This window comes from Chinchilla lanigera, unplaced genomic scaffold, assembly GCF_000276665.1.
Source record: "Chinchilla lanigera isolate Chin_1 unplaced genomic scaffold, ChiLan1.0 scaffold00034, whole genome shotgun sequence".
In the NCBI taxonomy this organism is placed as follows: domain Eukaryota; kingdom Metazoa; phylum Chordata; class Mammalia; order Rodentia; family Chinchillidae; genus Chinchilla; species Chinchilla lanigera.
In genome coordinates, this window is record NW_004955435.1 from 5,955,484 (window position 1) to 6,027,572 (window position 72,089).

General features: G+C 42.3%; 1 protein-coding gene and 1 pseudogene across 1 annotated transcript; one reads left to right on the top strand and one right to left on the bottom strand.

Moving 5' to 3' along the window:
• Positions 1–1,697: 1,697 nt before the first annotated feature.
• LOC106148988 lies at positions 1,698–59,674 on the top strand. Its single transcript, XM_013516402.1, has 8 exons — positions 1,698–1,747; positions 2,046–2,193; positions 2,883–2,922; positions 3,336–3,721; positions 53,048–53,143; positions 53,266–53,419; positions 57,665–57,753; positions 58,815–59,674. Exons 1-6 carry the CDS (start codon positions 1,698–1,700, stop codon positions 53,386–53,388), a joined length of 843 nt encoding a protein of 280 aa, XP_013371856.1. The 3' UTR covers positions 53,389–53,419; positions 57,665–57,753; positions 58,815–59,674.
• Positions 37,149–38,306, bottom strand: LOC102009870 (annotated as a pseudogene).
• Positions 59,675–72,089: the final 12,415 nt, after the last annotated feature.

Here is a 72,089-nt window from a genome sequence, read left to right on the forward strand (position 1 = left end):
TCCTCCTCCCCTCATCCTAGCCGGCATTTACAATTTTTTCTTTTTGATAACAACCACTGTAATGGGATGTAATGTGATCTGTGTATGGTGGTTTTGATTTCCATTTCCCTGCTTAGAGCTGTTTAGCACTTTTTTCATATATTTGTTGGCTATTTGTATATTCTTTTTAAAGATACATCTATTTCGATAATTTGGTCAGTTTTTAATTGGAGGTTTTCCTTCCGTTGTTTAAGTATTTGAGTTTCTTGTATATCCTGGACGTTACTGCCTTGTTAAATGAATAGTTGGTGAACATTTTCTCCCACGCTGGAGGTTTCCTCTCTTCCCTTTGTTTATTGTTTCCTTTGCTGTGCAGAAGCTTTTTAATTTGCTACAATCCCATCTGTAAAATTTGGCTTTTCTTGCCTGTCTTTTAGGGGTGTCATGAAAAGCTATTACTTACATCAAAGTGTTTCTCCTATGTTTTCTTCGAGAAGTTTCATGGCCTTCCACTTAGGTTTTTGATCAATTCTGAGTTGATTTCTTGTATGTGCTGAGAAGACAGGCATCCAGTTTCATCCTTCTGTGTATAGATATTCAATTGCCCCATCTTCATCTCCTGAAAAGACTGTGGTTTGTTCAATGTGTGTTTTTGCCACCTTTGATGAAAATCAGAGAAGTGGTAAATTTGTGTATCTCCTCCTGGGTTTGCTTTCCCCTTGTGCTGCTCTGTGGTGCTTTCTGAGGGAGATGTGAGCCCCGTGGGGAGCCCAGCTTGCTGCTTTGAGCCCCACCTTTTTGTTGTTGGACTTAGCCAGTGTCCTACTCATGTGTGGTGAAAATATCATTGGGTAGTGAGACTGAAGACCTGGGAAACACTTATTATTGCTTTTGCTAAGAAACTGTGGGCCGGGCAATTCATGCCACCTTTCTGCACCTTTTTGAAACCGTTACGTCCTTTCCAGCCGTAACACTGGAAGGTTCCTGGTTTGTCCCAGGAGCGGCAGGACGCAGGGTCATGCCCAGCCCATGCGGTGAGGGCAGTGGACTAAAGCTGCAGGGACAAGGACAAGTCTCCCTGGAGGCGCCTAATGGGAGGGACCACCATAAACTTGCGGTCGACATACTGCGTGTTAGGGATCATGTTCTACTTGGGTGCTGTGGGACACACCACCCAAAGTGCAGCACCTTAGAGGCAGGTCGTAGACTCAGGAAGGAACTACCCTCACCCCTTCTCCCCTGCAGCGGACCGTAAAACGGAGCTGCTTTTTCCTTGAAAGGGTTCATAAAAACCCCCATTCCAGAGGGCTTCTCGCATCCAGCCGCAGGGAGAATCCGCATCTCTGAAGACGCAGAGACGCAGACCAGCCTCTGAGCCCGACGGCCTGGCTGAATCCGCTCCCGCTACTACCTCGGATCACATCCGTTAGTCCTCCAGTCACACCTCCGCACAACCGTCGTAAAAACACCCGCTTCCCCCACTCCTCCGAGTCTTCATTTTGGAAGGCTCCCACCCATGTAAACCACGAGATTCATGTGTATGCTGTCCTCTTACCAATCCATCTTTCATTACTGGGGTCTCAGCCGGGAATCTCAGGATGGACAGGTGGAGGAAGAACGTTTTCCTCCCCTCCAGAGACTTTCGTGGGGGGTCCTGCTCAGCCTTGGAGGGTGCTGAAGACAGTCTCCCCGAAGACAGAAACATCAGTTGAACCCCGATGGATGAGGAGTCGCTCAGCGTAGGTAGCATGGTGATAGGTGGGAAAAGGTACAGCGGGGCAGCCGAGCAGAGCGCTTTCTACGGGGAACACACACGCACACACACACACACGCACGCACACACACACGCACACACACACACACACGCACACACACAGGTGCAGAAGGGCAGCAGGGCGCAGGGAGAAAGTATCATTAGAATGCAAAGCACGCAGTGAGAAGAAAGCAGAAGTCGCGGGTGAGGGTGCAGAGCCCGCAGAGCCCGTCTCCCTCGGGGCAGCGAGAAGCCCGCAGACGGGTGAAAGACCTGGCTTTCTCACGTCTGCTTTTGTGCCCCGGGATCTAAGGAGGAACCGAGCACTTTACGTGGCGCTGCCTGTGCCCTCCGCCCTGTGCCCCTGGGCGCAGCTGTGTGGGAGAGAGGAGGGCGCGGCTGGGAGCCCGCGGGAGAGCGCCTCGGTCAGCCCCTTCGGAAATGTCTCCTCCCGGGGGCAGGTAGAGGCGGCACTTCTGTGCCCAGCACCAGGGCTGAGGCTTGGCAGGCTGCCAGGCTGCCAGGCTGCCAGGCAAAGCACACTGGCTACCGGGCCTGGGTTCTCATTCGGGGGGCAACATTTACTCCCTGGCACGACAGTCACGGGGTTCAGGACCTGTGACCCCCGAACATGGCACCTCTGCATTTGAGAAAACAGCAGAAGCAGGAAGGTCACTCTCCCCTCCGACCTGCCTCCCTGGCGCAGGCCGTGAAACCTGGGGAGAATTCTGCGGCCTTCTCTGGCCAGATTATGTCAGAGGTGCCCTGCTTTTACCTGGAGGGAAGGCGTGAAGACAGAAATATCCAGAAGGGTCTCAACAGAGGGGCCTCGCCGTGTCCCCCTGCTTAGGATCATTCCCCTGTGTCCAGCCACAGCTCCGTCCCCATGACCGCCTGCCCCTCACCAAACCTAAGCACGGTGACAGGAGCAGACACGGTGGCGCCCACCTCTAATCCCAGCAACCCGGGAGGCTGAGGCAGGACGACCATAGGTGTGAGGCCAGCCTGGGCAACTAAGCAACTCAGAGAAATTCTGTCTTGAAATGAAAAAGAAGAAAGGCTGAGCTTGTAGGTCTCCAGCACTGTGAAGCAAACAAACAAACAACAAAACCCACAGGTTGCTGTCTGCTCTGGGTCTTCATTGCTGAAGGTACCCGTGTCAGAACAGTCGTATCACAACGGTCTAGTAGGTAATTTTGTGTGCTTTTTTCTTATTAACCTGCCTTTGTTGTGTGGGCCCCAGCCACGAACCCAGTGGTGGCTGCGAAGAGGTATTTCCTTTTCTGCAACCTCCTGCAGGCGGTAACCTTTTAGCTTGCTGGTCTCTCAGCACCTTCCTGCTGCAGGATACGGCCCACGGATTGCAGTGACGCGCCCCCCACCCGGCGCAGGCACCTGCCTGTGAGGCTGGCCTTCGCGCCGGACGCCCCGCCTGCATCCTAAATGCAAATTATTTGGGCTCGCTGTAGTCCCAGACCCTCAGAAACTCTGGGGGCAGAGCCCGCGTATCTTGTGTGAACGAGCCCTCCGGGAGGTTCTGGCGAACGCTAAGTATGATAACCACACCGGGGGCAAACTTTAGCAAAAGCATGGGGTCCCTAAGGCGCGTTCTTTCCTCGCCCGGCCGGCCGCGCTCCGCGGAGTGGCCGGCAGAGGGCGCGGAGGGCCCGCTTGGCCTGGGAGAGCCGCTGCTCTGCGCCGGAGCGCCAGGGCCGCCCCAGGGGCCTCTGCCCGGGTGCCCCTGTGCTCGTCCCGGCGCAGCTCCCGCACCCGGGCCTCGCGGCTGCGGGGCGCTGGGGGCTCCGGAGCGGGCTCCTGCGGGTCGGGGCTCCTCTTCCCCTCCCGGCCCCGCAGATCCGTCCGTTCTCCGGCTCACACCGCAGCAGGAACCTGGGGAGCGGGCACAGGAGCACTCGGAGTTCCGCCTGTCTCAGCCACCCCGAAAGAGAAGTAGATCACCCTCCCGAAGAACCGGCGGCGGCACCTGAGGTGTGTTCCCGCCGCTGAGAACCGCTCCAGGTCAGGTTCTGTGGATTCCAGTCCGCCCCCAGTTTGTAGTGGCACGGGCTAGTCATCCCAGCGCGGGAGGCTGAGACAGAAGGATCTCAGAGCTGGAGGCCGGCCTTGAGCTACATGGAGAGTTCAAGGCAGGCCAGCGCTACAGAGCCAGATCCTGTCTCAAAATTTTTAAAAAGGTCAAAAAATACAATCCAAATGAGGCTTCGTTTGTTTTTAAACTTTGAGAACATTTCCTGCGCTCGAGGGGCGTTGGAGTGCGGATCTGGGATCGGAAATAAATGCCCACGTATACAGGAGACACACTTGTAAGTTTGGGAATGTCCAAAGGCGCTTTCTCGGGTTGCGCTGTGATAACTCTGTCTCTACCAGCGGCACCTGCGGAGTGCTCTGGTGAGCGGGGAGGGAGGAAGGGAAAAGCGAAGTCCTTGAAAGCCTGGTTTTGTGCTGAGAGATTCAAGGGAATATACTCTTGGAGCGTTTGCCCCTGGGGCCAGGTTGGCTGCAGTTGGCGGTGAGTTTACATGATGGATTGCAACTGCAGAGCGGTTGCCTTGACTTCAGTCAGTAAGGAAATAACAAGGTGGACAGCGGTCCTGATCTCTCCTTACCCTCCCGCGGGGCTTCTCTTCCCCGCAGCCCTGGGGAATGAACTCAGCCCTTGGTACCCGCTAGGCAAGTTCTACCGCGAGCTGCTCCGCAGCCCTGCCCCCGGGTTTCCTGGTTTGTGTACCTGTTTGTCCGTTGCCCATCCCTTTCAATGGTCTAAAATCCTGCAGCTTCTCCGTTGTTTTCTGGATAATAGGGAACTTTGTCTCACTACCTCCATTTTACTGTCATTTCCGAGAATTGAGGATTAAAGATTAAATGACTTTTCTCCTATTTCATGCCAGTTTCTTCCCATATCCCCTGAAGAGTGCCTGACTTGGGCTGGGAGCTCAAGAAATATTTGCTAAGAAAATAAACAACCCCAAAGCTTGTGCTCTGGCTACTGTACTGCCTTACGTCTTGGTGCTTCTCTCGGGTACAGAAGAGGAGATACCTTGCAACTGTGGAGGAGACAGGCACTCCCATTGTGGGCCAGACCTCAAGAGAAAAGATGAAGCAAATGCACCACATACTTCCCTAAGGATGGACATCAGGCACTGATATTCTAAATAGTCTCTATGACCTTGAGAAGGCCAGGAAGAGCCACTAACCCAACCCCTACAGGACTTCTTCCCCATTTGTTCTCGGTTTAATCAATTTTACCCTGGCACTTATATTCATAATCTTATTGGTTCACCGTGGCTTTGTCCCACCTCCTGCCCACCTTTCGAGTTGCCCTGTTTCCCATGTGGGCCCGCTTCGCACTGTGGATTTGCTCTATAAAAATCCCTTAACCTCTGCTGTTCCTAAAATTCATTCTTCAGTTTTGGAGAACACGAACTCTTACCGCAAGTCTGGCATCAATGTTGCTGCGTGTGGAGGTCGAGTTCTGGCTGTGCTTGTGTTCTTTCTGATCATGCCCTAAGGCAGGGCCGGTCCTCTGGCTCTGAGGTTCCAGCCTACTGGGCTCAGCCCTCTGTCCTGAGCCCCCCGGACAAGGGCTGTGACGAAGGGCAGGAAAGGGCCTTTGATCATCACGGCTACACTGGAAAAGACAAAGAATTTAGATCTGCCTTCCAGGGTCTGGCCCGGCATGATCTCAGGACTGGAAGTTCTGGGAAAGCTGGGATTGCTGGAGGGGCAGGTTGAGTGGCCAGTCTTAGTTCCTGCCACTGGGTACTTGCTTTTCTAGGGGGTGACTTCCTCCTAGAGTGACTTGCAAAGCTCTGATTTTCCTGGAATGGGAGGTGACAGCAGGTTTAGGACAATGATTGGAGTCTGCTAGGAATTGTTCCAGGGGGGCTGGAGGTAGGTGTTATAAAAACTGGCAATTGATTTTCTCTGAAAATCATGGTAATTCTTTCAGTACCTGTTATCTGGGTGTCTTTAGTTTTGAAGGATGAGATAGTCTAGATAAGTTTAAAGCGATCTGCATTCCTAGTATTAGATAGATATTCCTTGTGACTAGTATACCAGCATGCAAAGCTGAGCAGCAATCTGACCCCAGCTGATACGGTAATGGAGGAGGCAGTCACACAAATGAAGGCAGAGACGCCAGATTTTGTCCTGCTTTTAATTATCCTTAAAAAAAAAAAAAAAAAAAAAATTACTCAGGGACCTCTGAAGCCCAGCCTCTAGCTCCCCATTACAGTGCCTCTTTAATTATCAAGTTAAGTCTCTATCTCACAATCTCTGTTCTACAAGATAATGAAGCAGAGGTAACTCTAGTTACTTCAGTAATTGCTACCCATGCATCTGCCCTTCACTCTAAGGTAAGAGCAGCTTTTGTCCTGTTACTGGAGGAAGTTCCTATTGTCCTGGCTCTAGGGTCTGAATAACTCCTGGAGCTGGGATAACTACAGTGGTGCCTTGGCTTATGAGGCTTCCGAACTTAATTTATTTTGCAGTTTTGGGGAATGTAAAAGTCCCACCTCAGACATCAAAGGTTCTAGTTTAATCCCCAGTTCCCACCCCTGCAGTACGGTTAGATCTTCATGTTTACCATAGTTTAATTCTTCAGTTCCCACCCCTGCCATGGGGTTAGATCTTCATGTTTACCATTTCTGGAATGTGTGGTTGTAAACTCATTGTAAACGTCCTGCCCTTCCTGGACTCCCAAAATGTATTGTTTTTCCCCTAAATGCTCTACCCCTCCCGGATTCTCGGACTTACTGTTCCTAAGTTCCTTCATTGTTACAGATGTGACATGTGTTTACCAAACAGGGTGCAGTTTTAGGGTATAAAAACTGCTCTCGTCCCTGGATCAGCACTGGTCTGATCCTTCCTTGCGTGGAGGCTCTCAGTCAGTCCTTGGCCAGGAGTAAAGGCTCGTCCTAAATTCCAATTGGCGGTCCGTGAGTATTGGTGTTTGTCGGTCGGTACCATTTGGTTCGTTTCTGGTTGTGAGTCCAGAACAGGGAAGATGGCTGCGTTTGTGTTTGTGTGGGGAAGATGGCTCTGGTCATGTTTGTCACTTGATATGGAATTTGAGACAGAAGCAAAACTTTGCCAAATGCTCTCGTTTGTGAACCAAATTGTTCATACACAGAAGCATTCCTGAACCAAGGTATTTTATTTTATTTTGTTAGAGCTTCGTCCTAACTTTCTGCTGAGCATACAGTCATGAAAATTAACCTGATTCCTCGGTCCTGGTGTTCTGGTGTTTTAAGTAACCCTATAGCCCTGCAAGTGTTAGCTGTACTCTGAAAAGCTGGGTGAAGCCTCAGTAGTCAAAGCAGAGCTGGGAAAGACTGCCTGGCAGGGTCACTCCTAAAAGGCCTTCGTGGGCCTGCAGTTCTCTGATGGTTAATTTTAGGTGTCAACTTGCCTGGGCTAAGGGGTGCCCCGAGAGGTGAGCGACAGCGTTTCTTGTGTGCCAGTGAGGGTGTTTCCAGAAGCAATTTGCTTTTGAACCAGTAGACTGAGTAAAGAAGATACATCCTCACCAACTCAGGCCTGACTAGCACAAATTCAGAGGAAGGCTGAATGTTCTCTGTGCTCCATCTGGGGAAGCTATTTTCTCCTGCCTGTTGGGTCATTAAAGCCAGCTCTTGGACCCTCAAAGTGGCTCCCCTGCTTTTGAGGATTTTCAGATTTTAAATACACCACCAGCTCTCCTGGGTCTCCAGTTCCCTGTGGGTTTCTTAGGCTTCCATAACCCTGAGGGCTAATTCCTCCTAGAACACCAAAACTAGTGACTCTGGTTCTCTGGAGAACTCTGATTAATGCAAACAAGGTCTTTGGGCTGAGACCTTTGAAGGTTCCTGGTGGTGTCACTCATGTTCCTTTTAGAATTTAATTATATCATTATGTGCCAAGTGTCTGGGCCCTGGGCTGAAAATATCCGGGGTTGGGGCTTTCAGCTGATGTAGGTTTAGGACTGTGCCAGGGATCTAGGGTGATGAGCTGTTTGGTTCATTTCTCCTTCAGCCCAGGCAAGGCCCCAGAGCCTCCTCCTGCTGCAGTATTTCAGTCTGGCTGGAAGTCTTTGTCCAGTGTCCCAAGATGGTGGGTGCTTGAGCCTGGAGCGTGTGTTAGGGCACAGATGCTCACGCTTGACTTTTCTTTTACTTTATAAAGCTCTAAGACTTGGCTCTAGCAACAGGGTTCTTGCCTGTCCTTCTTGTTGAAGCTGTGCTCATGCTCCCGTTCTGGTGACGGAGTCACTGGCCCCTCCTAGGGCCTTTGTCCTGCTCACAATTCACAGAACTTCAGGAACTTTTTGGTCGCCTTCTCTCACCTGCCTCACAGTGGGCATGAGATCAGAATCTTGCTCCCAAGTGCTGAACTTCTGGGTCCTCTGGGTGCTGACTTCTGGCCCCTCCTGATGCAAATTGCTGCTCTGCCTCCTTGGTCTCTGGGCGTGATGCTTCGGTATCATCCATTCTGCCTGGCAGCTGGGCTTCGGGATGCTGATCTAGTCAGATATCTGCCCCTAGCAGAGACATGAGCCGGAAAGATGCACGTGCCACTGGGTCCCATCTGTCCTAGTCTGGTGTAGTATCCCAGTGTCACTCCCTCTGACCTGCTTCACACACCTCTAGAGAGACTTTCTACAGACAAGTGTCTGTTCCTATCATCAGTCAGCGTAACACCCTGCAAATGCTCCTGATGTCTCTGGTGCTGACGCAGGGGAAGGAAACTCCCAACCTGCTAGACATCTGGTACAAGTTTGTGTTCTCTGAAGCTGAAGAATGGATTTTAGGAACAATGGAGTTTAAGAGCAGAATATATTTATCGGGGGAAAGAAAGCTTCGGTCTGAGAGAGGGACAGAAGGGGGCCCCAGTGCGTTGCCAAGGACCCTGCCTTTTCTAGGGATTTTAATAGAGCAAATGCACAAGGTAAGGTGGGTCCAAGGTGGGAAACCTGGGACTTGCAGGGTGGGCATGAGGTGGGACAAAACTATGGCCAACCAATAAGGTCAGGAGTATAATTGCTCAGGTAAAATTGATTAAATCAGGATCAAATGGGGAAGTGAGTCTCGTAGCAAGTGGGCATGAATACAGAACAGGGGCTTTTCCTGTAGCGGGCTGGCTTAGTGGCTCTTCCTGGCTTCCTCAAGGTGATAGAGACCTATTTAGGATATCTATCCCTGATGTTTATCCTTGGGAAGTATGTGGGTGCATTTGTTTTATCTTTTGACTTGAGGTCTGGCCATCAGCAGAGGTGCCTGAATCCCCTGTCTGACTGCCTGTAATATTTTATCTAACTCAGCTCCCTACAACAGTGAAAAGTTCAGATTCCCTGGTGTAGTTGTCTTCACCAGACTGTAGGATGGGACAATGTATGTAGAGATCAAAAGCGCAGATTCTGGCATCAGATACCCTCATCTGAAGACTGGCTCTGCCCACACTGACTGTGTGACCTCCCTTTCAGGGCCTTGGTTTCATTATCTATACAATGGCAGTATTTACTTTCATAGTCAGCATGAAGATTAAACAAAGTACCATAACTGAAGCACTTAGAACATATCTGGGACATAGCAGGCAAGATTTAAGTGTTCACGATTGTTATTTTTTCAAGACTGAGTCTCTAGCCCTACCTTCCCACCATATACTCCATGTAGATTGCACCTCAGGGACCCCCTCTCCTCGGCAGCAGAACCTATTTTAGGTCTACATCTGTGCATGTGCTCCTCCCCCTGCATGAAATATTTTCCTTTTGCTTCATGAAGACCAACTTTACTTTGTCACTCGAATCCCACCAGGGTGTTTTGCCTTAGGAGGAGACTTCCACGCCTCCCATGTGATTTAGAAGATTCTACCATCATGCACCAGCAGCATCTACCATCACTCTGCCTTTAAGGGTGATTTACCTATGATTCCGTCTGCACTGTGGGGAGCATCTTCAGAGGCAGAGGTGCTCTTATTGTTTGAATTTCCAGGGCATAGGACATGTAGGGAACCGATGTCACCACGGTGATGAATTCTTGGGCTATGACAAATTTGGCTCTCAGGTGATGTGAGCCTAGAGTGGTTCAAGCCAGGTGACACCTGCCAAGGCCCTGTGTGGTGATGGTTCCTTGCTGGGGTTTGGAACCATCTGCTAGATGGGGGCTCCTAAAACATCTTCCTTGCTTCCCATTGGATCTGTGATTCCAGCACTGCCCTGCTGACTCAGGGGGAAGACACTTGTCCCTGGGGTCAGAGAACCACACAGACTTTCTTGCTGTGAATGTGTGAGCATGGCCAGCACCTTCTCAGGGGCTCAGTAGAAGAAATCCAAGAAGAAATGCCTTGGTTATCGGAGACTTCTGGTTACCCATAAATATCTCTTGTTCTTTTAGCTATTAATAGTAACATTCAGACCAGAAAGAAATACAGCCCAATGGTCACATTTTCCATATGCCTTATGGCCTGTTATGGCCAAATAAATAGATTCTGGCTGTGATTTTTATATGGAGGTGTTGATCGACTTTCAGCAAGCCTGTGTAGAAAGGGAAGCATAGACCCGTACCTTCTTCCTCTGCCTTGCTGTTTGGATTGCGGCTGTGATGGCTGTAACTGTAAGAGCCTTTGTGGAGGTGAGGGCCCTGCATCTGGATGTGAAATGGGAAGCTGAAAGGAGCTTAGGTCGCTGCCCCCCACAGGGCCACCGTAGCAGTCCTGGCCTCCCAACTTTTGGCTTTCACAGGACTCTTCTTGGTTCACTGTCTCATGTGGCAAAACTTAACCGAAGCGATCCCGTGTGCTCTTGTCCTAGCAAGACACATGGAAGCGTCTGGGTGAGTTGGGTTCTGTCTCAGAATCAAGCCTCACATCAACGCTCCTGCCTGTGCTGGGATTCTATGGGTTTTCCACCAGAGGAAACCTTGTCCTGCCTTTATGTGTCCTCCTGCCCTGTTTCCGTGTAATTACAGACTTCATTCCTCAGCTGTTCGGTTTCTTTTGGCCTTCCTTTGGATTTGACTTCCTGCTTGGCGACTTCTTGCTTGGGGATGTCATTTGCCCAGTACCCCATGGTGGCACTTTACCAGCAAAGCTCAAGTGTCTAATCCTGGAACTTGGCTCCCCGGTCTGTATCTGTCTCCCCAGGGACCCTCAACCTCAGGGATGATGAGTAAAACAGTGTAAGGAGTGGGGGCGAGACCTCCAGTAGGTTCTGCTCATGAGTGTCTTCTCTATGCACCCAGGGGGCCTGGACCTCTGACATGAACTTAATATACTCCAGGTTGCTGTGTTCTATCTCTCAGGTAGACACTTGCTGAGTTGGAGGCACCTGCGGGGATTGTGAGCCTTTGAGAACCTATTGTTGATGGTTGGGGGTTTCTGATTTATGACAGAGGCCATTTTGCAGGAATGCTGCAGAAGCCACCAACTGCAGCAAAGCCACAGCACCCCCTCTGGCTTTGTCCTCCACGGCGCGGCATCCGTGTGATCCGTGGCGGCTCAGCCTCGTCCTTGGGATGCTCCCTCTCCCAGTGCTAACCTTAATCACCAGCTCAATTACAGTTTCTTAGAGATGATTACAGCGTCCTTTGATGAAATGGATCCAATCAGGCTGAGGGCTAAACATGTGTGCCCTGCTACTCACTGGAGGACAACCATGGTGCACAAAGGTTGCGGTTTCCTCATTAGACCTCAGAGAGGGAAGTTTGGGGGTGAGCAATCTGCCTTTCTTCAAAGCGCTCCCACATCTCGGGTTGTATGTTAATTAACTCTCAATTCCAGGCGAGTATTTGACAGTGCACTTGAGGGGTATGGATTTGCTTGCTTGGCAGAAACTCTGGGCTCTCCTTTAACCTGATGGTTCTCAATCCGGGTCCTTGGACGATGGCCAAACAGCGGCAGCAAGCCTTTCCCATCTGGCTGCACGAAGGGGGCACAACTTGCTATTGTTTCTATGACAACCAGTGCCTTAAAGAAAAAAAATTTCCTAAAAGCCACCTGTATGATGGGCAGCAGCATGTGGAAGAAATTTGGGAGGCTGGGATGAGCCGGTAGCTCGCCCAAGCAAATACACACAGGGAGCTCATTGTCTTTGCGGTCCTGACTTCTTGTCTCTGTGTTCTGTTCCGTCATTTGCCATGCAAGTCACATAGAAGTAGGAATAACAGCAGCTAGGCTGGAGAAAGAAAGACCCCGGCAATTTGTATGCAATTTCATCTGAACTCTTGGGTTTGGGAAGGCAGAATTGCCTCTTCCCACTCTGCTTTTTTTTTTAATTGCTGCTCAGCTTCTTCTGCTCAATGAGGCTTCCAGAAAGGAAAACAAGCAAACAATGAAACATGAGTTCCGCCCTTTAAGCAACTGCTTTCTACATTCTTTATCAGGACGCAGTCCGGTTATGAAGGTGAGTCGAAGAACCTTTGTGTTTGCCATCAGAGCGCCCTCATCGAACAAGTCACTCTGTGCCAGCGGCAGTCTTTACCCTCCACTTCATCACATGAGGAAGCTACAGGGAAAATAACTTTGCTCAAGATAGTACTTATTCAGTTAGCTAAATATCTCCTGTCAGTGATTCTTGATCTGAGGGCTGGGTATCTTCGGAAGGGCCTCTGCGTCAGTGCAGGCTGAGAGGAATCTATGAGACAATTAGTGTTGTCCGCAGCCTGAGTAAACACAATGGAGCCTGCAGAGCAGTAGTACCACTTTCAGTGTGTGTAGGTGCTGCTTTGAATAGTAAAGTGCAAATGTATCATCAAAAGCAGATAAATCACCAGGTGCTTTGGACCATTATGTTTTTTCAGTCAACATGTACAACACCAACATCTGTCCAAATAGGAGCAGATGAGAGAGAGTACCTCTCTCTCTCTCTTTCTGTGTCTCTGTCTCTGTCTCCGTCTCCATCTCTGTCTTTCTCAGTAGTGGCACTGGGAATCAAACCGAGGGCCTTCACACATGCTGGATGAGAGCTTTACTAAGGTACACCCCTGCCAGTTTTGTTTGTATGTATGTATGTTTTATTTATTTAGTAGTACTGCAGACTGAACCTAGGGGCACTCCCTTTTTTAATTTCATTTTTTAGAGATAGGGTTTCCTTAAGATGCCCAGGTAGGATTTGAATTTATGATCCTCCTGCTTCCACCTCCCAAAGTGCTGGATTATGGGTATATGACACTGTGCCTGACTTCTTATTTTTATTTGAGAGTCTCATTAAATTTCCCAGGCTGTGCTCAAACTTGTAATACTCCTGCCTCAGCCTCCTGAGTAGCTGGAATTAGAGACACCAAACTGAACATGTTAAAATGTTAGGTGAGGTTCCTTTTAGGCAAAAAGTTTTTCGGAAGTGCTCTATAAAGTGTTTTCAACTGCATAGAAGTTGCAAGAGTGTTTTTTGGGCAGGGGGGAGTATCAGGCAGTTGAAGAGATTTATAGACCACACAAAGTGTTCGGTAGCAATTACAGAGATCATTCTATATACAGAAAGATTTGGGTATAAGTCCCAGATTCAAGGTCATAAGGCCAGAAAGCGGCAGTGTGGGGGCCAGTCTTGCACCAAATTCTTGATCCTTGGTAGGTGATGTGAAGGTTTGCACAAGACAGAGAACCCCCTGCCCCCAAAACAACTAAACAAACAAACAGACAAACAAAAACAGACAGAGAAAACCCAGATGTTGAAGAGCCTTGCCTTGCAGGACCTGCCGGAGTCTTCCTAAGCTCTGATGTTCCAAGGCTGTGCATCTTAGAGCAGCGACCTGGGCACTGTCCAACCGAACTGCCTGTGATAGTGGTGCAGGGCACAGAACGTGCACGAGCGCTCACCAGGTATTCGAATGGAAGGGACTTGAGCAGCTCAGGAGGCAGGTATACTGTACTCTGATGGCTTTTGCCTTTCTCTCCTGCAGTGGGTCATAAAAGAATTCTCTGCTATCTCTTCCCGGAGAGCGGATTCCAAAGAGGCCCTGGCCTAGACCCAGAGCACAGGAAGAATCTCACAAAGTGACCATCTAAGCCCACACCCCTATTGTCACCGCTAGACTCTCTTTGGTCCTCCTGTCACACCTGTATGCATGGCGGTATGAATGGCAGTTTCCCGTTTCCCTGGGTCTTTCTTTCTGGAGGCTCTGGTGTCATGTGGGATTTTTATTACTAAATTTGTTATGCTTTCCTCTTGCTAGTCTATCTTTGGGTAGATGGATGTCAGCTGTGAACCTTGGGATGGGCAAGGGGAAGATACTACTTTTCTCTGCAGCAACAGGAAGAACTCTAGTGACCCCAGGTCAACAGTACTGCACTCAGGTGGAGAATTTACGGTTTGGGAGCTCTCCCAAGTGTTCATGCGTTACTGACATTGAGGGTCTGCTTGCAGGGAGCTTTTGACGCTGCTCCCTCTTTAGTTATAATTATATTAGTAGTAGCAAATATTGTTTGAAGGTGTAGACCTAGAGAAAGTCCTCAGTTCCAAGAATGGACTGTAGGCTCTGCAAAGAATGGCACCAAGCTGCTGTTAAAGACCCAGTGTAAATTATCAAAGGGCCTTTCTGTGTTTACCTATAAAATGGGGTTGAAGCCAGAGACCAACTTTTGGTGAATAGCACCCAATGACTTAAAAGCACTTTGGTCAATAAATGATAGTGTTCAAATTTAAAAGGTTTATGTTTGTGAAGCAAGCTTGATCTAAATGATGTAATAAAAGAGATAGTTTAAAAGAACCAATTTCATTGGGACATGGTGGTGCACATCTGTAATCCCCATATTCAGGAAGCTGAGGCAGGAAGATCACAAGTCTGAGGGCAACCTGGGCTACCTAGAGAGTTCAAACAAGCCTGGCTTATATTGCAAGACCCTGTCTCACAGCAAAACAAAACAACCTCCACTTTTGTTGACTTTTTAAAATTCACAGCAGTTCCATTAATATTAAACATGTTATTTATAAAAATTAATATAAAAATTATTGTTAGTTCATCTGGGGAATTGCTAGAACCTCTAGTTTATCCAATTTTCCCCTTGTCGTTTCCTTTAGTTGGCAAACATTTGTAATGTGTAGTGTAGTCACTTCTTCCAGTTTAGATTTAATGTGGTTTTATCAATGTTTATACATATATAATTATTCTTAGGATATGCAACAGAGATATTTAAATATTTTAGTTTCCTGACCAAATATTGTAATCCCATTTAGATCCTCAACTGAAGAAATGCCCTGATCTCTTTGAAAGGTATGGTACCAATATCTTTGGCAAGGGTGCTTTTTGGGGGGTGGTACTGGGATTTGAACCTAGGATCTTATGCTTGCTAGGCAGGTGCTCTACCACTCTCCTACATCCCTAGCTTGTTTTTACTTTTTTTTTTGGGACAGGGTCTCTCTAATTTGCCCAAGCTGGGCTTGAATTAGTGGTCCTTCTCTGTCAGCTTCCTGAGTAGCTGGGATCCCAGGCATGCATCACCGTGCTGGGCACCAAACAGTCTTTTCTGGTTTGCTAGTTTATGACCACAAGTCCCATATCCAGTTCTACTGTCCGAATGTCCTAAGGTCTCATCGTCCCTCTTCACTTCATTGCCAATCCAAAGAAAGCGCTTGGGGGGCGCTTCAGTTGCACGCCTGTATTAAAGAAAGCCTCTGCTTTTATTGTGTGAAAGAACTAGGGTGTAGGGATCCCCATTCTAAGTCTCTTTTGTGTTTGTGTTTCAGTCCTTATAAACAGCAGAGGCTTACTTTCATTATGTAAGTTCTGGATGTCACTTCCACTCCTCCCAAGCCTGTAACCACTTGTTCTTAAAGCTCTGCTCATGTGGCTTTCATGAAGTTTAGTGGACTTTTCCACCCGCACTTTTGCCTCTAGAAACTCTGTTATGGCATCCTCTTCTCTCCACACCTCTGGGAGCAAGGCAGCTTCTGTAGTGTTAATGTCATCTTTTGCAGCAACTCTCAAATATTTATATCCATCCTTGCCTTATCTTCCCTCTACCCTGTACCATGAACTACATGGTAGATCTTTCAACTTGGCTATTGCACTATTGTCTACTTTTTGAGAAGTTTTAATTTTAAGGGAAAATTGTCAATTAATTCTTCCATTTATTTATCCTTTACCAACTTGCTATTAAAAATGACCACTCCCATCACTGAGGTACAAATGATTGGAATTACTCTCCTTACTTAATCATATCTCTACATCTGATCTGTGGCTGTGTTAGATAAAAATAGATAGGAATATGGATAATGGCTCATAATAGCAGTACCTCTCTTAGTTATATGAAGTCCTGAACAAGTGTTCCTGGCCAGTGGGGAGCTCTCCTCTGAACAGGGAGAAAGAACTCGAGCTCCTTCCATTCTTTGGTTCTACTGTCTGATAGATTGTACCATTGCTATGGGAGGGGCGAGATCATGGGAGCATCTTGGGTCAGACCAGGAGGTAGTTCCCTGATTCTCGCGTAGTCTTATGCTTCTTTGGCTGGGACTTGGGCAGTTTGACCAATGTAGCTGCAAAGGTGCCTGGGAGATGTTGCATACCTGTGTGTCCTGGAAGAAGAGCGAATGCAGAGGTGAGTAGTCTCTGCCAGTTGCCAAATTTTGCTGATGGGTCTTTTGTTGTTTTTCTCACATCTATATCTTTTCTGTTTCTACTGCTACTGAGCTAGTACAAACTGCTTTTGCATGTTGAATTATTTGTTTCTCATCTTCCTATTTCCCCTCTTTCCAATAGATTTTGACTCAACAACAAAATAAACTTCCTAAATGAAACAGTGACTCCACACTGCATGGTGTTTAGAGCCCTCCCGAGTCCATCCTGGAGATCATAGTGTTCAGTGAAATAAATCACATGTACAAGTTTAAATACTGCATGGTTCCCCTTATGTGAGAAATCCAAAATATAAATAGAGAGAAAAATAAAAGATGGATAATGGGAAGTAGGAAATAGATCTATGCAGACAGGAAGGGGACCAAGAGATGGTGGGAGAGATGAAAAATAAGCAAGATGCGCTATGCGCATGTGCCGACCCCTCACTAAGTGTGTAAGCATTATGCACTGCAAACATGTTTTAATAAGAAAATAAAAATTAAAAAAAAGACAAAATCCACTCTTGTCCCTTTTCTATAGGAAAATTTATCTACTTACAGGGCCTAGTCTTCAGGTTCTTTCTCACTCAATTTCCTCCATTCTGAGTGGGAAGATTGAATTAAGAGTCAGAATGGGTCCAGTTTACGATTCTGCCACTAAAAATGGTGTAAAATCTCTATACTTATTTTCTTTTGAAAAGGAAAAAACAATCAATATTCAAAACCTATCAGTTGCCAGTTTTGAAGTCTAAATAACTTAGTGTAAATAAAGCCCCAAGATGGCGGTTCACATAATCTACACTCAGTAAAGGAGTGGCTGAGAATTACTGAAGATGCCCTCCTCTGTTTGTAACTGCTCAGTGCCCATCCTTTCATCCAAACTTTGCTTAAATGTCTTTAAAATTGTGGAGCCTGCTCAGCTTATTGTAGCTCAAAGTGATTTCTTACTGTTCTGAACCACTGAATCTACTTATGTGACAGTCTTGTAAAGGTTTATGATATTTTCACGTGCACAGAACTTTTGGTTAGAAATAACTTTTTTGCAGCGTTTCCACAGCTTACCTGTCAGATTTGGAGACATGTGACGGTGGCTTATGTATCTTTTCATCTCCAGCCTTTAACAGTGACTGATGGTTTCTTTCAATTAGAGCTATTTGATTTAATGAATATCTTTCTAGTGTTTATTGTTGAGTCCTAGCCAGGGTTGAAGGGTTCTGCTTGGGACACGTATGTATTTGTTTGGCGGGTTTTATAGTACCAGTTAGAAGGTATTGCTGCTCATACTTCAAGCTTGTGGTTATGAAAGAATTGATGGAACTGTGTATCCTCAGCCTGCTGGTATCCATACCCCACACTGGGATCATTTGAACATTTCACATTGCTAATAATTTTCTTTCAGGGGAGTGTGAGCTCCCCATGAACAGTTAATTAGGGGGAAGCGGTTCATTACTGCAAAGTGGTTGAGTTTTGAAGAAGCTGAATAAGAAGATTAAAATCATTTCAGAAGAAACATTTCATGGGATATTAATGCACTGACTGTAAATAATGAAAGAAAACTAGAGCATTACATCCTAGCAACAATATATTAACTGCAAGGGAACTAATTTGCAAATGCATGTTTTGTTTCTCTCTGAGATAGATTTTCATTTTCTGAAAAGAAAGCTGAGACTGGCCTCCAAGGGGACGCCACTGGTGCGCTGTGAGCGTCGTTCTTAGCAGCGGCGTGTACTCAGGCTCATTGCGATGTTTGGCTTGGATTCTTCACCAGTGAGAAATGAATCTGGAGGAGCACAAAGAGATGTTTTTATCTGAAAACAATAACATTCCCTTAAAAAAGATAAAAAATTTCAGTGGATTCTTCTGACAGAATAATTTTATGTCTCATCCAGGAAGGGATTCCAAGTGCAAACCATTCTTTTGGCTGGGGATGGGCAGAGGCGGCCTTAGCGGTGGGAGGCTGTAGGGCCTAGCTTACCCTTTCTATGACAAGGTGGGACTAAGAGGAGGACACACATCTTGGGGACGGGAGCTGAGAAGGAGACAGATGTGGCCCCAGAGTCTGTCCCTTGCTTTTACTTTTCTTTTGAAGTTGTCAAGGCAAGTGGAGGGGAGTAGGGAGACAGAAGTTGAATGGAGAGGTGAAATAGTCGCTATTGCTCTGTGTGTGTGGCTTTGAGAACACTTTATAAGGAAAGACTGACCTCTGGAGGATGTCTAATGAACAAACAGTGTCTGTGAAATTGTGTTGATGGTTAAGGGGAGGTGTGAGGTTTTGTTGACACATTCCTATTTCCTTGGTTTATTCTTTTTTTTTTTTTTGAGACAAGACCGTGCTACATAGCCCAGGTTGGCCTTGAACTCATGAAAATCAGTGCCGGGATTACCAGTATACACCACCATGCCAGGCTTTTTCTTTCTTTTCTTTTCTTTTTTTGGTAGTTGGACTCAAACTCACGACTTCATGCTTGACAGGCAGGTGCTGTGACGCTGAGCTATATCCCTGGCCCATCTTTTTTTTTGTTTTTTTTTCCAGTACCAGGAACCGAACTCATGACCTGGTGCTTGCCAGGCAGGTACTGCGTCGCTGAGCTAAATCCCCAGCCCCTGGCCCATCTTTTTTGATTGATTATAAATTTAACTATAGTTTATAGGAATTGACCATAAACTAATCTTACTTAATCCATATTGTTGCTCTTCTTTCTAAGCATCCCATAATACTTGCTTTAATTTTATGAAGAGACCTAGAATCATGAGGATAGATTAGTGATTTTTGAAGGTAACAAGTTGGCAGAACAAAGAATAGAATACAAAAATAGAGAGGAGCAGTTATTTGCTTTAACCACTGTATGCTCTTTGTTAGCTGTGAAGACCTTATTATGTTGCTAGGATACACTGTAGTCACTGTTCAACTGTATTGTTCTATGTAGAACAAAGACTTTGGTTTGATTCATTGCCCCAGGGTCTTAATAATCATATTATTTCTTTCTCCAATTCACAACATTTTATAATTCATTTTGGATGTTTTAGTCAATTATGTACAAATTAGAAAAATCCTGTAGGCTACAGAATTATTTCCTGCAGGACCCTGTTTAGTGATTACAAATCTAGTTTTATGAAAACCTGACAAGGATAAAGCAATTATCTTAAGTTTATAGGAGACCTTACCTTTCTTTCATTTTTTTTCTGTATTGTTTGGTAAATGAAGACTTATTATTTGAGTGTCAAATTATATCTTTAAAATTATACATTCCCCAATATGTATGGATGAACAGAAATTGAGTAAGGTCTTTCTTTAAAGACTTAGCATATTAACTTTAAACCTCTTTTTGATATCTTTAACATTCAGGCAACACGAATTGCTTGAAACCAGCATCACAGATTTTTTCTTGGAAAGATTTTCCAATGCAGATCTATTCTGTAATCAGATTTTCTTAAAGTAGAATGCAGTTTGGTTTAAAATATTTTCAAAAATTAATTGTTTTTATTTTTTATCTTTTATCCATTTAAGTAGAGAACAGGGTATATTTTTTTCTTCCGTTTGCAGCTTAAGGACAGCATATTCCAAGCTTCTGCATGAATTGTATCCTTTAGAATCCTAAATGGGAAAAGTTAAACATAATTAACCCAGCATAACAGTTTGCTTCACAGCATTTTGAAACTGACATGTCACAGACAGTTGTACTAACTCTCAGTTTGGTAACATTAATAAACAAGTGCTTGTAATTTAAGAGTAATTATGAATTCACCCGTGTGTGATTTTCTAATGAAGTCAAATAAAGAAATCAGCAGTTGGGAGGCATTTTAAATTCTTAATTAGGAAACCAGCGGCAAATTTAACAGTCTTTTCACCAGTCTTCCCGTAGTATTGCACTTATGTGATGCTGTGATAAAGTCATAGCATTTGGAGAATGCTAGCTCTGACAGCACAGTACTCGAAGCTATGAAATCCATTCCTCTGCCACTTTCAGAAGTGATGCGATTAATCGTGTATCTATTTCTACTTGGCAGAAATGAACTTCTTTGAGATTCTTGGGGAAACAAGGGCTATAGCAATCTCTATAGGACACACTATTCTTCCAAGGATGTTATGAGGAAGACGTGTGACCGTATCACTGGACTCAGCTTACCTCTAGAGACATTTGACATCACATTGACGTACCCCAAACCACACTGTAACGTGAGAAAAGAATATAGGCTTGATATTCAACATTCTCTAAAGACAACTAGAACAGCCCCTTGGTCAAACAAAGCTGAGTTTATGGCTTACTGAAATAGGGAGAGTACATACTGGACAATGACTATGGTCTTGGATGAGATAATTTAAGGGTACAAATTTATAAGGTTTGGTGGTCTACTTAAATGTATGTAGACTTTTGATGTGAGGATCTAATTGGGACAGAAAAAGTTGAGTTAAAGTTCTTTAGGATTTAGGCATCTAGAGTTTGTGTTATCTTCTTTGTGAACAATTTTCTGAAGCAAATAGTAGGACAATAAAGCCATAAGATCTTTTGTTTTTGCAGCCTCATGTACTCTGATCAGACTATCCATCGATGCACCCTCCCACACGTCTATCTGTACATGTATCCATTCTCCCACTCAACAAATATTCCTTGCTATTATCCACTTGTTAAGTTCCATGCTGGATATTAGGAATATGGAGTTTTTACCCTTAATGTGTTCACAGCCTAATAGGAATAACCAATATCTTAAAGCTACTTAGAGCAACAAGTGGGACAATGGTTAAAGTACAAATGGGAACAGAGATATGAGGCAGAAAATGTGGATGGTAACTGTAAAGGGCCTTGTATGCACTGCTCAGGAGGGATTTTCAACTTAACTTTTGCATCACATGGAGATCGAAAGGAGACGGACAGGGAGGGAAGAAAGAAGAGAGAGGAAGAGAAAAAGAGTGAGAGCAAGAGAGAGAGAGAGGACAAGGGTGAGAGAGAATGATAGATTCAGTCAAGCTAGCAAATCAGTTGATGCTGAGATTTCTGGTATAAGATCTGTGCATTAGTTCCCTAGAAATTCGACTGTGCTTTCAGGATTTGAAAACTCTCCTAATGCGATTGGAGTCTTAGTCACTTTTCTCATTGCTCAGGCATGGTATCAGGCACCTACAGTTTAAAGGTGGAGACTTTTACTTTGGCCCAGGGATATAGTTCATGGTCAGCTGGCTTCGAGGCAGAAATGGCACGGTGGAAGCGTCTGGCAGAGGACAGCTGCTCACATCATGCTGTCCGGGAAGCAGAGAGAGAAGGAGGAGCCAGAAAGAAAGATACACTCTTTCAGGTCATGCCCACAGTGATCTGCCTCTTCCAAACAGATACCCGCTCCTAAGAGCAAGTCAGCTATACACCCCTATAGTTTAGTCACCTCCAAAGCCCCAGCCTTATCTTTAATTGCATGAGTCTTTAGGGGAATATCTAGATGTAAATTTTTTGATGAAGATAACAACAGGTTTTCTTCTTTAGTACAGCAGATTGAAACGGGGCTTATACATGTTAGCCAAACACTCTACCACTGATTTACATGGGTTTCACTAAGTTTTCCAGCCTAGCCTCAGACTTGTTATCCTCCTGTCTCCACACCCAGAGTAGCTGATATTACAGATGTGTGCATCATACCTGGAACAAACACAAATTTTTAGTGTATATTTTAAAAATGATGGAGGGCTGGGGCAACTAGAGACAGATGTCTCTTAGAAATGTTTGCAATATTTGAGGCAGTAGTATAAATAGAGGTTGAGTCAGTGATTCTGCAGCAGCAGGTAGATTCAAGAGATATTTTGGAGTTATTTTTAGTGGTGTTTTGATTACTTACATTTGCTCTTCACTCTCATCATGCCATCTAGCAAGGAAGTACAGTGAGTACTCAGAAATGCGTATGCTGAATTAAACAGTGAAATTTTATTTGCTATTTACTATATGAACAAAAACACAATAGAGGGCAAAGCCAGGCTCGCATGACAGGGTGTGATTTGTGGACAAAGTTGGACGTAGGAGTCAAAGCACCTGCATCTGGGCCTTGACTTTGCATTTCATGATGTGTGTCGTAGTCACTTTCCCATTGTTGGGACAAAATGCCTGACACAACTTGACGGAGGAGAGGTTTATTTTGTACAAGGTTTCAGTCCATGGTTAGCTGGCTTCAGGGCTGAAGTGGTATAGTGGAAGGGCATGGTGAAGGAAAATTGCTCACACGCGAAGGCCAGGAAGTACAGAGAAGAGGAACCAGGGATGTGAATATAGCCTTTCAGGTCGTGCCTCCAGTGACCCACCCCTTCTCACCAGGAAACACCTTTGAAAATGAGACCTTGGAGGATGTTTAAGATTTAAAACATAAAAAAGCTCATATCTATCTCATAATGCAAAGTTAATCTATGAGTCATCAGAATCTTAATAGTTTCAGCATTGCTGAAAAGTCCAAATCCAAGTCTCCCCTGAGACTCAAGTCAAACTCTTCAGTGTAAAACACTGTAAAAATCAAAAAGAAAGCTGAGCACTTATAACATACAGGGGCACAGGGCAAACATTCCTTCCAGAGTAAGGTAGAAAGGAATAGAACCAGAGCAAGACTGTAACCCAGCATGGCAAGCATTAAATCCTGTAGCTCTCTGTTTAATACCTGGGACAGGTTGCAGTGAAAGATGAGATCCAAACAGCTTGGGCGGCCCCACTCCTTTGAAATTGCTGGTTGCAGCATTCGTAGTCTCTTTCATGGGATGGTTCTGTTTACTACCTACAGATTCTCTCAACAGATGTTCTATATTTCTGGCATCTCCAACTCCCCATGGTCTCTACTGCAATTTCTATTTGACTCTCACTGTTTCAAACACTTACCTCTCTGTTGCACACTGCTTAGCCTCCCAGGCTGCCTTCTGAGATCTGGGTGGAAGCCTCCATAAGCCCATAAGTCTTGCATTCTGCATGTCTGTAAAGCCAACTCCACATGGATGATGTAAAGTCTGCTACTAGGTCAAGCAATAGCCAGGCCCTCTTGGGCCATGACCGCAGAGACCTCTGAGTGTTTGGACGGCTAAGCACTGTGAAATGAATTTCAAGGAACCAATTCCTTAATTACCCTTCTCAAGCAGAGCACATAGGGCTCTCTTCTTAAATGAGGGCTTTACAGCTTTATACCCTTGAGCTTATAAGTGGCTGGATCATACTGATCTCTCAGATGCTTTCAAACCATCATCCCTATTTCCTGATACAACATAGTTCACTTCTTTTTAATGTTAATCCTTTCAACAACATGTTCTCTATGGCCCTAGCTTTGCTGGTGCTTCCTTCCTGGTGAAATTGAGAACTTTTCACATTGGCTTTTTGCTCCTGATTTTCACTGTAGCCATAACCTGCACATTTGAGCTGCTTTGAAATTTCTCCCACCAGATTAATTAGACCACCACCCTGAATCTGTCTTCCACAGATCTCAGGATATGGGAAAAATGAAGACAGGTTTTCTGTAAGGGTGTAACACACACAGCCTCTAGGGCAGCTGCCAATGGAGCCCTTGTTCCTACTTGGAACCTCCAGAGCCTGGCCTTTTCTGTGCACATTTCTGTCAGCATTCTCATCTTCTTTTATGAATTTTTATTTTAATTAGTGCACTGTCAGCTCTGACCAGGATCTTCCCATCAGTTTGGCTTATAGCATTGTAGTCATTTCCAGACTGCTATAAGGTTTAGTACAATAAAGACTACAGGTTCTGTTCTGCTGTCCTTCCAGGGATGTTCTAGGGATTGGATAAGATAATTGCCATTAGTGGATATTAGACAGGAGGAAGAGATAAGTTGCAAGTTAACCCCAGGGAAGCTTTCTATGCCAAATACACAAAACCTTCCTTTGGTGGGAATCTTGTTGGTGCTACTGCTTTAGAAATAAAGATAGGTCTGTCCAAAGCACTTAGATTTGGGTCCCCCATCTCTAGTCCTTGTGCTCATAGCTCTTGTGCTTCAGATCTTCTGTGCTGCCCTCCCCCAAGGTCTTCTCAGTAGGAAGGGTGGCTGTCTATCTTTGGGGATGGCATAGTGCTGTGGAGGTTAAGTATCCCTTACCTTGGGTCAGGTGCTTGGTAATTATTTCTTGCATTCAAAAGAAAATAGTAGCTAATGCATATGTTCTATAGCCTTCTGGTGCTGACCAGAGAAATCCATAGCGCAATAGTCCCACAAAGTAATAGTAGTGGAAAATTCCCTGTGTATCAGTGAAAGAAAGCCATAAAAGTTGGATTTATTGGACCCTCACAACAAGCCTGTAGATCATACACTATTATGATGTTCATTCTATAGATGAGGAAACTAAGAGATTTTTTCCCTAAACTCTGGTTTATCTTTTGGAACCAAGTTTCTGTTCTTGACACCACTTCAAAATTCTTACCAAGGCCGTTCTTTGTATTCTGCCCAGGACACAACATTTTCCTTCTATCACCTTAGCTTTCCTCATGTACAGCCTCTTCCAGTGAACCTTTCTGAGCTTGTTCTGCTCTGTAGACTTCTGCCAACTTTAGAGTTTTCTGAATGTGTACAATTCCTGCCACTGTGATAGATTACTCACTCAAACATCCTGCCAAGCTCAGCTTAGGGGAGTTTTGTTTCTCTTCTCCACATAGTTTCCCTGGCTCTGCTATTTCTTTATTAGGGCTTTGCCTAGGCTTAGAGCTAGACTAAAATCAGTTCAGCAAGACACAACATTCTGATATCTAGGTCTACTTGACAGCAGTGTTAATCTAGTTTTCAGTTTTCAACATGATGCAAAGCTATGGGGAGGCAATTTCTTTCTTTCTTTCTTTCTTTCTTTCTTTCTTTCTTTCTTTCTTTCTTTCTTTCTTTTTTTCTTTCTTTCTTTCTTTTTTTTTTTGAGACAGGGTCTTACTATGTAGTTCAGGCTGGTGTTGAAATCGCTGTGTAGCCTAGGCTGGCCTCAAACTCAGGTGATCATCCTACCTCAGCCTCCTGAATCCTGGGACTACAGGCATGTACCACCACACCTGGGAGGCAAATTTATAGGATTAGTATGTATGTTAGATAATGCTATATATCTACTGCACTGGGCCATGGCTCCCCGGATTACCTGTTCAAACATTATTCTGAGTGTGTCTATGGGTGAGATTAAGGTATGACTTGGTGGACTGACTCACATAATTGCTTTCCCTAGTGTGAGTGAATCTCATTCAATTAGTTTAAGGCCCAAATATTACAAAAATGCCCAAAAAGAGAGAATTCTTTCTGTCTGGCTGCCTTAGGGCTGGGACTTTTTTTCTGCCTTTGAATTTGAACTAAAACACAAGCTGTTTCTGCTCCCCAGACTTGAAGATCACTCCTGGGTCTCCATCTTGCCAAATTCAAATCTTTGGATTAATCAGCTTCCATAATTGCATGAGCCAATTCCTTATAATCTCTCTCTCTCTCCTTCACATATCCATCTTATTTGTTCTGTGCCTCTGGAGTTCCATGATTCATACATGTGTCATTAATATTTCATATATGTGTATGTATATAATTTATTAACTTATTATGAGGGGTTTATTGCACTATATGTTGCTATGGTCATAGCAGAAGATTACAGAATTTGCATATTAGTTAATTTTTGGAGACAGAGTCCCCCTATGCAGTTGAGGCCAGTCTGGAAATTTCTATCTAGCCCAGGCTGGACTTGAATTTGTTATTCTCCTGTCTCAGCCTCCAGAGTTCTGGGATTATAGGCATGTGCCATTACTCCTGGCCATTTGGCTTCAAATTAGTCCTCTTTTGTTTCTGAGTAATAAAAACCCAACCATCCCATATAAAAACATATATTTACTGGTTCATGAAATTAAAGAAGGAATTGAGCAATTTTCACATAGACCGACTCTATTTGTGTAATGGAAAAATGGCTGGCCACAGATGCATTTTACACATTGTGACATCTATCCTCAGTGAGGGACTCCCTGTAAATTGCAAATGATGCTTTGACTGTGTTATATACCTGGCAGTTGGGGACACAAACATAATTAGAAATCTAGGCAGTTTTCTCTATCACAGAAGGTTGAAATGACTTTACCAGCACAAAGTGTTGAGACATTTTATATTTGAAATGACTCAAATTCCTGTTCTCCTGTCCTCTTTGCTCTTTCCCAAATGCAGAATTTCTTTCAATAAAGTTGTGTGTTTAATTGGCTTCTTTACAACAAGATTGCTCCTTACAACCTAGGAACTAAAGGTAATGATTATAAATATAACATTTTAATCACTTGCCATATATATAAATTCTGAAAATGTATATACATCTTTCTTATTCTTTTCAAAACAGTATAAATGGTTTAAAAGGTTAATTTTGAGGTGTGAAACAATTCACTTCAGTCCTTTGTAGAAGGTCATGAGCGAGAATCTGAATAAAGGAAACCGTTAATGAAGCTATTGAGAATCATAAAGAAGGTCATGGAGAATTTAAGGATATTGTGAATGTTCTTCAAAAGAGGAAGAAATAAGGAAAACAAAATATCTGAGGGAGACTTTCCTTCCTCCCTAAAACCTAGGATTGAAAGAATGACAATTACTAAACAATTGTGAGAAAGAAATAACCAATGGACTTCCAAGAATGTATACCACATTCTGCCTCACCATGTTTTTGGTACTGGGAACTGAACTCAGGATCTTGCGCTTGCCAGGCAGGTGCTTGTGCTGCTGAACCATATCCCCAGTCTGTATCCTTCCTTTTACATTAGAAGTGACACCTTTCCTGAGCTAATTTCTGTACCCATGTGTTAGATACTTCATTCCCCATCTCTGAAGTCTCTTCTCTCCTATAAAAATAAAACTTTCTTTTCCACTGGATCCTGCTTATTCACAATTACAGGTGCTGAGCATCATGCATCTTGAAAACATTCTCCTATCCCTCTGCAATGCTCAAATTTCCTGCTCCCTTCTACAGATACCCTGTTAAAGTGTTTTCTGAACACATAGTTTCCATTTCTCACCTCTCATTAAAAGTTCACACCTGTATGGTCTCTATGACCAATATGGCTCTGAGATCACATTTGAATTATATGCCAGTAGATTCAAAGACATTTTGCAATGTTCAGCTGGCCTAATGGAATGTCTATAATTCAAAAAATACTCTTTCTTTTGGATTCTGTCTAGTCTATTCATGTTGCTATATCAAACTATCTTAGACCAGGCACTTTATAAATAAAAATATATCCCTCACAGTTCTGGAGTCTGAGAAGTTCAAGATGAAGGCATCAGTGGACTTGGTGTCTGATGAATCTCCCTTTTGACCTTTAAGATGGTGTCTTGTGCCAGGCGTGGTGGCATATCCCTGTAATCCCAGCATCCCAGAGGTTGAGGTAAGATTAAAGTCATCCTGAGCTATATAGCAAGACCCTGACTAAAAAAAAAAAATCCTGCCTTCTTGTCATGCAACTCCCCTGCAAGGGGGGTGAATGCTAGATCCTCACACTGTGGAAGGGATGGAAAGAGCTAGCTAGTTTCTTCAAGCTTGTTTATAAAGTCATTAATCCCATCTGTGAGAGGTACTCTTCACAGCCTAATCATCCCCCAAGGCCTTTTAATACCATCACCTTCAGTGTTCCAAAGCACATGTTTGAGATCATGCAGCAGGCAGAGTGAAGTACTCACTTGATTGGCTTGGAACTGTGCTCCGGGCTTGGTGTAGCACACTACTAGATGTATCAGGGTGGGTCACCAAGGCATGGCCCAGCGGTGTGTGTCTGAGCCCTTGCTCACTCTGCTGTGACTCTTCCCCTCCTCCATTTCCTGACCCTGTGAACTAAGCAGCTTTGCTCTGTGACGCCCTCCTGCCACGATGTCTCTGTGTTGGCACCAGCTGACCATGGACTGAACCACGGGCGACTTACACCTCTGCTTTAAGCTGTGTGTTGTGTCTCAGCACAAAGAAAGCTAAGACAGAAAATTGGTGCTAGAGAAGTGGGGTTGTTGCTGTAAATATATCTGACCATGTGGTTTAGAAGCTTTTGCAGGAGGAGTTTGGAAAGACTGGGAATCGCCAGCTGGAGAATCCCTAGAATGCTGTAAGCAGAGCCTTGGGCGTTTCGGGTCAGAGGTCAGTACCAGAGTGCTGATAAGGCAGGCTCAGGAGGGTTCAGTTTGGGAATAAGGACTACATTAGCAGTGGAAAGAGAAGTCGTATGCGTTACACCCTAGGAGAAAATTTGTCTCTATTTTTCCCATGCCCTGAGCCTTTGAAGGAAACTGAGATTAGGAATGTGGGCTAATTAATCTGCTGGAGGAAATTTCATGACAGCCAGACATTCAGTCTGTGGCATGGGTAATGCTAGCTGTTTTTAACTGGATTTATAGTGAGAATCAAGGGCAAAAGTCATAACATAAAAATTTGAAAACTTTAAATTTTGTCCCAAGGGCTGTAGATGTAGTTCAGAGGCACAAACACCTGCCTGGCAAGTTTAAGGTCCGGAGTTCAATTCCCAGTACCAAAAAACCCCCACAAAATTTTGTCCCATAAGGAATCATGTATAAAGTTGAGGACAAAGAAAGTGTGGCTGCTACAGAGATCAACGCCCTCAAATTAAATCAAGTACTTTGTACAGGGACAAGAAGAAATATGTATTAAGGGGAATCTTGGCAATTAGCAAAACCCCACTCATTTCAGGTTTAAGGATGAAAAGGGCCAATCTTTTTTTTTTTCAATATGAGAGCCCTTGGGATCCTTGCTCAGAAAGATTCTCCTGGGTTATTGGTTTCCCAAGTTTCATTTTGCTATGCTCACCCTTCCAGGCACTCAGAGGCAACTCTAGTCATGGTCCAAAGGGTCCTGACTACTGCTACCTCTGACACAGGACCTTGGCATTGTCCATGTGATGCTGGTTTTGCTGAAATGAAGAACAAAAGAGTTGTGGGGTTAAGGAGATGTGCAACTGCTCATCATGCTTTGTAAGGAGCCTAACAGACTACCCAGCACATAAAGATCACTTAATAAAGGCATGTTTAATAAACACCTTTTATTTCTGAATGTCTACCATATATAGTTAATAACTATGTGTTTAGTATGTGTTTTAAAGTGTTTTACCTGTATCTCATCTTTCTGTCATTAAATTTGTGATAAAATTTCTCACATGGCTGTTGGGTGACTCATACAACTATTTTGTGTGAAGGCAGGTGTTCTAAGTGTAGCATAGATATTCTGAAAACTATGGAGGTCACAAGACTCCAGGTATTTAAGAAAAAGATATTGAGAATCCACTAAGCAATTCTGCCCCAAGAGCCACTCTGCCAATGAGAGAAGTTAGTAACGGAAATGTGTTGTGAATAGAAATATAAAGAATAACTAAAGGACTGTAATCTCATTTAAGTCTAGTGCTCTCAATTTACAAAGCAGGTGAGTTCCAGAAAGATGCACAAAAAGACTTGTCCAAGTTCCTATAATGTGGCCCTCAATAGCACCACTATATTTGTGTCCTTTAATGTGCAACTCACATTGGGTTCTATTATGAAGAGACATATGACAATTAAAAGGAACATGATAGGTACACAATAAACATAAATCCTTCAACCATTATTTATCTAGCAGTTCTATTTTAGGATGTGACAACAAGACACATATTTTCTCTCATGGGTCTTGCACTAATTACAGATCATTTGAATTGTCATCAGATTTATAAATAAGGACGGGTGACAGCAGTTTCAGGAGAGTAAAGAGCCACAACTTGAAGGAGGTTGGTGAAAGCAGACCTCTCCTGAGAACAGCTCTAGCGCTGAGACATAAAGGATGAGAAGCAGCCAACTCTGCGTAACAGATGTGGAGTACTCCAGTGGAGAGACAGTTCCAGGCTGAGTCATGCACGGGTTTAGCTTGCGAAGCAAGAAAAAAATTGGTCTTCCTCAAGGAAATAGGAGGATTGTGCCTGGGTGATGATGGGAAGTCAGAGCATCGCATGGCATCCTGGGGCAATTGGTGGGTGTTAGATCACCCAGAACATTGAGGAGAAGGCCTTGTCCTGTGGTCTAAGGGCTATGAATAGCAATGCAAATTTTGTAGGCATATTAGATGGGCACAGAGTGGTGAGATGACATGATTTTTTTTCACTTGTGAAAGGTCAGCTATTTTGAAAAAGAATTAAAGCGGTCGTTGAGGAAACTTACTACAGTCTAGGCAAGAAACATTAGTGAGCCGGGTTCGGAGGATGACGGTGAAGGCGAAGAAGTGAGTGTCTTCTGCAATATGACTGAGTAAGGTAAATGGCAAGAAGGGAGAGAAATGGAGCTGGGAGAGCTGAAGTTTCACAAGATGAATCAGGAGAACAGAAAACAGCTTGATAATGAGTTCGCTGCTGATAGAGCTGAACATCACAAAGCAGTGAAGGGCTTTGAATGAAACAGGATAAGTATAAATTTGATAAGAAGAAAGGAGAGTGTTTAGAACTTCTCAGGGGACATGAGAGACAAGAAAAAAAAAGGAGAAAGTAAAGAGCATTGAAGGGAGAGATTTCCGGGGGAAATGGTGTCACAAGGAAGCAAACTAGGTTTCAATTAAGTTATGGCGATGAATGGAAGGTTCAGATACAAATAGTCTTCTGATCGCATCTGGATTTCCAAAGGGCAAAGTCAAAGAATCTGAGTAAATTGGGACAGGTGGGGCACTATGGCTTAACCCCATAATATTACAATGCACTTCCTTACAAAAATGCTTAATTATAGGGCAATAGATTTCTGAACAAGACTGAGATAAACTGAGACCTGAGACATGATAGGATACATCTTGAGGGCTTTGGTATTTCTTCCTATTTTAAAGAACATTCACAGTATCCTTAAATCTTCCAGGACCTTCTTTTTGATTCTCAGTAGCTTCATCAACAGTTTCTTTTATTCAAATTCTCACTCGTGACCTTCTATAAAGGACTGAGGTGAATTGCTTCCTACCTCAAAATTAACCTTTTAAATGAAATATTTATACTGTTTTGAAAAGTGTGTACAATAAAAAAGATGCATACACATTTTCAGAATTTATAAATACGACAAGTGATTGAAAAGCTATATTTGTAATCATTACCTTTACTTCCTAGGTTGTAAGGCGCAATCTTATTGTGAAGAAGCCAATTAAATGCACAACTTTATTGAAAGCAGTTGTGCATTTGGGAAGGAACAAAGAGAATAGGAGAACAGGAAATTGAGTCATTTCAAACATAAACTATCTCAACACTTTGCGTTGGTAAAATCTTTTCAACCTTCCGTGATAGGGAAACCTGCCTAGAATTCTAATTAATTTTGTGTCCCCAAACCGCCAGGTATATAATCCAGTTAAAGTATTATTTGCAGTTCGATTGGTGAACAGTTGATCACCTTCATTCAAGGGTGAGCTATTCTGTTTCCAAAACATCAAAGAGGAGGGTTTTACAATTATTGATCCGGTTAGTTTTGCTTCCCTAATGGTGAGCTTTGATTGACAATCCAACGTTTGATCTGTGTTTGGAGATTCCTTGTTAGATGTGGTCTTCCTCCTGTAGAAATAGCTGTACATACCTCTAAAAATTTCTAGCCAAGATGCATCCTTTCTGCTCATCATCTTTATGGAGAAAACACTTTAATTTAAAAATAATTTCTGTTTTTTCAGGTTCAGAACCTGAAAAATAGGCTGCAGAATAGACCTGAGGGAGTGGAAGTGTTCTGTCACACAGCTGCTCTTCAGCATAAATTCCCACAGCTTCGTTTAAAAAAAAGTTACCTCACTGAAAAAAGCATTTTTTCAAGGTGACACCTGATTCCATCTACTTTCTACTCTTGGTCAACCATGTGATATATTTCCGAAGAGTTCATCAGCTCATAAGTTTTTCTTCTTGAATGTTTCCACAAGTATCCAATATTTTGCACTAGATCAAGTGTCATGCTCTTCTTTATTTGTTCTTACACCTGTACACTTACACTGACATGGCACATTGTTCTTGACTATGTATTGCATTAGATAGTTATTGCATTTTCTCCCTTTCTCTTAAGTGATTTTATATATATATATATATATATATATATGTATATATATTTATATGTATAATAAATGAATCTATCATCTGGGAAAAGGAAGACCAGGGCTGATCATGCTACTAAGGTACAGTTTCTAGCAGCAAATCTAACTATGTATTATTCAGTAACAGTATTTGTACTAGGATGAGGATAAGAAATGATGATAAAAAGTCCAGATTTTATAGATATATCTCTATATATGAAGTTGTTCATAACAAAAGCCTGACACGATTATGTAAATAAAATGACACTTGCACATTAATGAAGTTTATTAGAAAAAACACTTTTATGTGGTTTAGATTTTCCTGAAAAAGCTGAACTAGTTTTTAAGGTTGAAGTGCATCTAATTTATTTCATTTCAACTCTGCAAACATTTCTTGAGTACTAACGCTGCACCTGGAGCTGTGATAGGTGTTGTGAATGCAAATTTTAGCTCTCAAGGGATTCACTCACTCCTGAGGATGAAAGACAATTAAACAGCTACATGACAGTGTGATATTTACTCTAACAGAGGAGAGGACAGGGTGTCTTGGGAGCTGTGGGAAGAGTATTCCTAATTGAGAAGGAGATATTTGTCAGACTTCAAAGAGCAGAGAGCTTGACATTAGAACTTAATCTTGAAGGGCAAGTGAGAATTGCAGGGTCAGAATGGAAAGAAAGAGATTTCACGGCTGGGAGAAGCACATGCAAAGTCACAGAATAACTGAAGTGTGTGTTTGGAGAACGGTGAGTCACTAGGGATGATTTTAGACCTCTAAAATTGAAGGTTGGGGCAAGTCATCATGATGTCAAGCTCTACGAGATTTCAGGGAGGGAATTTTATTTGAATTTGAACTTAGAAATGACCAGGAGGAGAGAAAAAGTGAGACAAGAAGGTATTCTAGATGGGAAAGGTGTATAATTAGAGCCATGTTTCTCAAAGCTTTTGTTGTCCTGTCGCGTCTTGAAAATGTATGTGTTTCTGTAGGTTGCAAATGCTGGTTCTCATACTGTCCGTAACACAATCTTTTGATGAGACAAAACTTGATTAATTGTTTGCTACCTGAAGTGAGCTCAGGCTTTATGTCGGAAGGGAAAAAGCAAGCTCAGAATTTATTGAGAACTGTAATTTTGGTATAAAGCAACTACTTCAAAGTGGACATTTGATTAGAATTTGTTAAGGAGGATGATTCAAAAATCTAGGATTGGTGGAAATAGCAAGGCAAGGATTTCAAGGTAAGAGTCATGTTCTGCTGAGGTTCAAAGAATCTTAGAGCACAGACTCTTGATGCTTCCCATTACAGAGTTGATGAACAGCTTTGGGAGTTTCTGTAATGAACAATCAAAACATTTACCTGGACAAGATACTATCAGGAAACTAAGGTGATGCTAATTTAGTGGAATAACAAAGTCATGGGAATGTAGGTAACAAGGTCTAGTTGCTAATTTTAGTGTCCCAACTGACATGATTTTGGTTCTCATTTTATATCTTGCACTGTGTAAATAGGTGGAGCTGTTCATAGACAGAGTGGACCAGTGAGGGACCCTAGTGAGCCTAGCCTTGACCTGGCTAATCTAAAGCAGGAGACATATAGCACATGGCACATCTGTAAGCTTCTTGTGGCCTAAGTCAGCAGTCCCCAACCTTTTTGGCACCAGGGACTGGTTTTGTGGAAGACATTTTTTTTCTATGGATGGAGGTGGTGGTTTTAGGAGTCTTTCCTCCTTTTCAAAGAAGTTCTCCAGTGACTTATTTATTTATTTATTTTTGGTAGGGTTAGGTTTTGGGCTTAGCAAAACTGTGACTGAAACAAGGGAACAGTATGGAAAAGAGGCGTGGATGAAAGTGGTAAATAGAATACCAAGCAGGCCATACACAACCTAAAGTAAGTGTTGGATTCTGACTTAAAGCCTGCCACCAGATACAGTTTAACTGTCACTTGTCACTCACTGATAGGGTTTTGATATGATTCTGCAAGTAGTGGACTTATGGTCTCTGTGCGGTTGAACCTACCTCTCAACATTAATCTGTATTTGCAGGCACTCACCAGCGCTAGCATCACTGCCTCAGCTTCACCTCAGATCATCAGATGTTGGATCCTCATGAGGAGTGAATAACCTAGAATTCTCATATGTGCAGTTCATAGTGAGGTTCTAGCTCCTCTGAGGATCTAATGCAGCTGCTGATCGGACAGGAAGCAGAGCTCCGGAGGTAATGCTAGGGATGGGCAGGGGCCATAGATATGGAGGAAGCTTTGCTCAGTTGCATACACTTCTCCTCCTGCTGTGGGGCCCCATTCCTAGCAGGCCACAGATGGGTATCTGTCCATGGCCCAGCAGTTGGGAACCTCTGGCCTAAGTGGTCAACCAACTGGGTTAGTGTCTGTGTCTTAAAGAAAGAGATAAGTACAAGAAACTTTGTGGGAGCATTGTGTGAAAAAACATAACATTACAATTAACCTCAACATCTATCAACAAGAAAACAGGTAAATTGTGGCATTTTCAAATAAAATGGGATAGTGCAGGAAAATGGTGACAGCTACAGACATCAATATATGACCAATGAACATAATTTTGAGGGAAAAAGCAAGTTACTAAAGAATATATGCAGTATTCTAAACTTTATATACACAAGATGCTGTTATGTGTCAAACATGAGATGTAAGACATGAAAAATGTAACAAGAGCTACAGGAAAGGCAGACTGTGGATAACAGTTATCTTTAACTGGAAAGGTTTCACAGGGGACTTCAACATAATAGTAATATTATTTTAAAACTAGGTAATAATTCTACCCATTCCCTCTATATTTTATTTTTATGCCTTTTGTTTGTTTGTTTGGTTTTTGTTTCTTTGAGACAGGGTCTCACTGTGTAGTTCAGGCTGGTCTTGAACTCATTATGCAACTAGGTTGGCCTCAGAGTTGTAGTGATGCCTTCATCTCAGCCTCCTGAGTTCCGGGAATACACCCATACACCACCACACCTGGCTTATTTTTATACCTTATATATACTTTAAATATTTTTGAATAGTTTTTCAAACATTTAAAAAATTTAAAATGGTATGAAATCTTGGATAATTGAGTGACTTTTAAAGTTCAACAAAGCAGGCTGTGTTTGCCCCTTTGGAGAAAAATGCCATGAATCTAAACACCCTAGCGATGCTCAAGTATGTGCATATATATGTACATATTTGTGTGTGTGTGTGTGTATGTGTGTGTGTGAGATAGTTATGAGGAATGATCAAAATGTATTATAAATGTTTAAGTTAAAAATTTTCTTACAGTAAAAGAGACACGGCCACTAATCCCCTTCTTTACTGCTGAGGGCCATCCAACGGAAAGGCAGGCTCCTAAAAACTTTGCATTGTGTCCTTGTCTCCTTTATTCAACATATCTGGCACTGTGTGACCTCTGGCTCTTCCCCAAAGTCAACATGATCTTGAAAGGTGAACTTTTTGAACTGATTCAGGACATTGAGGAAGCCATGATAGTGCAAAGAGAAACACTCAGACAAGAGGACTTTCACAGCTGCTTCAGAAAGTGACAGCGGTCATGGTATGACTGTGTTCCAAGTGATGAGAACTTGGAGGGGGATTAATGGCAGCATGTCATTTATTTTATATATATATATATATTTCTCTTTTTTTCCAAAGTAGAAAAGTGTCTTTTATTTTAATTTTAAAGCAGCAGGCTGTCCAATCAACCCAGACCACAGGGAAGGCAGACAAGCAGGGAAGGAGGTGGGAGCACACAGACTGGGCTGCAAGAGACACTCGACTCAGCTTCAGGTCCTCTTCTCACCACGTATGAAGACAGACTGTCCATTCTGAGTACAGGAATAGGAAACAGAATGGAAAAGCATCACTCAGAGTCCACTAGCATATCCTATAAAACGGAAGGAATTTTAGGGATAACTACACTTCCTCCTCAAGCAATTTAAGGGAAATCAAAGCTTAAAAAAATCTTTTAACTGTAATAGGAATACTCCCTTTTGAAACAACAGTCTTAGAAGGGAAAAGTAGGTAGCTATTTTAAGTTTCATGTACATTAAATATATTCATGTAGTAACTTTTCAACTACCTTTTAAATATAGAGAAAGTTCCTCCTTAATCCTCCAAAAGTCTCATGGAGAAGACTGAAAAATATCACCCATGTCACAGGTGAAAAAAACAAAGTGAAGATTAAATGTTTTATGAAATATGTTATGCCATTACCATACTGGGAACAAAGCCTAACCTGCTCCTCCCTAAGTACATTATAGATACATCAATGTCAGTGAAGTCATTAAATATGAAACCTGGTCTTATCTTCAATACGAACTAGAGGAATGGGAGGCACTTGATAAAAAAACGCTTGAAACCACAGGGCCCAGAAGTCTAACAGAGTGGCGGAGTGCTTACCTACCATGCATGAGGCCCTAGGTTTGATCCCTAACACCTCCAAAAAGGAAAAGAAAAAAATTCAGAACCCTTATTCTAGAATTCGTTGAATTCTATTTTTCAACCTTTAACAGGTACACTAATTTAAAGTTTCCAGTTAAGAAACTGGTGTCCAGTGAGGTGAGAAGCACCATGAGAAAATAATAGAGGGGGAAGACAGGAGGCCGGGTCTTTCATAAAATCATTTAGCCAATGTACTGATTCTAGAACCATTTACCTCAGACTTCCTATTGTGAGAGAGAAGTAAGTGTCTGACTTTCTAAGTGAAAGAAGGAAGGGCAGAAGCAAAAGAGAGAAGTAAGTCAGAAAGTTTTATGCAGGGTTCATAAAAATTTCATTTTCTTGGAATGCAAATGGTTGAAAACTCGAGCCTCCTAAAGACCCGGATATGAATACTGAGTTACAAAGATACACAAAGTAGAAGTTTCTGGAACATTTGGTTGTCTGTAGTATTCTGCAAGATCATAAAGTACTCAAAAATTCTTTGACATTTTCAAGCAGACTTTCATGCTTGTCTTTAAAGTCTTCACTAACATCCAATGCTGAGATAGGCACCTCTTATGGATACTCAAATTTGGTTTTCAGCGTCCTGTGCAGAAGGGCTTTCACACTTACAGTGCAGCATCCCTAAATGGTCAAGAGGGATGCCTCACGCTTCAGTTCTCTCTTGTAGATGTATCCTACCCAAGAATTTCTCTGGAGCAGCTCAAAGGTAAATGATTCCATCCAATTCCAGACTTTGGCCAAACTGGTTATTTATCCAGTCATGCCAGTCTTGATATATTGTCAACTCTGTCTCATTCATGCAATCAGATTCATACAAATTAGATGCAAAATGTACCTGTCACTGTATATAGATCATTCAAAAAATAACACTGATTTGAAGGTAACAATATGCAAGGGAATTACAATGGTGAACTCCTACCATCTTGTCTAGTGAAAGTCTGTATTATCTCTACTGCTTTATCAAAGAATTATTTTCTTATTCCCTATAATGGTTTGAGCAATCTTTCATTCTTACATCTGTTAATCTGAGCAATGTAGTTGAGGATAGCGATACGTAATGTAACAACCACTATTGATTCGCATTATTTTGTCATGAGACTGTATCACTTTGAATGTTCTTGCTTTGATTTGTTTATGTTTGTGATACTGGTATGCTGCTATGGTTCTAGTTCTTTGTTTCTCATTTACTACTGTCTTTAAAATAAAATAAATAAATAAAATAAAATACTACTTACTGCTTTAAAAAAAATAACAGGTTTCTCTGCATCTTTGAGCTTGCCATTGACAGAGGCGAGCTGAGCACGCATGCGACTGAGACAGGTGTGTTTGATTGAAAGGAAAAGATCATTGGTCGGGTTTTTCACACATCATCTGGAGAACATTCCCGCCACTTTTCTGAGCGGTTGTCAGTTCCTTAGGTTCATCTTGCGTGCTCTCGACATTGCACCATCTGGCAACAGGTTCAGGAAACACCTCCCAATCCTCGCAGACTTGTTTTGGGACATTCACAAACGCTGACTTCCCTGCAGCGATGTTCCCTTCGAAGGAGACCTTGACGCAGGCAGCCTCGGAGCCGGGCGCAGGATGGCGGTCTCTCTGGGGCGGGGTGGCCATTCCCGTGGTGCGGGGCCAGAGGGCAGGGAGGAGAGGCTGCTGGGCCCGCAAGCAGAAGCGGTCCCACATGCCCTGGACCTCCGCGTCCAGGCCTAGTGTGACTTTGGCTCTCAGAGGCGGGTCCGACGAGGCTGTAATATATTTTTTTAAAAGGTAAATAGTCACCATATTTTATGATCACACCTTATAAGTTTCTGTTTCAGCAAAACTGGACTAAGAACGCCCTGAAAGCAGGTAAAGTATTATTGCTGGGTGTGTCTATATGAGTGTTTCTGGACGGGATTATCATTTGAATTGGTAGACTGAGAAAAGATGGCCCTTACCTATGGCCAAACAGATTCTTTCTTTTTTTTTCTTTCTTTCTCTCTCTCTCTCTTTTCTTTTTTCTCCTCTCCTCCACCCACTTCCTTCTTTTATTTATTTTTTTTTTGGTTTTTCTCCGGTACTGGGAGCCGAACTCACGACCTTGCGCTTGCCAGGCAGGCGCTTTTGCCGCTGAGCTAAATCCCCAGCCCCCACCCACTTCCTTCTTTCTTCTTTTTTCCTAGAGACTGAACCCAAGACTTCCCCATAATAGGCTAGTACTCTGCCTCTGAGCTCTATGTCTAGCCCTTTTTATTTTATTTTGAGATAGGCTCTCACTAAGTTACCCAGGCTGACCTTGAACTTGCCATCCTTTTGCCTTAATCTCATAAGTAGCTAGGTTTACAGAGATGCATTGCAACATCTGGCTTTTTCTTCCTTTCCTTGAGCTAAGATATCCATTTTTTTTTCTGCTCATAGGTAGCAGAGCTTCTGTTTCTTGGGGCTTTGGAGCCTGGAGCTTCTGCCAGAAGGTCACCCAGCTCTCAGGCCTTCAGATTTAGTCTGAGTGACACCATTGGCTTCCTTGGGACTTGGAAAAAATTATACCACTTGCTTTTCTGGGTCTCCAAGTGGTACCATTGGCACTTCATGGGACACCTTGACCTCCATAGTCATGTGAGCCAATTCCTTTAATTTCCCTTTCTCTTTCTTTCTCTCTCTCCCTTTCTGCCCTGCCCTCTACCTGTATATCTCTGTCATCTATCTATCTATCTATCTATCTATCTATCTATCTATCTATCTATCTACCTATCTATCCGTCCACCTATCTCTATCATCTTCTTTGCTTTTAGGCCTATCATTCTGTTTTTAATTACTACCAGAGAAACATTTGAGGTGGGTACTTAAAAAATAAGACAAGTTCATTTAGCTCACTGTTTTGAAGCTGGAAAGTGAAACAGCATGGCTCTGGTAAAAACCCCTCGGCTGTGTCACCTGTATGGATGGTGTCACAGTGGCCGGAAGGGGAGAGAGCACATGCTGAGTCTGGCAGCCAGAGTTGGGGGTGGATCCTGTGACTTCCCACTTGGTCCACTCTCACAGTTTCCATCGCTTCTATAGCACTGCACTGAGGATCAGTCAACAAATGGCTCCCATGGGGGTAAAACCACATCCACTAGATGCCTACAACTTAAATTCAAGTTCCAGTCGGCCCTTAAAAGTGACGTATAAAGTTTGACCCACAAGAAGATATGCTTTATTCTGAAAGATCTTGAATTTTCCAGTTTATACAAGTAGAAGTCTGGGGAATATTTGTGGGAAAGGATATTAGAGGTGTGGGATAAATGATAGAAGGAATGTGAAGCTGGATGAGGGATAGTTTAGTGATATGGGCCGAGGCAGCAGAGATTTTGCATTTAATATTGCAGCTCAGAGAATTACAAAGGACACTTTGTTTTGTGGGCTAACACATACCCAAAGATGTACCACTGAGAGTTAACTGGAAATACCTGATTTCCCTGGTGTTAATATAGAAGGTGATATTCAAAGGTTTATGGAGATTGGAATGTTAGAGTGGATTTGTAATCTAATATCAACTCATTCACACTATGAGGGTGCAGAAGGCACACCATTCCCCAGTGCTTGGAGAAGAATTTGTGGGGGGAGCCCTGGCACTTCTGCAGAGGTCTGATCACTATTCTTTATAGGCCAGACCTTACCACAGTCACTCAGTTGGAAAACTTAAATGCAGTAGAAGTTAATTGGATTCCAGAAGAGTGGAGAGTAAGTAGTGGCACTCAGCTGCCAAAGACAAGGTGGGTAATGGACAGCGGGACAAAGCAGCAATCAGAGTCCAACTTGCACAGACTTACGGCATCTGTCAGGTGTTAATCATGGTGCCCGAGAAGTGAAGTAGACAGCAAGCCTACTAAATTAGTAACTGAAAGCAGAAAATTTCCAGGTTAAGTGAATTAACACCTAACTCAAATAGTAAAAGCAGAGAATCATTGCCCCTGAGTTTCCAGACTTGAGCTAATTTACAAATGTAGAATCCTTTTTTGAAGGTGAGACCAGGTCCCCTTGAGGAAAGACCCCTACCAAAAATTTATTGTGTTAATATTTCTTTAATTATCTCCCAAAGAAACTGATGGCCCTTTACTAGGTTAACTATGCATTACAGAAAAGTAAATAACGCATTTGGGTGCCCCTGCACACTGATTTTGAAATGACATTGACTCCAGGCAACTCACTATGGTCCTCCAGTCAGAGTAGAGGCTTACAGAGATGATCAATGAGCTTTTATATCAAATCTGTCTCGCACAGAGTCCTATGGGTTCCTGAACGCATTCTGAGATACTTTCCCAGAAGCAGAATGAAATAAATATACTTAGCAGTTGGCAAAAGTCCTACATTCATTGCTGGAGGGCTCCTATGGTGGGAAAAGCCACATGGAAGCCATACCAATTTCTTTAACTTAGGAAAACAGTAAATAAAAAACTACACTGTACTTTAGAGGGATTTCAAAGATCAGTTCTATCATTAGAGACCTGAAAGTTACAGACATGGTGATTCTTGCCGCATTGTCATCAACTCTTTGTTTGGTGTAGAAGACAAATAGACCCTGGAGAGTGACAGTGGATTATTATAAGCTTTACTAAATGGTAAAATTATAGCTGCTGTACCAGATGTAACTTCATTGCTTGAGCAAATTAACATACCCTCTGGTACCTGGTATACAGCTATTAATCTAGCTGATGGCTTTTCTGCCATGCCTATACATAAGACCCACTAGAAGCAGTTTACTTTTAGCTGGCAAGGCCAGCAACATACCTTTACTGTCCTGCCTCAGAGGAATATCATTATTCTGCCAGAGCTGTTTTCTGGCCCTAAATTATAACTTATTTTTTGTGACTGAACCTAGTGGCATTCTACCACTGAGCTACATCTGCAGACCTTTGTATATTTTATTCTGAGGTGGAGTCTTACTAAGTTGCTTAGGATAGCCTTGAACTTGATCCTGTCTCAGCCTCCTGAATAACTGTGATTACAGGTGTGTGCCACCACTCTTGGATGATTTGGCTGAAATCTTGATTGTCTTTCCATTCCACAACCTTTCCCATTGGTCCACTGCATTGATGATGATATGCTTAGTGGACATATGATTGAGAAGTTGCAGCTAATTATCATCTCACCTTACTAGTATGATATTTGTGTGTGAGGGGGTAGGAAGTGAATTGAACCATAAGTCAGGTAACTTCCATCTCTGTGAAATTTCTAGCAGTCCAGTGGTATGAAGCATGACTAGCTCTTCCTTCTAAGGTGAAGAATAAATTATTGTGTCTGGTATTTTCTACAACCAAGAAAGTGAGTACTTAATTGGGGTATTTGAATTTTAGAGGGAACATGTGCCTTTCTGCGTATGTCATTCTGGTGACCCAAAAATCTTCTAATTTGAGTATGTATCAGAACAAAAGGAAACTCTGCAGCAGTTCTGGGTGCAGTACAAACTGCTCTGTTATCTGGGCCATGTCGTTCAGCAGATCTTGTGGTGCTTCAAGTGTCATTGGCAGACGGTGATGCAATTTGAAGCCTTTGGTAGGTTCCCATGTGAATTTTTAGGATTTTGGAGTGAGGTCCTGCCATCATTCACAGATTACTGTCCTTTTGAGTGGCAGCTTTTTGCCTGGTGCTGAGCCTTACCCAGCATCCGAATTGAATTTTATGGACTACAGATTACTGTATGATTTGAGCTATTTATCATGAACTAGGTATTATTGATGCACCAAGCTATAAAGCTGGGCCTGTATGAAAGCACTCCATCTTCAAAGAGAAGTGATATATACGTTGTTGGGCCCAAGCAGGCCCAGGAGGCACAAGTAAATTATAGGAAGTAGTGGCCTAAATACTCATGACCCTACTCCTCCCATACCTACGAGTCTAAAGCCGTGGGCTGATAAGGAGCCCCTCAATCAATGGGACAGTGAAAGAGACAACTTGGGTCTACCTACTATGCAGTCTCCAGCACTTTAGGTCCTCACTGGGATGACTCCAAAGGCCAGCGGTGATGGAAAAGTCTTCCCAATGGGCAGAATTTTAGGCAGTTCATCTGGTTGTGTACTTTGCTTGGAAGGAGAAATGGTCCTACATATGATCAGTATTTGTTGATTCATGGGCTGTGGTCCAAGCTTTGTTTGGATGGTCAGAGACGTGGAAGAAACATGATTAAAACATCGACAAAGAAACTTGGGATAAAGATATGTGCGTATTTCTTCTCTGACTAGCCACACACTATGACAATATTTGTGCCTCATGTGAATCCTCACAAACCAATGACCTCAGTGACTATTTTCCCAGTGTTTCTGTCATTGCCCACTTGACTCATGAACATAGATACCATGATGGCAAGGCTGAAGGTTTTACATTGGTTTTACAATGGGAACTTCCACTTGTCAAGGCCAACCTGGCTATGGCCACCACGGAGTGTCTGCCAGGAGGAGAGGCCTACACTGGCCCCCTAGTGTGGCATCATTGTCAGGAGTAATCAGTCAGGTACCTGGAGACAAGTGGGCTGCTTTAGATTGCTTTCATTGTAGAAAAGGCTGTGCTTTTTCTCACTGGAGTAGATAGTTTCTCTGGCCTTCAGTGCACACAGTATTTCTATCAGAACTACCATCTGTGGAGTTATACAGTTTCATACTCACCATTGTAGTGTTCCATCTTGCACTGTTTCTGACCGAAGAATTCAATCTACAACCAAAGAAGTATGGCAATGGATCTATGCTTAGGTAATTCACTGATCTTATCCCATTCTCTGCTGTCCTGAAGCAACTAGATTGGCAGTATGGAATGGTCTTTCGGTGACTCAGTTAGAACATCAAATAGGTGGCAATACCTTGCAGGGATTGAGGAAAATTCTCAAGAAGGCTAGATATGCTCGAAATCAGCATGCAATATAAGTTAGTGTTTCTCTGGTAGCCAGGATTCATAGGTTCAAGAATCAAGAGGATGGGAATGGAATTGGTACCATTCATGTTAACCAGAGTGTCCCACTAGCAAAATTTTATTTCCTATTCCTGTGGCTTTGTGGGCTACAGGGTTAATTCTAGAAGGAATAATACTTTCTCCAAGAGACACAGCAATGATTATACTGAGCTAGAAGTTAAAACTGTCACACAGCTATCATTCCAAATGAACGGGCCAAAATGGGAGTTACAGAGTGGGCTGAGGTGATTGATCCAGACTCCCAGGGAAGCTGGACTACTATTCCTTGATAGAGGTAGGGAAGGGTATGTCTGGAATACAGAAGATCCCTTCAGGTACCTCCTAATGTTATCATACCCTGTGAATCAGGCCAATGGAAAACCACAACAGTCCAATCCAAATAGGACTAAGAATTGCTCAGACCCTTCCAGAATGAAGGTCTGGGTCACCACACATGGTAAAGAATGAAAATAAGCTGAGGTGATTGCTGAAGGCTAAGGTAATACAGAATGGGTATAAAAAAAGTAGCTATAAATATTAGCTGCAACCATGTGGCAAATTACAGAAAGGAGAACCACTAATTGTGCTTCCTCTTTGTTCTGTTGGAAATAGCGTCTAGCTGTGTAGCCCACTACCCCAAGAGAAGAATGAAATTTATGTCAGTATTTAAGTGTCTTGAAAGTTCACACTATAGTGTAAGAATAATAAATATCGTTCAAAAACTTTACTTCCTTTTCTGGGGCAAGGTTTAATGTGTCTGGCTTTTTGCAGGGTGGTGACATCAGGCTAAGCAGAATTATTTCGTTGTTATTGTTTTTGTTTTGAGACAATGGTTTAAGGAGATGCATAACTATACCAGATTGAGAGTGAGTATATTTCTGGTGTTTAATTTTATGTTAACTTTAAGAAGGAACAGAGAGCCGTAAAACATTCTTTCCGCATGTGCCTGTGGGGTGACGCTTGCACTGACTACCTGAGTGAATATCTGCCCTCACCAGCACCGCTTAGCCTTGCTCACTGTTCCGAGGACAGGAAGAGGACGGGCTTTTCTGAGCTAGGACACCTTTCTCTGTTCTTTGTTCTCAAGGTGGGGCATTCATCCTTTCTCGCCTGTGAATATCGGCACTTTTACTTCTTGGGCCTGCAGATTCTGGGACTTAGGCCACCAGCTCCCCTGGTTCTTAGACCATTTGATTTGAACTGCGTTAAACTACTGGCTCTTTAGGGGTTTCAGCTGGCAGACATAAGGTTGAGAAACTTCTTGCTTCCGTGACTGATGAGCTAATCCCAGTGATAATGGGGGTATCTGACACACAATATCTTCTACTGATTCTGTTTCTCCGGGGAACCCTGGCGAGTGCAGTGTAGGTATGAGTGTGCGTATGTGTGCACCTATATGTGCTCTTCTGGCCCACGGGGAGGGAGCACATGGGGGGTGATTCCCTCATCACTATTTCTAGGCTCTCAGAACAGGAGTTTTGTCCACAACAACCGTCTGCTGCAAAGGCTGATAGCTGATGTCACGCTACCACCCACTTTCTGTTTGTCCCTAGATTACTCGCAGGTAGCACTGGTGGGTGCATTTACCCCAGGTAGTTTGTCGATTACAGCCCTAACCTTACCCAAAGTTTGTCACGAAGCATCTTGCTATAATCATCACATCATCCTAGTATAACGATAGTCTCTGAAAACAAAAGACATCATTCTACATATAGCATTCTGTTTTTAGTAGTGGTATTTCTGTCTACAAAACACAGTAACTCTCAATAGCTGAAAATTAAACAAATGCTGGTAGTGAGTTGCACTTTTTTCCCTCCTAAACAGACAGTGGCTAAACAACCATTCTAACTGGGCTCAGTGGTACACACTTGTAGCAAGGCTGAGGCAGGAGGATTGGAAGTTTGAGGTCAGCATAGAGACTGTCTCAAAATAAAATTTAAACAAATAAAAAAGGCTGGAGCTGTAACTCAGGGTAGAGTGTCCCTGGATTCAATTGCCAGCACTGCAAACACAACCACAAACAATCACTGGGGAAAGAGCTGGAGAGAGATGAGGCTGGAAGGGAGATTTGAATCCCATAATACGAGCTAAAACCATCAATTGTTCCTTGTAACCCGAGTGCTATAACTGGGGTCTCCTGGAGCTAGTGACTGACTGTGAAACAACTTCTAAGCCAGAAATCAGGTTACAGCAACCATGGTCAAGCTGTAAATATAACATTTAAATAATAAGCATGAATAAAACAAGAAGAATCCCTGGGTTGCATTTAAATTTTCACTTAAATGTCCAGTAGAAATGCCTGCTGGAATCCTATTGATTTTTAAAATGAATTTGGTAGTGTTTATCAATGCTATTTTAGTGTAGTGAACCTACCACTTAGCTTTCCACATCATAGCAAAGGGAGAATAGGTGAGAGGCCCCGCAGAAATTGGCTGGCATCCTGATTTGACATGGAACCAGCGGAGCTGAAGCTCCCGCGAATGCCGGGTGATTGCCAACTCATGAAGAAAGCAATTATTTTCAGTATCTCTAATTTGCAATTACCTTAAAATTTGAAAATGGATAATTGGTTCCTAATTCTTTAGTCAATATCAAAAAACCTCAATGTTTGAGCTAGGCTGAGCCTGGCTGTGTTATTCTGAACCTTTCCACTGCTTCATTTAACCTTTCAAATGCTGAGTGGCTTAGCCCAAATAAGTATAAGGTATTTTTCACAGTGTTAATAAAGACCTGCATTTTATTATATTTTATTTTATTTATTTATTTTTTAAACATGCATCCATTTATGAAATAGGATAGAAACAATACAAACATTACAGAGTTACGGATAGATTAGTAGGAAAATATCAATGGCTGCTGTAATACATGGTGGTATCTTCGAAGTGGTTTCTCAGGAAGACAGAGATATGCAAGAAGGATCTAAGAAGTAGTTACAGCCTAAGGGTTGTCAAAAATCAAGTGAGCCGTCTGGGGCGAAAGCCATTTTTTGTAGCTTTTTCTCTCCAGCCTCCCATCGCATTGGGACCCCACAACCAGTTAGTGTCCTCTCCCCAACTGTCAGCACAGGCAGCAGGAATCCTGCTGCAGACTTCTCTGGAGCTCCACCACAGCCTGTACTGTGAGGGGAAGAATGGCTTCCAGGGGGTCTCTGCAAAGACCTACATTTTAAATTGGGTTTTTATTTTTAAATTATTCAATCAATTAATTTCAATCTACTGGTTTATTTTTTGAGGCACTCAGAATTGAACCTACAGTCTTCCCACAGAGTTACATCCTTAGGGCTTTTTTTTTGTCTTTTTGAGACAAGGTCTTGCTATGCAGTTCAGGCTGGCCTCGAACTCACAGTGATCCTCCCGCCTCAGCCTCCTGAGTGCTGAGCCCTTTTTTTGTTTTGAGACAGGGTCTCACCAAGTCCCTAAATTGCCCAGGCTGGGCTTAAATTTGTACTCCTCTTACCACAGTGATCCAGAGTGCTGGGATTGCAGTAGTGAGCCTCCACCCCTGGCTAAGCTAACAAAATTTTGAAAACTGTGCTTTAAACGATTGTAGGAATTCCACTGGTGTTTATCTCAGATGGATTTGTTTGGTTCTATGAGCATTTAGTCCGTAGAGGACAACAATTTTTGATTTGAACTCAACCTAACTCAGCCCCAGTGTTATATACCATGAGTTTATAACCTAAAAGACCCACATATATGCCTTTGAGGAGGGAGAAAGCCAGGGTCATTGGAAGTCACAGCCACACTTTTCATAGATGGTTTGAATTCAGGAAAATAGGACACAGTCAAAGTCCTGCTTCACAGTTAGGTTCTGCAACCCATAATGACCTGTAGAGAAGTTTTACAAGAGTATGTGTATGGGGGATGAAAATTTCTTCACAATATGAACTGTTTCACACTTAAGGTAATTGTGTGAAAAATTAACTATTAAATAAAGGTTATCAATTAAAAACAGTCACGAAGAGAGGATATTTTCTTTTGTGTTTTTTATTTAGCAATTTGGCGCTAGAGGGAGGCTCAGTATATTGTGTAACATGTGTTAGACATGTCTAGCATGGATGAGCAACTGACAGCAACATTGTGTACAGAAAGCTTGAAATCCCCAGGCAAAGAATGGTACAACTGATCTGGGGGAAAGTGCATCACTACTGTGACATCAATTACTAATTTTCAAGTTCCAGTTTTTAATGTATGGACCACCTGTCCGTGCTAGCCCTTAATTTCCCAGTGGCTTAATGTAGCATTAGTAATTTGAAACTTAAATTCATGCTGTTTTTATCTTCAATAATCTCTTGAGTACAAATTACTTCATATTTACTGACTCTTCATTAAAATTTTTGGTACTAAGAATCGAACTCAGGACCTTGTGCATGCTAGGCAGGCACTTGTGCCTCTGAGCTATATTCCCATCCCTAAAATTCTAAATTTTATCTTTCCTCTCTATCCCTTCCCCTTTTCTCTCCTTTTTCTTTCTTACCTTCCCCTCCTGTCCCATCCCTTAACATCTTCCATTCATTCTTTGCTTTGAGTTTTATGACTAAACGACACCAGAAAAGAAATTTTTATTTTCAACCGGTACTTAATTCTTCAATAAGCAAATGGGTAGGAGGTGGGTGAAGGGTGACCTCTGGGGACCTGCCTCTGCCTGCTTCTCCACGTTATGGAAGACTTGGTGCCACAGTGTGGATTTAAAAGATCCCCACATCCCATGTAGCAAATGCTTGGTCACAGTCTGTAGCACTACTGGGAGGAGGTTGGAGCCCATAGGAGGCTGGGCCTAGTGGAAGAAGTTAGGTGGTAGGGGTTGTGCCCTTGCAGGTAATACTGGGATGCTGGCTCCTTCCTGTCTCTTTGCTTACCAGCCACCGTGAGGTAAATGGGCCTCATCCACATGCGGTTCCTGCCCCGCCACCGGCCCAAAGGCAGCAGGGCCAAGGGACCATGGACTGGAATCTCTGAAACTGTGAGCCGGGAGAAATCCTTCTCTGCTGTAAGCTGCTTTTCTCACTACTTTGTTGCAGCAATGGAAAGCTGATTAATCTAATCAGCTTTGTATTATGATTTGGATCTCAAAAGTCTCCCCAAAGCCTCCTGTGGGTGGGAGTTGGTTGGATTATGGGGGCCCTGGACTCATCAGGGGTTCACTCAGTGATAAGGCCAGTAGCTGATTGTGCTGTTGGCACGTTGGACCTGGTTAGCTGTGGGGTACTGGGGTCATGAGCTGCAAGATGTCCCTCTCCTCTCTGCAAGATGTCCACTCCTCTCTGCTTTCTCTGCATCCTAGTTGTGGTGAATTCCACACCTTCTCCTCTACTGTGCTCCTCTGCCACCCTGATCCTGCTTTAAAGCCAGCTGACTGCAGACTGAGACAAGAAACTTCTTCTTTAGGGTGTTGGTGTTGGGAATCTTGTTCTAGTGATTAGAAAGTGACTAGGAGACCTGGGTAGAGAGAAAACCTTGAAAACAGCTGCTGCTCTACTTGCCCATCCTGGTGAGAGGGGAAATGGTTCTGAAGTTGATTTGACTTTAAAAAATTTACTTTTTCTGTAATGTCATTTTTTTTTTTTGTTTTTTGTTTTCTGTTTTTTTGTTTTTCTTCCAGAACCAGGAATCAGACTCACGACTTTGCACTTGCCAGGCAGGTGCTGTGCCACTGAGCTAAATCCCCAGCCCCTGTAATGTCATTTATTAGAGGTTATTTTCATAAGTTTTACATACACCCAAAACAAAGCCTAAGTTTATCTAAGGACTTGTAATTTGCCCTTCTTTATTAGGAAGGCAATCGAAAAATTGGTACTGAAAACAATATGAACAGATGGTACAAGACACGACTTCTGCTGACAGTGTGTTTCCCCTGGATGTTTTCTGTAACTCCTTTGGTGAATACTAATACGTTTAGATCAGAAAATGCAAATCACATAAGCAAAATAGTTGTTGGGCTTTCATTTATTTTTTTCTAAGTAGAGAAAAAAATCAGCTTTGTTTAGTCATACAGTCTCTAAATCTTGGGATTTTAATGTATATTTTAAAGTCCTAATGTATACTAGGACTTTAAAGAGGGAAATAAAAAAAATGTTTAGGAAACTTCTTATTTATTACTTCATTGTTTTTTTTTTTGTTTTTATTGATACCAGAAACCGAACTCACTACCTTGCGCTTGCCAGGCAGGCGCTTTGCCGCTGAGCTAAATCCCCAACCCCTTATTTATTACTTCAGAGAAGTCAGTTTGTATTAGAAATAGGCTTGCATTGACCTTTCAGAAATTTTGTAATCATTTATCTTCTTAAATTTAGAAAAGAATGCATTATAGATATAGGATGTGAATATTAAATTTAGGTTTGAAAATAACACAATTAAGAGAATTATATTTGGAATATGCCAAAGAAACTGCTATAATAGAAGTTATATACACAAATAGAAATTCTATGGTGAATTGTCAGTTCTCGGGATGATTCTTAAAAATAATTTTATTCATTAAACCAACATTTTATAGACAAATTGGTGACAAGCATGTGACAAATTTTAATTTCAAAATTCTCTTTTGGTGGAGATACATTTTATGAATGTGTAAGATGCACAATCAGGTAGGTGAGTGATAGCTAATTCCTTTTCCAGAGGAATTCTTAATTTCAATGAAGTCTATCTGAAAATTCCTTGAACATTTTATCATAGAGGCTATATATTTCTTAGAAAGAGTTGTAAATTATAACTCATAAAATCCAAGTATAGCATAATTTTCTTTTTCAAATCAGTTCATTGCTTGTAACCTGCAGATTGCCTCCCATAACACTTAGAATAAATTCCGGGCCCTTGGAGGACCCCATACCTCTAGGGCAGCATTTCCCACCTCTCAGCTTCTGAGAATTTCCCATGTTTCATGCTGTGCTTTCTTTTTACTTCTTAAATATGCCGTTCATGCTCTTGCTTCAAGTCCGTGCACTTGCCGTGCCGTCTTCCTGCAGGGCAGGTCTTCTTACAGCTAGGTGGCTTCTCTCTCTCTTTGCTCATTCCCCTCTTCCAGAGTGACCACATGGACAGCTGCAGCCCTCCCAACTCCACCCGCTGCCTGGTACTCTCTGCTTTTTGCTTTGTTTAGATTCTAGATACCATCAGCTGGCATCACAACATACATGGATGGTTTATGGTCCGTAACCTCAATCTGTGCTAGTCCATGGAGTCAAGGACTTTGTCTTGTTCACTGCTACATTCCCAGGAATGAGAGGGGGACCTGGTTTATAGTACATGCGCACATACACACTGTAAGCAAAACTGTTTCCAATTCATATGTTAAATTCCAACCCCGAGACCTCAGAAAGTGACTTCATTTGGAATAGGAGCTTTGCAGAGGTAATTAAATTAAAATGAGCTCACTCATTGTGTGGGGTCTAACGCAGGTGGACTAGTGTCCTCATAAGTAGAGCGACCTGGGTCACAGACATAGTAGACTAAAAGCAACATGAAGGCACAGGAAGGTGATAGCCATGTATGAGCCAACAAGGGACCAGACTTGTCCCTCAGGACCCTTAGAAGGAAGCAACCCTGATGCTTTGACATGTGAACTGTGAGAAAATACATTTTTCTTATTAAGCAACCCCAACTGTGGTATTTCCCTGGGCAGCCTTATGATATATACATAAACTGATACAAACTTATGCTGTATTAGTAAATAAGTAATGTGAGACATTTTGTGATAATGAAAGATAGTGACCTCATGGAACACATACCCATACATGAACCAGCGGTGGTTTCTTAACAACAGAAACTTTAAAGCTGACACGGAAATGAGCTATGACTTGGTGGTATCTTGAAGACAGTTTAGCCACCACACAGCCCTTGGGATTTCTCTAGTGTAACAGAAACCACACACACAGCAAGTTGATGTTAGGAGAGAAGGAAGAAAGGGAGGTAAAAAGGAGACCAGGGAAATAATAATTTTAAAATTATACTTTGAAGGAAAGTTGTGGAAAACGGTAGGTTCAGGACACAAAAGTACTACTTTTCCTTTCCAGGAAATTCATGAAAATAAAATATCCTAAGGATTTAGAAGATAACAGTAAGCCTATAAATTGGTAAACCATGCTTTTTACCTCTAAATGGGCCGTCATCCTTCACCAGTAGAAAGGCCTTTTAACTGTACAATAAAACTGAGATTTCTGTGAATTCACAAACCCAAAGACTTCCACTCTTACCCTCAAGAAAGCACACTGTTAAGTTGTGCAGCGTACCACAACTTTAGACACATATGGAGTCTTTTTTTTTTTGTACTGGGAATCGAACTCAGGACCTTGCACTTACCAGGCAGGCGCTGTGCTGCTGAGCCGTCTCCCCAACCCCCAGACACATATAAGTGGCTGATATGCTCACATAGTCCTCCAGATGGGTAAGATGGACAGACAGGCATACACATCCTACATCACTCATCTTGAGGATTCTTCTAAAACTACAAAAATACACCCAGTTCCAGGCCTCGAGGTGCCTCTCTCTTGAGGGCTGGGACCTGTTGTCTCTGGGCATGAACCTTTCAAATTCTGCCTAATAACCTTCTTTATGCTCTCAGTGACACACACTGAGAATTTATTTTCTGTGATGGAAGCCAGCGAATCTGAAGCCTTCCCCATAGGTGGGTGTGTTCAGGTCCCCATCTCTGTTTTGGGGGACTTCCTCTGAGCCCATCCAGTGACAATATCTTAGAGATAATTGCATCTCTTGGGGGTGTGGAAATTCAATGCACTGCTACTTGGAACTAACTATGTCCAACAAAGGAGAGGGTATAAAAAGAAAGTAACGGTGATGTGAGTTTTAAAGGAAAATGACCCGGTCATGTTGGGCTTTGTGGTGGTTAAAGGTGCTGGTTATTGTCAGACTTGTACACCCAACTGGGGAGTCAGACCAATAAGTGTGGGAAGAAAAGAGAGATAATAGTTCCATTGTTGGAAACACTAACTGGCAAGAAACAGGGAGACATAAAAAAAAAACCCAACATAATCCGGACATTGTAATTACAGCTGACTTCAAGGAAGATGAGAGGAGTAGCTCACATAAAGGATCCACAGGCAGTATATTCACAAAGCAGTGAGCGAGGGACACATGGCTAAGAGTGAATACAAAAGCACGGCATAAGTCAATAAAACCAGTGGTAGCAAATGTGCGGGCAAGAACCACTGGGACTCCCAGGACTCCCTCAAATGCCAAGTGTCAGCACATTTCGATTTTGACTTAGCGTGTTGGAGACACAAAAACAAGGAATGTTTCTGAGCCGCCTCTTGAAACAGATGGTGTCCTGCTGACTGCTGATTTCAGGGAAAAAGCAAACTGTTCAGGTTCTGTTTTGTTTCCATGTTTTTTGCCCGCAGAGATAACTGAAAGATTGGAAAGCCCAAACAAGCAACACTAAAAATGAACTGCAATCCTTACCAAGGAAGGATAGTAAGAGTTGAACTAATTGTCTTTAATTAGGTCACATCCCAGCCCTGGATGGATCACATCCCTGGGCCAGGAGAGACTGTGCAGGAGGAAATCCAGATTGTCATCATTCATCTCTGGGGGACAACGGTAAGTTAACAAAGGAAGACATTTAGAGGCGCAGAGTGTCGTACCAATTTTTCCACAAAGCCCAAATGCTGATTTATAAAAGTTTTGCTCTATTGAGCTAACCATGGATCTTTATTATTCAGCAGACTTACGCAGATGGCTTGCACATGCTGAGAGAAGGATGTGGTGGTCATTCACTGTCATCCGTGGTGACCACCCGCTGCTGCATCCATTTTCGTGAGGACTATTCCACGAGAAGTTCCTGACACCGAACCAAGTGTATCTTCTTCAGTGAAGGTACCAGCTAGAGAATGAAAGTGCAGTTGAAGCACACATGGTTGCGAGTTTATTACAGCCGACTGCATACATTATTGCTCTACACAGAACAAGACTTGAGCTGAATTTACAAACCTCTCTCTCAGACTATCTTAGTGAGAACACCAAATTGCCAAGCTTCTAGAGTACAGTCTCTGTAGTTATCTTTGGTACTTTGCTTTGCTTTTCGTCCTGGGCTACTGTAAAATGTCTTGCCTGCTTCTCATTGCTCCGGGTCTATATTGCTGTCTCTTCTCTAAAAATGGACCTGCTTGTGTTTGGAACTTTGCTGGTTCTTTGACACCCAGAGCTATCCCAGCACTGCGATCGAACCTGCTCAGTCCTTCACAATCCGTTCCAAAGCATTGTGCAAACTTCTCGTTTTGCCTCACTAAACTTTACATTAGTCTTGTCTCAATGTATCATATATTTAATTTTTTACCTTTACAAATAAGTGTTTTTTTTCCTATTCATTACATCCTGCCCTCCATTCTTTTACCCAGCAAGCTCCTCCTTACATTTCAAAGCCAACCCATGTCATCTCTTGGTCAGGTGGAGCTAAGCATTCCCTTCTTCTAGGTCTACATAGCAGCTCATTCCTATCTTTATTATTTGAATTATCAGGTGTTATAGAATTTATTTCTCTACTCTACGTTGTCTCTAGCCATTGAGATTCTCAAAAGCCACATTTCCAAATGCAATTTCTTCTCTTTTCACTGTTACTAACTTGTTAAATACAGGTGCCTAATTAATGTAAAAGACAAAAAATAAAGAGGATGAATGACTGTTTTTGCTGGCAAATAAAGATTTAGATTCACAGCTGATCAGTAATATCCAGAGTGTATGATGGAGGCCTCAGTATCTGATCTCCTCACTTTACTTCTTTTCCATCTCATGGTTATTATTCATCTTCATTTACTCTGTCCAAAACTCCTTTAGCTCAAGGTAAAGGTCATATTACTCCCTCTCTTACAGTTAACTTTGTGGATGCACTTTCATTCCATATTTCATTTCATGCTGGGACCATGCCCAGGTTAAGATTTTCCCCTCCTCTTCCTTTCCTGGTGCCCCTTTACGACCCCCATGCCATCATCGAGGTGTTAAGCAGGGGAAATGTTTTCTGTCTATGTTAAGGTGATAAGAGAGATGGTCACAATGGAAGCCAGAGGCTAACACTAGAAAATCATGTCGGAATTATGCTCCCAGGCAAGCTAGGATCCTGTAAGAAGGAGACAATAAGCACTTATTTTTTTCAGGACAGTACTGGCTGTGTGTTTCTAGGGGCGTTAAGCTATTGAGGGAGAAGGTACAATCACTACTCCACCTTGGGGCCCCTTTTCATTATGAAGCACCAGAAATGGTGCCTGGCAAGAACAGTTGTCTGTAACCCATGCTGGAGGTGAGCGCATTTGCAAGGTTAGCATGTTTGTCAGGGGCAAATATAGCAGCTTTGAAATTGGAGGAGAGGAGAGGATTTTAAGAAATAAAGAGTTAGAACAGCCCCAAGGGACCACCTGTGAGAAGGAAGGGATCTGTGCAGAGACAGGGAAGGAAGGTCAAGTGGAGGTCTCAGAGCTTGTGAGTCAGGATCTACCAGGGACTTCCTGAAAGCCTGGGTGCCGGTGAAGCCCATAAACTAGTTACCTTAGGAGTGCCACACCAAATTTATAGACAAAATACTTTCACCGCAGTAAATGTATGAAGATGGAAGCACCTTTATATAATGTTATTTTAAATAATCCAGTGGAATTAATTACTTTTGCAATGTTATGAGGTCGTCACCATTATTTCTAAAATCTCTTTCTTACTCCAACTCTGCAACCAATAATCAATAATTTTCCATTTGTCCTCCAGCTGCTGGTCCCCTTGAGTCTTTCTGTCCCTAGGAATTTGTCCGTTATACATATTTCATATTAACAGAATCAGACAAAACTTTTCCTTTTGTGTCTGGCTTTTTAAACAATTTATTTAGAGATATGATCTCCAAATAAGTTGTCCTGGCTTCAAACTTGTGATCCTCTTGCCTCAGGAGGAGCAGGGCATTGCAGTTAGGTACCATTACACCCAGCTCGTGATGCTGTCTTGGTCTTCATGATTTTTGTTCTGTCTAGGGCTTGACGCATCATTGATACCAACTCTTGGGAACTTTTTCTTTGTTTGTTTTCTATATAGTCCAACCCTTTCCAAGCTGTGATCACCCAAAATGAACTTTTATGTTTGAGTTATGCGGTTTGTCTGCAAAAAATCCCAGTTTGAGTTTTCTTTCCCAACATGCTTTGGAAACTTCCAGGGGATTCTTTTGTTTCATGGTTTTTATGCTGATCGCCATGAGTCACAGCTACGGACACGGCTACGTGATGCTGTTGGGTCATTTTTCCGCATATCCCTTCTTGGCATTCCGTGTTCATTTACCCCCCACATCGCTGCGGTTCTGTGCATGTCGCTTCCTTCTCTTATTGCCCTACAGGTTCCTCCACCGCCAGTGGCCTTAAAGAGATCCAATTTTCTTGGACACCCCTGTCCTCTGCTGGAGACTGGTGCTTGTTTATTCCAACAATCTCACAGGAAATCTTCCTTCTTTTAACTGTACCACCTACAAAACATGGGGCAGATCCTCCAATTACTATTACATTCATTTTTTTTGGCTGCCCAAATGTGGCTTTGAGCCTGAGCTGGCACTCAGGGAATACGGCACCCCACAAGGAGGGCTTCTGTAGGAATTCACCTCTTCACAAAGGCCATGAGACTACCCCACTCAGGACTAAAACCCCCACCTCTGTCTCTACCTTTCTGCTTTGGCTGTTTGGCTTGATTGGCTCAGGTTTACTGGACATGTGATGTGTCCACTGGGTGTTTCAGGTTCCAGGTTTTTAGAACGTCATAGAACACAGAGAAGGAAGAGTAAACTTCTCTATTTCAGCTTCAGCTTTAAAACAAGGCTATTGGCTTGGCTTAGGGTATGAGCCAAATGGGTGTGAGCACTGCCAATCACTGTAGCAAACTCTCAAGGCACTAGGACCGGTCCAAGCAGAAGGGGACCACACCGTGGTGTGGGGATGGAATGTCTGATCAGAACAAAGGAACATGGAAGAATTTTGAGCCAGGTGTCTGTTGCAAGTTTTATCTAAACTATTACTCGGAACAAAAGTCGTCCCCGAATAGTTCCCTAGAAGGTAGACCCTGTGGGTAAGTTTTAAAGTGAATAGTAAAATTTCCACATATGTTGCAGTAGTTTGGGTCTTGAGTGTCTTTCAAATCCCATATAGTAAAGGTTTGTTCCTCCAGCATGCCACTGTCAAGAGGTGGGGCCGAGTGAGAGGTTTTAGGTCACCAGGTTGTGCCCTCGAAAGGGACAATGGGACGCCAAGTTTTTGGCTCCCCTTGCTACCACGGAGGGAACAGCTTTCTCCACCACGCACTCCTGCCATGATGCACTGCCTCAGCAAGGGGACCAACTGACCTTGGACTGAAACCTCCCAAATGTGAGCTTAATCATCATTTATGTATTTACTTTCCAGGGTTGGTGATGAAAGCTGGAGCCTTGTGCCTGCTACGCGAGCACTTTATCGCTGAGCTGCGCCTGGAGCTTACCTGTACTCTTCGTAGATTGATCGTTTCACATTGTCATAGCCGTGGATAGTTGAAGGGCAGATTTCATACCACAACCACATGGTTTTATTCTTCTCTCCTTCTCCCTCCTTCCATCCCTCTGTCCCTTTCCTTCCTTTCTGCTTGCTTGCACTTCTTCCTTCTTCCTTCCTTCTTCCTTCTTCCTTCCTTCTTCCTTCCTTCCTTCCTTCTTCCTTCCTTCTTCCTTCCTTCCTTCTTCCTTCCTTCCTTCTTTCCTTCCTCTTCTTTTTTCCCCCTTCCTTTGATTTATTCACTTATTCATTTATAAATGTGTTCTTCATCTTCCTTCCTTCTTCCTTCTTTCTTCCTTCCTTCCTTCTTCCTTCCTTCTTCCTTCTTCCTTTCTTCTTCCTTCCTTCTTCCCTTCCTTCTTTCCTTCCTTTTCCTTTTTTTTCCCTTCCTTTGATTTATTCACTTATTCATTTATAAATGTGTTCTTCATCTTCCTCCTTCTGGCTTTCTGGTCTTCCATTCTGTAGAAATGATTCTTTCCTAGCTTCTCTTACTTTTACATATGTTTGCTCTTCTATCTTACTACTTCAAATGTGACCTCTGTGCATCTAATTAAATGTAACTAGTTTTGTCTTTATCTTCCAGAAACATGTTATAGGTGTTTATGTGAAATCTCCACTCGCATGTCTCACTGGCCTTTCCTATTCAGGATTATCTGGAGCTACTAGTTTCAGGTATGGACGGCTTTGGCGTTAGTGTCTGCTCTGAGATTTCCAAGCCTATGTTGCAGGAAAGACAATTTCTTTTGGCAAGTTTACCCCTAGGCCCAAGGACAACCCCTTGCCCTTCGCCATGTCTCCTGCTCTTGGCTGATCCTGTGGTCGGGCATTTTGTACACTGGACTTGCTCATGTCTTTGTATCCTGGGGACAGGGTCTGCGACTTGTGTCCTGTGAGTCCCTAGTCCTGCTTTTCCGTGTCTCCCAGTGGATCTTCGAGCCACAGTCACCATGCCCTGAAGGTATTCAGGCAGAGATGGAATAGTTTTAGCCAAAATTACTGTAGAAGGAATTCTTGCATTTAGGTGCCTAGCCACTATAAGAATTAATGATTTTATAGAATGAAATGTGTAGTATTTTCTGATAGAGCTTCATTCTTTTGATGTAGCTGAGAGCCTTTGTCACTTATTGACATATTTTGGGCTGATGTTCAATTTTCTTTATAAAGTTTTTTGAAATAAATGGATTGTTACTTGCAGCTCACACAAGTTTTGGCTTACATGGATTATCCTGGCTTTCACATTTGTCTTGGTAGAAACAGCTCTGGATTTGGGAGAAATTACTGATTTTCTGGGATGCTGTTGTCTTTCTCTCCTAGTAATAGCATTTTCTGCTGCACAGCTAGTAGCCTCTCTGACCGCCCAGCTTCCTTGGGGCTGGTTATGACTGAGTTCTAAACAGAGGAGAGCGATCCCTGGCACTGTAGTGTGTCCTTAAGGGGAGGTGGCTTGCTCGCCTTCTTAGCTTTGCTCTTCTCTAGTGACTGCAGTAGACACATAGGAGGCAACTTGGGCTGTAGCAGTAAGTGAAATACTGCACGGGTGGAGAAATGAGAACCCGTAATATGCTTGGTCCTACATATTGTGCTACTACTGTAGAAGTCCAGTCTGTGAAAGGAAACGCTTTAATTTTGTGTAAGCCACTATTTCAGATAATGATAGGTTTGGATATTTAAAATTATCGCTTTAAATATACACAGGTTGGCCTTTTTTCATAATCCTGTAGTTTATCTTCTAGGTATCACATCTGTGACTGCTACTTGCACAGGCAAGCAAAGAGAGCTACGTAATGACAATACACTGGACAGTTGGGTCCTCGAGCCCGGACAAAGGAATTTATAATAAAGGAATCAGGCTGTGGACAAAGATCCGAGACAAGGGAGTTATCATTGCTTGACATGAAGTACATGAGGTGCTTTACCTAAAATTCCTCATGAGATGAATATCGTCGTTGCTGTTTTGTAGCTGAGAACAGTGGGACTTATTCCAAGAGTTTGGTCAGTAGCCAGCGAGGGTGGAAAGAGTATTTAGCTGCAGATCTTCTCTAGGGTCAGTTCTTCTGCCTCTTTGCCGCGGATGGCATAGTGTTCTCCGTGTGGCGAATTGCTGGAGTGGGGGATCCCAGCAGTCACTAGGTACTAGTGACCTGAGGGCTTCCTGAGGAAAACGGCACAAATGGCTTTTGACTCAAAGATGAATTAGGATACTAGCATGTACTCCCCTAAGCAGGCGAAGTCAAGAAAGCCAAGGAGCCCGGCATGCCCGTAGGTCCTGTTTTAAGGTCGGTGTGTGCTGGGGGTGGGGCAGTTCTAAGTGCAGTGCTGGCTCCAGCATTGGCTTTTCGTTTCTTTAAAAATCCAGATCCAGAAAAGGGGAGAATAAAAACAGAGAGAGAGAAGACTGCCGTTGGAAGTGCAGTACAGAGCACATGCGATCCACGCCCAAGGCAAGGGGAGACGCTCACAGCGTGGAGGACTTGACGCAAGCGTCCTTTCTAAATCCAGGAGCAAGCGCGAAAGCTGCCAGGGAGCAGTGCCATCATGCGGTAGACGAAGGAGTAGCAAGAGCTGGTGAGAAGAAGCAGTGGGCGGCAGCTGGCCCGAGGCGCTGGGGTAGGGTGGGGGCGGGGTAGAAATGGAAGCTGGGGAGAGGAGTACGTGCTTTTACATCACAGTACTGACGACGGTTCGCTGCAGTCTGGAAAAAATAAGGATCATATTGGAATACTCACCTGAGCCTTCAGTTATTTCCAAGGCTAGGGAGAGAAAGTTAGTGTAGAAGCTAGCTATTGTAGAAGCTTATGCTTTCGACCCCCGGAAAATAGTTGAATTGACTGTTTTTCTTTGGTTTGAGCGCCGCTGACCGTAAATAACAAGCCCTAACGGCTCAGGAAGATTAGGAAAAATTTACCTTGAGTTTAGGGAAGAGACAGAAAAGAGGAAAAGACCAACAGCGGGGATCTGGGTTGCCACAGGCCTGTTAGGAAGCTGCTCTAACATTGGAAACTGGAGCCCCAAATCTATAAATAAACCCACATGGTTCAAAACTAGACTCTAACTATATTCTGTGGCTGTAACTGCAGGCTTAGGTATAATTTATAACCTTTTTTTTTTTTTTTTCCTCCAGTACCGGGAACCGAACTCACGACCTTGCGCTTGCCAGGCAGGCGCTTTGCCGCTGAGCTAAATCCCCAGCCCCAAATTATAACCTTTGACAACTTCATCCTCCAGGAAAGTAGTCTTGTGATTTTATTACAGGCCCAGTGCACACTTTGCTCTCATTGCCTTATACTGCAGGAGAAAAGAACTGAGATGGCGTTAGAGGTGTCAGTCATGGAGCCTGTCAGCCCTTGGTCCTTCCTCAGGGAAGCAGTCTGCCTGGAGCCCCTGCTGAGCAGAACTCCCTGTGCAGCCGGCGATTTTGTTCTCGGCTATCCCTGTGTATTTTAGGACCAGGACAAGGAGAAGCTGGCAAAGACTTTCTGTCAGAGGTCGTATGGCCTAGGAGAGCTTGTCGCCTTCGGTTCTGATGGCTTCCTAGTTCTAGATTCCAATTCTGCATTTACATCTGTGTTTATAATAAGGTATTTTGTTTTTCGTTTTGTGGTGCTGGAAATTGATCCCAGGGCCTTTCATACGCTAGTGAGTGCTGTACCACTGAGCTATACCCTCATTCCCTGTACATCTGTACTTATAAACAAATTTCCTGAGAACACTGAATGAATCTTTTCCTGCAACAGAAAGAGCTGAAATCAAGCAGAGACGAAGGGAAAGTCAGGAGTTCCTGAGCTCACAGTTTAGGAAAGCCTCTCAGTCCTGGACAGCAAGAGCACAGGTCCTCAGGTGGCAGCACATCTGGACAGACCTGCAGCGCATTAAGGGGTGTAGGTAGACATTGTACATCTGTCACTTTATTTGGTTCTTATAATGACCTTAAAGAAGAGTAGAGCAGACAAAATTGTCATGGTGCCCTTGAGAATAGTTGTGCTCAGGGGCTTAATAAGGTACCCTGAGCCGTGTAAAAGATAATTGGTGGAGATGTGACTTGAGCCTCAATAGCCCAACTCAAGTCACTGAACGTCTCACCAGCCCAGGTCTTTCATCTGGGGCCTTGTATCAGAATCACGTGTGGGCCTTGTTGTTCTTGTGCTTGGGCCTCAATCTTTGCTAGTGCTGGTACATTTCAGGGTTGGTCTGAACAACTGTTTTCCATGGGTGAAAGCAAGAAGCACACCTTGCTGAGACCCCGCTTTAGATAATACAGGCTCCGCGGCAGCTCCATCATGGTGATACCCAGGGCTGGCCTCCATCCTTCAGCCTGAGGAGATACTATAGGATGGGGAGAGAAACTGTGAAAATAGTTTTTACTCAGAATATTTAGAGTGTCTAGGAAAGAAAGACTATGGTGGTCTCACGGGTTGTTTAGTCTTTTGCTCCTGTAGTCTCCAGGAACTACCCATTCTTTAATAAGGAGAAATAAAACAATGTGATATATCATACAGATTATATCTTTGGAAAATATGACTCTGTGTATCTGTATGTATATGTTGCTGGGGATCAAACCCAGGGTGTTGCACATGCTAGGCACATGCTAGCACTCTATCCTTGAGCTATGCCCCTGGCCCCAAATTTGCTATGCTAAAAGCTGATTGGAACTCATGCTCTAACCCCAAACATGCACTTACTATGCAACTGTAACTTCGAAGGTAGTTCTTTAGTTCCTTTTTTCAAGTTGATTGCTGCAAGTAAACCCTTTGTTAATATGGTTGTTCTTCTGTCTTCTATTTTTATGCTGAAAGAAACTGTCAATGAGTCTTTGGTTGACCAGTATTGCATGTCTATATCTGTTTTCATGAGAAGCCACTTTGAAGATATCAATATGTAATACAACAACCATTGTTAATTCCCTACCACTTTGTTTGTAACTCTGTATTGTCTGTACTGTGCTTGTGATATGTTGTAAAATGTTGTATGTCTGTTAATATTTCCCTCCTTTTATCTTAAAAAAAAAAAAAAACCAAAAAAAAAAAAACCAAAAAAGAAATCCAAACACTACCAGGAAGGCTTATAGGTGGTGCTGAAAAAGGAATTATTTCAGTGGTGAGTAGAAAGATAACATTAGAAGGAATTTCAGGAGTTTGATGATTGCAGGTCCCTTTTGATCTGGCATCAGGCTAGAGCTTCAAAAACCTGGGAACCTGTAGGTCCCTAGGTAGGACTGCAGGAGGAAGTGACATAGGAGGAAGTGACATAGGAGGACAGTGCTTCCTGAGTTTCTATTAAAAGGGTGGAGCACAGATGAGTCTGATGCTGAAATGCGGCATAAACATAATAGAACTCTGCCTAAACATGAGAAGAGTATCAGAGGAAGGAGAGGAAGTGAGTATGCAGGAGATTGTCCCCTATTTGGATCTTTCCCCGAAGAGCTCTCCTGATTTTGCCACTACATTGTCATGTGATCCATCCTATTTGCAGGCAATGTTTCAAGCAGGAGAAGCCTGTAAGGGGAAAGGGCAGAAGGTGAGGGAGCAGCTTAAGGACTCTAAGTCCCTCAACATTTGGGGAGTTAGTTTGCTTGGATCTAGAAGGTGTGTAATGAAGTTGAAAGGAAAGGTACTACATAGGAGACAGGATAAAGGAGAGTGGTGACATTAGAGAAGGTAGGACATCCTGAGGAGAAAGAGTGGGGGGCTTGCCAGGGGATTCCAGAGCATGCAATCCATAAGAGGATGTTCATTTTAGAAAACAGGAATTCACTAAGACAAAAAGAAGCTATTGGCCCTGGGTGTGTGCTCACAGAGGAACTAAGAGAAAATTGCCAGAATATCAAAGCTACAGTGGAACACCCGATTGCCATCAGTCTGAGCCCAGAAACCCAGTTTTGAAAAGAAACTGGGTGACTTTGTGCTGGGTGCCTTGAATTTGAGGGCTAGCCTCTGGGTTTTACTTTACCTTCCATAGAGCTACAGTTCTTTCCATGCTAGGAGACAAAAATGAATAAAAATAAGATGTTTCACCACTGATTTTGCAAAATAGAAAACAAGTGGCTTATGGAATTGTGCAGTATGAAACACTGCATTTAGGTGAGTGTCTTTGTCACTTTCATGTCACTGGACTTCATTGCAGACTCTGGAAGTACAAGAGCTTGGACTTCAGAGTTTGATTTTTTTACATCTTATTCTTTTTGGGCAGTGCCAGGGACTGAACCTAGGGCCTTCCAAATGTTATGTAAGTACTCTATTTCTGAGCTACACCCACAGCCCTGGAGTGTGATTTTATTTCTTTTTTTTGCCTTTTTTTTTGAGACAGGGTCTTGCTCCTTGCAGTTCAGGCTGGCCTGGAGCTCACTTTGTAGCTGAGGCTGGTCTCGAAATCACAAATCATCCTGCCTCAGCCTCCCGAGTGCTGGGATTACAGGCATGTGCACCATGCCCAGCTTGGAGTGTGATTTTAAAAAGTGTTGAGGAGATGGTCAGGTGAATCCAGTCCAAAGATGAGAGATGTTTTTCCTCTAGCCACATGACTAAGGGGCTAGTACTACCTAATGTGCTTTGTATATAAATTCATAAAGTAGGCAGTACTACTTTGTTAATATTTAATGCTTACTATGGGCTAAAAACTATGGCAGTGTAAAGCCAGTTATATTAAGGTTCTGCATAATTAAAGACATATACCTAGGAAACAGCAGAGCTGAAGTTAGTGCACCCATCATAACACTCAGCTAAGGATCAATGGAAGTTTCTATGGCTCTTTTACATCCTCCCAACCATTTCTACCTTTGGTGCCTCTCCAAGGGAACCAATGCTAGAAATGAGAAAGGAAAGTGAGAATTTGTTTGTGGAGAGATCCAAACACAGCACAGAATGAGCACTAAAAAGCATGTCATACACCTCTCCAAAAACAGACTAGAGAACATGTACATATACCGGCATATTGATTTCTATCTGTCTGTCATAGCAAGAAGTGCCAGGCAGAGGAAACATGCAGGGGAGGCCTGGCAGCCCACCTTGACATTTGAAGAGGTAGTTCTGTGAGGCTTCTTTTACTGTCCTGGCTGCCAGATTTTTTGTGTTCTGTGGCTTGATTTTAGCATCTGATGAAGCCCACTATTTATAAAGGAAATTAGATACAAGGGGATGGCGACAGATGCTCCTTTTTGCCTTGAAGGAAGATACGCATGTAGTTTAATAGATCCAGACATGTGTATTAAAGTCTTCAGAGGGTTAGCATATGGATACTTCCACTCCCTGCAAAGAGACCTTGTTTATCTAAAGCCTCATTTGCGCCTTCCATGAATTGCAGGTGACAGCCTCTGCCTTTCTCAGCCCTGGCAAGTGGCAGGTGTCGTGGCTCTTTAACCTGAAACTTCTGCTGGTCTGGGGCTGGATTTGGACCTGACCAGGGGATCTGAGAAACCACAAGGTAGTCTTGCTGTAGGCATCTCATCAACTTGGCTTATTTAAAAATGTTTTATTAGTATATTTTTGTGATACACAGTAAGTACATTTATTATGGGATATACATATATGTGTGTGTGTGTGTAAAAGGGATCAAGATATGTATGATACACCCTTTTTACTTCCCTTTCCCTTTCCTCCCTCTTGTTTTACCATACCCAGATCCCTTTCCTGTCCTTTAAAAAAACCAACTCTTTGACTTATTGATATCTAAAAATTTTTTTAGCCTCAATTTCATTAGTTTCTACTCTGATCTTTATAATTTCTTTCCTTCTATTAGTTCCAGATATGGATTGTTCTTTCCAGGACTTGAGATGCATCATTAGATTATTTATTTGTGATCACTTTATTCCTCTTGGGTGCATATTCTCACCTATGTACCTCCCTTTCAGAGCTGCTTTCACTGTGTCACATAGGTTTTGATATTTTTTTTTATTGTTTCCGTGGATTCTAGAAACATTTTTATTTTTGCCTGTTTTCTTTCATGATCCATTAATTTTTCAATAATGCATTATTTAATGTTCATATATTTGCATAGTTTTGTGATTTTTTTGTTATTGATTTCTAGCTTCATTCCTCAATGATCTGATAGTATGCAAAGGCTGATTTCAATTCTTTTGTATTTATTTAAGTGTACTTTATAGCCTAAAATGTGGTCTTTTTTTCAAAAAGATTCTGTGCATTGAGAAAAATGTGTATTCTATTGTTGGATGAAACACTCTGTAGATATTGGTTGTCTACTTGTTCAATGATGATTAGAGTTCAACTGATTGAACTTTAATGTTTCTTTGATGATTTTTTCTGTCTGTTTGACCTGTCTCATTGTATGAGTGGGATAGTAAAGTCCCCTCCTATGATTGTTTTGGTGCCTATCAGTTCTCTATGTACAGTAGGTTTTATTTTATAAAGTTGGTGCACCAAGAATTGATGCATAGGTATTTGTAATTGTTACTGTTCCTCTTACAGGTATGTAGAGACCATCTTTGTCTCTTCTATTAGTTTTGGCTTGCAGTCTGCTCTGTCTGCAAAGAAGATGGCTACTCCTCTTTTCTTTTAGTTTCTGGTTAAATTGAGTATCATTTTCCATTCTTTTACTTTTAGTCTGTATGTTTCCCTTCGGATGAGGTGTGTTTCATTTAGGCAACATATGGTTTCATTTTTCTTCCCTATCTAATCTGTCAGTTTGTGCCTTTTGCATTTTTTTTTTTTTTTGTACTGGGAATCAAACTCAGGACCTTGTGCTTGTTGTGCAGGTGCTTATCCCACTGAGCTATATCCCCAGCCCAAGTTTGTGCCTTTTATTGGGTAGTTGAGGCCACTGACATTGAGAGTTATTGTAAGGTGTTTATTGAATCTTGCCATTGTATATTTTCCAGTGTTTATTCCTTTATGTTTTCCTTTTTTAAACTACTCAGTTATATGTATACTTTCTTTTAGACTCTTTGGTGCTGGTCCTTTTCTCTGTCTAGAATTTCCTTAAGTATTTCCTGCAGTGCGGTTTAGTGTTTTTTTTTTTTTTTTGTGGAAATTAATTACTTCTGTATTAATTTTGAAGCCTAATTTTGCAAGAGGTAAATAAAAGCCTAAGTAGATGATTGTTTTCTTTTAGAGTTTGAAGACTTCACCGCAAGCTCTCCTGGCCTTTGATCTTTGTGCTGAGAAATTCACAGTTAGTCTTGCTTTTGTAGGTTACTTGCTTGTTTTCTTTAATGGCTTTTAGTACTCTCTTTTTGTTGAATATCTGGAATGTTGATTAAGGTGTGTCCAGGAGAGCTTCTTTTCTGGTCATGGCTATTTGGGGTTCTACAGACCTTCTACATTTGAATATTGAATTCTTTTCCTAGATTTGGAAAATTTTATGCTATGGTTTCAATGAATAAATTTTTTGAAATTTCTTTCAAATTTTCCTTCATTTCTATCTGAGGTTAGTATTTTGACTCATCTAGAAGCTTTTACGTCCAGCTGTATGCTGTCTTGTCAATTCTGTGCTCTACTACATTCACCTTGTCTAATACTTCTGATACTTTATTCTCACATTGGTCAAGTCTGCTATCCATGCTTTCTGTTTATTTTTTCATATCATATGTTTCAGCTTGCTTTCTTTTATACTCTCTAATTCTTTTCCAAAACAGTCATTTCTGTCTTATGTAGTTTTATTTAACTGAATTAATTTATTGTTGATTCTTTTAATTTATTGAACATTTTATTGGTAAAATCTTTTTTTATCTGTTTAATTAAATTCTAAGATATAAGGGCTAAACAAGTTGTAGCATTCCTTGCTTGCTTGCCTTTGCTGTCTTCTGCTCACCATAAACTGTTTTCTCCTCTGTGATGCCACTCTGCCAAGCCACCTGCCTTGGAGATGGCAGACTATAGACTGAAACCTGTACAAACTGTGAGCTAAATGAACTTTGGGTGTCAGGTATTTTGTCTCAACAACGAAGAAGGTAACTAAGACAGAGTTTGCTATTGAGTGGGGTCATTACTGTGACTAAACCTTACCATGTGATTTAAGAGCTTTTGAAACTGGCTTGTGGAAGGGGAAGAGTTAGAAAATATTTGGAGATGCTGGCTAAAAAAGTACAACTAAAATCCTGAGGTTGTCGTTGAGAGATTCTGGTCAGAGCTCAGAAAACCAGCATACTGATAGAAATTCTGCTGGTAAAGGTCAGGCTTAAGGGATTTCTGCTGGGTAAAAGGACTGCATTGTTTGTTAGACTCCAGATGATGTGTGTAGTTATGGATTAGCAAAAAGTCTGCCTGCATTTTGCTTGTGTCCAGAGACTTTGCCTAAGACTGAGATTAAGGGTGGTACACTAATCTGGCAGACAAAATTTTAAGGCAATCTAATGTTGAGGTAGTGACATGGCTACTATTGGAGGTTTTTAGCTAGATTTATGTGAGAATCAATAGCGAAGAGCCCAGTACAATGATTTAAAACACTTTGAGTTTGGCCAAAAAGAAAGCTCCAGTAAAAACTCAGCCTACAAAGATGGAACAGAGGAAAAATTTGTCGCTAAAAAGACTAGCAAAAATATCCCCCAGCCAAATAATAAAACAACAACAACAACAAAGACATCACAAGAACCAACAGGACTCCAGCATCTGCAGCCTTAAAGTTGCAAAGGTAGAACACTGCTTTATTTTTTTAAAAGCCCAGGGCACCATGTTCCAAAATGGAAGCAGCCTAAAATTTATTCTTCAAGATTTAGTACATAGGCACTGAATCCCTATAGCCAAGAAAAAAAAACCTGGCTACTGCTCCAGCTGGTGACAGACCTTGACACAATCTACATGGTGTTGATTTGAGGTATATGCAAAATACAAGAGTTGTGGGGTCAGAAAGACTTCTACTCAGATCTCAGAAAGACTGGGAAGTTAGACAGTGTGCTCCCAAGAGGGAAGTGTGTAAAGCTGTAGGTGTAAAGGCAAACATGTAGTAGTAGCTGTAGAAGTTTAAAGAAGATAGAAATATGAGTCATCCGAGGAAAACTACAAAGAGAAAGCAGAGCTGGTACCAGAGAAAAACCATGAGAGCTACAACTACCAGCAGTACTGCATAGGCAGGGCCACCCATGGCCTTTAGAGTTCACATCTTGTCACAGGTTGGCAGTGATGCTAAAAATAAAACTGTGAGACTTAATGTTTGCCCTGGTAGATGTTTAGACTTTCTTTGTTCCCATTCTTTTATATCCACCCTATTTATACATTTTGAAATAGAAATTGTGCTATAAAATGTTGAAAATGTTTAATTTTCTTTTCATTTGTACAGAGGCTTACAGCTAAGAGTTTGCCTTCAATCTCAGAGGAGACTTTAGACTTTTCAACAATGCTAAAACTGTGAAGACTTTGGCAAGTTGTAGAAATAGAATAAATGCCTTTTGCAAAAAGAGGTGCATGAGTCTTTGGGTGGCCCGGGGATGAATGTTATGGCTTGTGCCTAAATATCCCCCCAAAGCCTCATGCAGTCATAGGTGAGGCTTTTACAGAGGTGGTTGTATCTAGAATGTGTGATACTGGAGATTCATGGTACAATGCTAAGCTCAAAGATACTAGGATTAAGGATGTGAGTACTACCTACCCTAAGTAGCCTAGACAAGATATAAGGGGTAAGAAAAGTTGTGATTAACTCTTGCTTGCTTGCTTTTGCTATCTTCTTCCTGGTATAAACAGTTTTCTCCTCTGTGGCATCTCTCTGCCAAGTCACCCTGCCTTACAGCCAGCTAGCTACAGACTGAAGTCTCTACACACTGTGAGCTAAGTAAACCTTACCTCCTTTAATTTTGGGGACTGAGTATTTTGTCTCAATAATGAGAAAATAACTAAGACCACATGTTGTGCTTTTGCTTATATATTCTTTTCTCTTTTCACACATTTTTTGGCCATTTAATCTTGAGTTCTTCACCTTTTTTTTTTTTTTTTTCTTTTCTTCCGGTACCAGGAATTGAACTCACGACCTTGCGCTTGCCAGGCAGGCACTTTGCCACTGAGCTAAATTCCCAGCCCTGAGTTCTTCACCTTTAGCTTTGTCTACTTCAGTGTTTGTAGGATCAGCTTTTAGTGAAATAGTGGTATTGCTATGTCTCTTGCTTTCCTATGTTTCTATTGTTTTTGTGCTGTGGATTAAAGATCAGATAAAATAGAGAAATGCTATCACTACTGTGGAGATCTCTTTATTTAGATTCTGTCTTCCTGTGCTGTGTCTTTGGGTTTCACTGTGTTTTAGTGTTTACACCCCTTTTCAACCTATTCAGTGTGATGTTTGAGGGTCTTGTTAATGTCCAATCTTCTAGTGGCTTGATCTCCATCATGACTCAAAGAGGAGAAATTGAATAAAAAACAAGCCAGATACTGGCATACAGTGAAAACCAATGAAAACAAACAACTATCTCACCATTAACAATAGAAAAGATGACAGCATTAATAATTGCCACAGACAAACCAGTTATTGACATGCCACAAGTCAATGATAGTTAAAACCATGCTATCCCTAACAATAGAAAAGAGATCTACAATAAAATTCGGACACAAAAACAATCTAAATATTTGCATACAATAATATTAATTAAAAGTAAAAACTATACCACCAATAAGAATAGAATTCAGCAGTAATAGCATGGAGTCAAATAACTCACTAAAAATTAATAAAGCTTAATAGCAATAATAAGAATGGAATGAAAGGGTGGGGAAGAGGAAAATGAAAGAAGTAAAATTTGAAAAAGCAAGAAAAGGAAGATGAGAAGGAGACAAAAATGAAATAAAGGTTCAATTAAAGAATAAAAGAAAGCTAGTAGAATTAGGTAAAAGTAACAGAAAAATACAAACAAGAAAAAGAAGGTAAATAAAAAAGAAAAACAAAGAGCAAAGGATAGAAATTAGAAACAAACAAAAAAGCCCAAATTCCCCCACCGCACAATGAAGAAAAAGACAAATGAGTCCAAAAATTTCCTCTACGTGTTTTTGTGAGTGGTTTCTTTTCAGGGCTGGTGGTATAGGAATCCACCAAATATGGGTGGGTAATAGTAAGCCACAGTCAGGCCCTACATCATTTCCATGCTGACTTTGTATTGTGTGAATGCTAAATCCTTCCATGTCTTACCTGTTGCACATTGTTGGTCAAGGGTGTGGTGTCTGCCTTAGGGCTGTCTTCACTCCAGCAGCTCTTAGTGTTCTTGTCTTTTTTTGCTTCCCAAGACACTGCTATCTAAGACCAGCTTTATGGTCTGTGGGCTTGTGAGATACTTCGTTTCCCTTGCTCTGTACAACCCATACATCCCAGGATGTGACACTGGTCCCTGATTACATTGGCAAATGAGAAAGCAAACAGAATACTAAGCTCTGTGCTGGAAGTAGGCAGTGAAGGGGACCACACAGACTGCTGGATTTAATGTCAGCACCTTTGGACCCAGGTCCTTCAGAAAACCAAATGACTAGCTTGGCTTCTCCTCACAGCTGGTGGTATCATTGTGTCCCTCACAAACATAGCTCATCACTGCTTAAACTTCTGCGGGGCGGCACTTGGGATATAGTTCAACAGCACACATGCCTGCCTGACAAGTGCAAGGTCTTGAGTTCGATCCTCTGTACCAAAAAGAAAAAAAACCACCTCTCAGGGGATCTGCAACTAACTTGGTCCCTTGTTTGTGACTTGCTTTTTGATTTACTTTAATGTAATATCTGTAGATATTAACAAAGAAAATATAAAAATGTACTGTTCTATGAAAGAAACATTTCAAAATAAAATAATTAGAGCATAACAATGGTTAATGTACCTTTTATCATAATCTTAAAAGAATGGTCAAAGTGTTACTCAGAGCACAAGTCATAGACAAAAAGACTGTCTTACAAAAGAAACAAACAAATAATAGCACAAAACTTTCTTTTTAATGAAGAGAAACTAGTATAAATTAAATAAATTAGCATAGATATTCAAATATTTTTGAAACAAAGGATAGAGAATTTGGGGAATTATTTGAATGTCTTCCTATTTCTCTATCTTCTATTGTATATATTTTTCATTTCTCATATAAGAGAAAGCCTATAGAATGGGAAAATTTCCTTACCAATTATTCCTCAGTTAGAAGCCTAATGTCTAGAATACATGAAGAACTAAGAAAAACTAGACCTTCCAAAAAAAAGACCCAATCAAAAAAACAATGTGCAACAGGAATGAATAGATACTACTCAGAAGAAGTACAGATGACCAGTAAATACACGTGACTCCCAAGTACAGAGGATGTTGCTATAAATTTCTTCTCCAACTCTAGAAGCCACATGGGAGGCGCCATTTTCAGAAAAACCTACACTGTATTTGTGCTTACAACAATTGTAGGTTTTGAAACCACAAGTGATACTGCTGAAATCTTGAAGATTACTAGTAACTACTTTCAAAACCTGTACTCTGTTAAGCTAGAGAAAACAGAAAAAAAAAAACACATAGATTCTGAGGTACACATGAACTACTAAAACTGAATCAAGAAGGTATAAAAACTCTGAACAATCCATTAGCAGGCAATCACACTGAGGCAATAATAGAAAACATATCAGCTAAGAAAATCCCAGGATCTGATGGATTCACTCCTGATTTCTGGAAGAACTTCAGAGAAGATTTAATGCCAATATACTTCAAACATTTTAATGACAGGGAAAGGCAAAAAGTATTGGCAAACTCATCCTAGAGGCTACAGTTATCTTGATTCCAAAACCACAGAAAAACTCAACTGAAAAAGAAAACTATATACCAATCTATAATAAACACAGAAGAGAAATCCTCAAGAAGTCACTGACAAACAAAATTCAAAAAATCATTGAAAAGATTATACATCCTGATCAAGTATGATTCATCTAAGAATCCAAGGATGTTTCAACATACACCAAACAATACATGATAAGCACATAAATAGAAGCAAGAACAAAGTCCCATTATCATCTTAGTAGGTGCAGAAAATCCTTTGACAAAATCCAACATCCATCCGTGATAAACACCCATGATAAAAATAGGTACAAAAAGATCTTATCTGAATCTGATAAAAGCCATTTATGACAAATGTACCAATA

Coding starts and splice junctions, on each gene's coding strand:
- LOC106148988 (XM_013516402.1), top strand. CDS start 1,698: ATGGATGAGGAGTCGCTCAGCGTAGGTAGCATGGTGATAGGTGGGAAA. Junction 3,722..53,047: donor AACCGGCGGCGGCACCTGAG/GTGTGTTCCCGC, acceptor GTCTTTAATTAG/GTCACATCCCAGCCCTGGAT. Junction 53,144..53,265: donor TTCATCTCTGGGGGACAACG/GTAAGTTAACAA, acceptor TTTATTATTCAG/CAGACTTACGCAGATGGCTT.